The sequence below is a fragment of the Glycine max genome, chromosome 14, assembly GCF_000004515.6.
Source record: "Glycine max cultivar Williams 82 chromosome 14, Glycine_max_v4.0, whole genome shotgun sequence".
Lineage (NCBI taxonomy): Eukaryota > Viridiplantae > Streptophyta > Magnoliopsida > Fabales > Fabaceae > Glycine > Glycine max.
The window spans coordinates 17258981-17331069 of NC_038250.2; the positions used below are offsets into that span (position 1 = coordinate 17258981).

Below are 72089 nucleotides of genomic sequence, written 5' to 3' on the forward strand. Positions count from 1 at the left end.
GTGCTTAGGTGTTATGAGGCATGTAAAGTATGAAGGACATGCACAAAGTGTGATTATATGATGTGGCAATGTGGTGTAGCAAGCAAATGCTCACCTCCCCCTTAGGCTGGTCCAAAATTTAATTGGATTAGGGTTCTCCCAATTCAATTAAATTTCTCTCCCAACACACACATCAAATAGTACACTTAATGCATTTGAAATTATAAAACTACTCCTAACACAAAAACTAGTCTTGGTGTCCTAAAATACATGGACTGAAAAATCCTACATTACTAGGGTACCCTCCCTACACTACGGAACCCTAAATACAAGGCCCAAAAATAATAAAACCCTAATCTAATATGTACAAAGATAAGTGGACTCATACTTAGCCCATGGGTCCAAAATCTACCCCAAGACTCATGAGAACCCTTGGGTCTTCTCCTACATCTTTGGTCCAATCTTCTTGGGGTCTTCTATCCAATGCCCTTGGGAGGTAGGATTGCATCACCATTTACATATGAAAATTTATCCATCATGCTTGAATTGTGTCAATCTTTGGCAAGAACTGAAGAGTCTAATATATTTTATTTGATTAACTGATTAATTCATCTTATCTTAACTCTTTTAGTTTTTACCATTACAACGGAAATATCATTTTCAAATATGAAGATCATCAAAACAAGATTGCATAATAGAATGAAAAATAAATTTCTTTTAGACAATATGATCATTTACATTAAAAAAGAAATAACGGAAAACTTTAGTTTTGATTCAACAATTGACGAGTTCAAACATTTAAAGGAATCAAGAACAATAATTTAAATAAATATGATTGTTTTTTTATATTGATGGTTGTATTAATTTATGTACTCATTTCTTTTATTAATAACAATTGTAACAATTATAATATGTGTGTGTGTGACCTTTGGTCTCTTAGTGGATCAAAATTTGGCATCCAACGAAATTTTCCCTCTCCTAGTAACCATTTTTCAAATCTTTCAAAAGTTGTAGTTAACTCATTTAAATGTTTTTGGACAAATTTTAACATTAAGGATTTATTCACAATAATGTACAACATCAACTCAATATTAATACATTCATCTCATCAATTATAAATATCTCAATAACACATAATGACCTTATCAAGAGCATGACTATTGCAACAAGAATATAATGATCTCAACAAAATATAAACAACTCGACAACAAAAGAAACATTGCAAGTTCTTATTCAAAACACCACATTAGGAACAAGATTTATTTTTCAACCTACTTTGAAAACCTATTTTTTGAACTTCATAAAACTAAGATATAATCATTTGAAACTCAATATATCACTTTCATAATTGTTAATCAATTTCATGAGTAAATTGGACCGATTTTAAAAAGAAGAAAAAATCTAGTCATTAGTAACTTTTGAAGATCTTTTCAACTACAAAAATAAGGATATTATTTGCCATTTCGGCATAGCTAAAACCTATGGAATTCGAGCCCATTTTATCATTCCTAGTTTAAACCATTATTAGTTGCGGTGGCAGCATTAAATTTGAAAGATATTACTCTATTTGGCTACATTCAGGGCATTTCAGTCATTGAAAAGAAATCTTGACCAAAGAATTTGTCTTCCTCAAAATTTGGCATAAAACACCGAATGGTGAAAAGAATAAAAAAGAAAAGTGTTGCATCAAGTGGCCTCAGAATAATTAAGAAGGGGGGGTTGAATTAATTATTAATGAGCCTTGACTAATTAAAAAACTTATCCTTCTTAACGCTACTAGATTCAATTAGGCTTTACTACTAAGTTATTAGAAAGTAAAGAACTAAAGCAATAACTTAGACAAAAGTAAAGCGGAAATAAAAAGTACACAGCGGAAATTAAAGAGTGTAGGGAAGAAGAAGACAAACACAAGATTTATATTGGTTCGGCAACAACCCGTGCCTACTTCCAGTCCCCAAGCAACCACCGGTTCTTGAGATTTCCAATAACCTTGTAAAATCCTTTACAAGCAAAGATCCACAAGGAATGTACCCTCCCTTGTTCTCTTTGAACAACCAAGTGGATGTACGCTCCACTTGAATTGATCCATAAGAGATGTACCCTCTCTTGTTCTTAGTATAACAACCCAAGTAGATGTACGCTCTACTTGTACCACAAAGGATGTACGCTCCAATGTGTTAAGACAAAGAATTCTTAGGCGGTTAGTCCCTTGAATCTTTGTAAGGAGAAACAAAAGATATCTCAGACGGTTAGTCCTTTGAAATCTTTTGTAAGAAATAGAAGATATCTCAGGCGGTTTGTCCTTTGAAATCTTTTGTCAAGAGGGAGAAGGGAAGAAACAAAAGAATTCTCAGGCGGTTAGTCCTTTGAATCTTTTGACAAGAGAGAAGGAATGAAGAAAAAGAATATCACAAGATTTTGGTCAATGAACTTTTCTTGAAAGAGAAAGTATTGAACAAAAACTTTTAGAAAGATGAAGGAAATTTGTTATGCATAAAAGGAAATCAATAAGTTCTCTCTTTAAAATTCGTGTCATGGTCACATATTTATAATCATTTGATGACTCAAGTTAAAGTTTGTGACTCTTGACAATTTCTTTTAAACTGGTCACTTTTTAAAAGTTGTGTTTCTTTTAAAAAACTAGTCACTTTAAAAGTTGTGACTTTTGAAAAACTCTTCAGAAACAAGTCACTTTAAGAATTGTGACTTTTGGTAATTTATTTTTCGAAATCAGTCACTGGTAATCGATTACCATCATAGTGTAATCAATTACATATCAACATATGTGACTTTTCATGTTTAAATTTGAAAATTAAAACGTTTAGAAACACTAGTAATCGATTACAAGTATTGTGTAATTGATTACACAAGTTTGAAATGATTTGAAAATGTTTTATCAAAAGTTGTGACTCTTGAAATTTGAAATCTAACGTTTTAAAACATTGGTAATCGATTATATGATTATGGTAATCAATTACAGCTTTGTAAATCAGTTTTGAAAAGAATGCTGGATACTGGTAATCGATTACTGCCTTCTGGTAATCGATTACCAAAGAGTAAAACTCTTTGGTAAAATATTTTTCTTTTTGAAAAATTCTTGTGCTATTCAATGTTTTGGAAAACTCTTTTAATACTTATCTTGATTGAGTCTTCTCTTGATTCTTGAATCTTGAGTCTTGATTCTTTACTTGAATCTTGATCTTGATTATTCTTGAATCTTAAATCTTGATCTTAATTCTTGAAACTTGCTTGACTCTTAATTCTTTGACATCATCAAAATAATCTTAAAAAGAATTGCTTCCAAAAAAGAAAAACAACAATTATTCAATTTTGGATAGAAAAGCATCTGCACCAATCCCTGCACTCATTTCTTTTTCCCCATATTTTAAATATTGAAGAATGATTCCAAATAAAGGATGAGAAGATCCATCTTCTTCCAACAAAGTTTACCCTTATTGTCCATCACCTATATTTAATACATTATATTGTTTTATTTCACATACATTTATAACACAATTTTTCTTCGAATAATAATTAATAAAATAAATAATATTATTAAATAATTTTTTATCAATAATTTTATGTATCGTTAAGGTACACCTATAAATAAATAATGATATATTATATAATATAATGATATATGATATAAGGTGCGTCTAAATACATTTAAATACATACATTAATATTTTTAAGCATAAAATACTTTTATTTAAAAAGATAAAACTTAAATACTTTTCCTTAAATGTTTTTATATTATTATTTAATTAAAATTAAATCTTTATATAATTAAACCTTTTTAACTCATAATTTATTGAAGTGAAGTTCTAATAGATCAAAGACATGATTTTTAACATCAAAATAAATGCTACTAGTTCTATTTTTTTACATTTGTCACATTAGAAACGTGATTTATTAACTGTAGAAGGTGTTCTAAATATGCTATAATTCTAATTAGAGAAGTAATATAAAAATTTGTAAAATCTGCGATATCTAAGTTTTATCTTTTAAAAAACAAAATATTCATAATTTATACATTAATAAACACAAACATTATACACATTATAACACTTTTTTTCCTTTAAAAAAGAATACGTTTTTTGGGGACAAAAATGGACATTAGAATACTTCAGATTTTGAATTTTGGCATAATTCTACCTGGTCTTATCTGATCTTATTACTATATCACTATTTCTTTTTTGTAAAAATTACGATTATCACTATAATTATTAATAATAAGTAATAACATTAAATAATATTATTTTTAATTAACTAAAATATATTTTCGATCCCTAATAAAATCTAAATTTTGTATTTATTTTTTAATAAATTTTTTCATTAACTTGGATCCTTAATAAACTAAAAATTTTGTTTTTGTTTATTGATATTTCTTTTTAGTCCTTGATAAATTAATGAATTTTGTTCTCTCATAATTTTTTTTTCATTTGTGATTAGTTTTTTTTAAGGAATAAATAAAAAATTCACTAATTTATGATAAACTAAAAAATTTTAATAATTAAAAATACAATTTTTTGTTTATAAAAAATCAATTTTTATTAGATAATAAACATTAAATTTAAAAATTTATTAAGGATAAAAACATATTTTACTCTTTCAATTTTTTCTTCTCAAATCATTTCCCTTTTTTGTTTTTGCTTTTTGTGTTGAGGCTCCCTCGTTTCTTTTTCACAGTCTCCCTTTTTTTATTTTGAATAGTGTGATAAAAACACATAAGATTATAAAAATATATATAAAATAAAAATAAAATTTATATAAATATATATTCTAATTTATATAAAAATAAAATTTAATCTTATATATTATATTTTAAAAGATAATATATAAGATTATAAAAATATAATAAATTAAAAAAATAGAATTTAAATTTTGAATTATTTTTTTATAAAACTTATATTAATATTATATTTTTCACAAAATATTCAAATTGAATATAGCGATAGAAAAGTGTGTTTTACTTTAAAGTCTATAATTTTAATTTTTTTAAAATATTTTTTTTAAATTTTTTTTTTAAAAAAAGTATTAGTCAACTTTTTATTCTATTCAATTTAAAATTTAGAAATTCAATGGTTAGATGATCAATTTAGTGTAATAAAGAGAATAGAGAAACCAATTTTGCAATAAGCTTTTTTTTTTTTTTTTTCTCATTCCTTCTGTGTGTGTCTCTCTGCTACACCAAATGCTTTCTTGCCATTGCTACTGTTGAGTTTCACAAACATTCACCAAACTCATTCATTCTCTCATTACCCATCAATATTTATTCTGACAGCATGTCTCAGACTAACTGGGAAGCTGATAAGATGTAAGTGTTATTGCTCTTTTTTCCATTTTTTTTCAATTTTTAATAGCAGTTTTGTGAGTTTTGAAAAATGGGTTTTTGTTCATTCTAAACAATTTAGCCTTTTTCTATTGATTTGGGTTCTGGGTCTTTTTCTTGCTTTTTGTCTCTTTTTGGGTTGATTTGAGTTGGTTTATTTCCCTTGGTTTGGTTGTGTTTTGGTGAATGTGTGAGAATGTTCTTATGGGTATGTTAGGGTTTTTTAGCCTCTGCAAGTGTAAGGGGTATCTTTAGATTGAATGAAATTGAACTCGTTGGTTCCTGCATTTGGGTGTTGCTATTTTGATGTGGGTTTTTTTGTCATCTGTTCTGTGTGTGATGTACTTGATGTAAAGATCCAAACTTTGGTTCTCATATGTGCTTGCTTGCTCTGTGAGATTTTCAGGTTAGATGTTTATATCCATGATTACTTAGTGAAGAGGGATTTGAAAGCTTCAGCTCAGGCTTTTCAAGCTGAAGGGAAAGTGTCCTCGGACCCTGTTGGTGAGTTACCTAGAAACAAAGTAGTTATGTTGGATTTAATATTTCTGCTTTTTTTCCCCCGCATTTTATGGGTCTGACTGCTTTTGTTGATGATAATGTGGGGTTGCAGCTATTGATGCCCCTGGAGGATTTCTGTTTGAGTGGTGGTCTGTTTTCTGGGACATATTTATTGCCAGGACTAATGAGAAGCACTCAGAGGTTGCTGCATCTTATATCGAGGTTGGTTGATTAACTTTGGCTGTATTTGTTCATGCATTCAATAAGGAAGTTTGTATGTAGCATATTTAACTATTAAGGCTGGTTCATACATAGCATATTTCTTCTTGCACGGTAAATCTGAGTCAGACAGTTGTGCTAGAAGTTCAGTGAAGAAAAAGTTGTGTCAGGATGAACTAGCAGTTGATTAACTTCAAAATTGTGGTATTTGTGGTATTTGTTCATGTATTCAATGAGGAAGTGTATACATTCAATTAGCTATAACTTCAAAATTGTGCCTCCCAACTTCTGGAAAGTTGGGATCTTTTCTTTAGATTCATCTTTGATTAAATAAAATTGCAGGGAGATCTTTATTTTTATATTTAGGGTGCTGACTAGGTGGCTGGCAGTATCATTTCAAATAAGTCTGTAGTTGTAATAGGCATCATGACCCATTATAAATTCATGTTCCTCACTTGGTTAATTTACTTCTCCAATTTGTAATGACAGCTTACATTTCCTTTTCATCTAGTGACCTTTTTCTTTTAATCTGTATCATGATGAATTTATATCTCTTTTTTTCTTTTGAGAGGCCTTGCATGTTAGTTGTGGTTCTTATCAGGAAATCTGATCCATCTATCCAGGTCTGCTTTGCTTGCTTTGTTAAATTGAAGAAATTATTATTATTATTATTATTATACAGTACATACTAATGTTATTATTTTGGTCTAGGCATGAATATGAAATTTCAATATTTGGACAATTAGCTTAGCCACAGCAGTCAATCGTGTGCTATAGCGGTGTTGCAGAGCGTTGTGGCTTTGGCTGCTTAGTGGGAGCCCTGTCACACGACTCACACCACAGTTTGCTGTCACACCTGGAGTGGTGTGAATTGCGGCTGCTATCGTGGCCATCACAACCGCCACTGACTCAGACAAAACCCCTTTTTTGTTCCTCTTGAATAACGATGTTTGGTGCTATTGAAGGGGGTAATCTTTGGATTTCGCCCATCTTTATTTCATCTGACCCTATTTTCCCATTCTCACTCTTTTCAAAGGCTAAACGATGCCAGTCTCTTCTCTCGGTGACACAAACTATCTGACCTACAGCTCCCAGCTGCATGTGTGGCCAACCCATGGCACTCCAATGGAGTTTCTGACCAATCCATAACACTCTGGTGGAGTTTCCGGCCAACCCATAGCACTGCAGTGGGGTTTCTGTCCAACCCACACTCTGGAACATTGTTGTCTGGTGTCTCTCTATTCACATCCTTCGGGGTGTGTTCTGTTCATGTCAAAGGGGTTCTATGTTTTTGTTTTATATTTCTTTCAGTGTTGTGTTTAGATAGGTAACCTAGCGTACTTTTTTCTTTGTTTTTCTTTTATATATAACTTGACTTTTATTATTAAGTTCTATGTTTGCTGTAAAATTATGACTTTTAATTATGATTATGAATATGCCTTTATTTATGGGAATTTATTTATTTTTCAGCATTTATACATATGTAAAATAAATTATTTAGTTTATATCTGGAAATTTCTTAATAGAGGTCATCCCACTATCACACTATTGTGGTTTTGGGGTCAGCTGCTCCATGCTGCTATCTGGAATTGATAACTATGAGCTTAGCAAGATATAGCTATTTATCTGATTATTCAATATATAAGCTGCCCTTGTAAAATTGTTGGCATGCTGGGCTGTACAGTTTTACCAAGGAATTGCCTAGGGGAAAAATACTGAGTTACTGCTTGAAGTTTATAGTTTGTGAAACTCTCTTTGCAGACCCAGTTAATTAAGGCGAGAGAGCAACAACAGCAGCAGCAGCAGCCACAACCTCAGCAGTCGCAACATCAACAACAGCAGCAGCAGCAACAACAGCAACAACAACAGCAACACATGCAGATGCAACAAATCCTTTTACAGAGGGCTCAGCAGCAACAACAGCAGCAGCAGCAGCAGCAGCAGCAGCAACCACAACAGCAGCAGCTGCAGCAACCACAGCTGCAACATCAGCAGCAGCCACCACAGCAACAACAGGGTAGGGATAGGGCTCATCTCTTAAATGGTGGTACGAATGGGTTAGTTGGAAACCCTGGCACGGCAAATGCACTAGCAACAAAGATGTATGAGGAAAGGTTAAAATTGCCCCTTCAAAGGGACTCTTTGGAAGATGCAGCAATGAAGGTTGGGAGATATTCTGGTTGCCTAATTATAAAGATGAACTACTTTTTTTTTGTTATATGTATTCATAACTATCTTATGGTATTTTGTACAGCAAAGATATGGAGACCAACTCTTAGACCCAAATCATGCCTCAATATTGAAGTCATCTGCAGCTACTGGCCAGCCTTCAGGGTATTCTTTAGAACTTAGCTTTTATCACTTTTTGTTGAAGTCTTTAAATTGGTATAATTTACAATATATGCTTGAAACATAAGGTAGTTATGCTTGTGGCTGTGGCTGAGTAAAAGCTTTCTATAAACAAAAGAGAGAAAAACTTCTAAATAGAAAATGAGGAAGTTGATAATATTCAACCCAACTAAAAACGGTTACAACTCTAGTATATATGGTAGAGCTAGGGCGCTGTTATTACAACTGTCAACTAGTTGAGTTAACTATAAAGGCTAACTATGCTAGACTGAAATAAAAGAAAGGAGTAATTCTACTCTTCTACTCTAATACCCCTGGCAAGCTCTTGAGGGGTTGACAAAATCTTTGTTACCACTCTGAGCTTGTCCCTAAACAGAGTAAAATTAGATGGGGTAAGAGATTTAGTGAATGTCTGCATATTGATCAATATTCAATAGTAGGAACATGAACCACTTGAATTCTCTTCTCCAGAACTTTTTCTCCGACAAAAGACAAGTCCAGGTCCATGTGCTTGGTTCTGGAATGCAGAACTGGGTTGTGAGCTAAGGCAACTGTGCTCATGTTGTCACAAAAAACACGGGTGTAGTGTGTTTGACCTGTAATTCAAAAAGCAAAGTCTGAATCCAGGTCACTTCAGCAGTAGCGAGAGCCAAGCTTCTATACTCTGCTTCTGTACTAGATCGAGCCACAACTTTCTGCTTCATAGACCACCAGGGCACAAGATTAGGTCCTAGAAAAATAACAGCCCCTGATGTTGATCTTCTATCATCAGGATCTGAAGCCCAGCCAGCATCACAGTAGGCTTGGACAGAGACATTTGGGGAGTTTGAAGGCTGAAGTCTGAGACCAGGGTTGAGAGTGCCATTCAAGTATCTGAGAATTCTCTTAACAGCAATCCAGTGTTGTTCAGAAGGATCTGACATAAATTGGCAGACCTTGTTAACAGAAAAACTGATTTCAGGTCTTGTTATAGTGGGCATACTGCAATGCTCCAACCACTGAAAGATATAGAGTAGGATCTGAGAATCTCTCTGAACCAAACTTGGACAGTTTGCACCCTCCAACCATAGGAGAAGCAATAGGACTTGCTTCATCCATCTTTGTTTTAGCAAGAAGATCTCTAAATGTGTAGTTTATATTGAACCCATGCCCATTACCAATAGTAATCTGATCAGGCACTTCAAAATGTGTAAGTTGCTGTATGTTCTGAGAAACATTAGTAACATGATGTGAGGCACCCGAATCTGGATACCTAGAACTTGAGAATTTGAAGGTGCTGAACCAGCAGTAGCGCAATGTTGGCTTTGGGGGAATAGGTGCTTCCACATAAGGTTGCATTTGTGGGTAAAAGTATGGAAAGGGAGCCATAACAGGCATATATTGCAGAGCAGAGGAAACTTGTGTTGGGACTTGTGTTGAAACTTGCTGTGCTGGAATTTGTTGTGTTGAAGTGGTAGTGGACTGTGCGTTTGTGCTTAGCATAGACCATTGGCTGTGTAGGAACATAATTTTCATCATAGCGATAGTAGCAATGTGAAGCTTCATGACCATATTTATGACAAACTTGGCATTGGATATTGGCAAGCCTACCACGGCCACTGCCACGGCCATCCCCCCTACCAAAATTGTTGTTGCGACCTACATTGCGTTCACCATAACCATGGCCACTACCTAGGCCAGAGTTAAAAAACTGATTGCCACTATTTGAGTCATTGGAATTATTATAATTCCCTTGAGTAAAATGAGCTTGGGCATAAAAAACTGAGTATTTGAACTAGCATTAGAGGAATTTGGTAAAATTTTCACAGTATTAGGAGCTGGAACCATCAGTGAATCATCGCATTCAAGCAGGATGGATGAAATGGAGAAAAGCATCGGGGGTGTTATGTGATGCAAAGGTACCGATCAAGCTAAAGGGAAAGTTTTATCGGACTGCGGTAAGACCGGCGATTTTGTACGGAACAGAATGTTGGGCGGTCAAGAGCCAACATGAGAATAAAGTAGGTGTAGCGGAGATGAGGATGTTGCGGTGGATGTGTGGTAAGACTCGACAGGATAAAATTAGAAACGAAGCTATTAGAGAGAGGGTTGGAGTAGCGCCTATTGTAGAGAAGATGGTGGAAAATAGACTTAGGTGGTTTGGGCATGTAGAGAGAAGACCGGTAGACTCTGTAGTGAGGAGAGTAGACCAGATGGAGAGAAGGCAAACAATTCGAGGCAGAGGAAGACCCAAAAAGACTATAAGAGAGGTTATCAAAAAAGATCTCGAACTTAATGATTTGGATAGAAGTATGGTACTTGATAGAACATTATGGCGGAAGTTGATCCATGTAGCCGACCCCACCTAGTGGGATAAGGCGTTGTTGTTGTTGTTGTTGTAGGAGCTGGAACCACTGATTTAGGAACCTGGACTGCTTGAATAGGTTGAACAGAACTGTCTGAAGATGAAGCTCCTTGAGTCAAATTAACAGTAACTGAGGAATTCTTTTTATAAAACTTATCAAGCCTAGCTTCATGACCTAACATCAGAGTTTTGACCTCATCAATGGAAAGAGGTTCAAACTTACTGCATATCAAAGACACAGTGGACTCATTCATGAGGTAGCCCTTCAAAAATCACATCAAGATGCTCATTCGAGGAAACCAACACTCCAATCAAACCAAGGGAATCAACTAGAGTCTGAATCTGAAGCAAATAATCAGATCTGACCTACTTTCCAATTACATACTGTGAAGCTCAGTCCTTAGTTGGTGTATTTTTGCACGAACATGGAGCGAAAGAGAGAGTGGAGCCTATCCCAAAGATGCCATGCAGTTCGACAGCCGATCAACCTTGGAAGTACCTCTGCAGAAATTGTAGATTGAAGCTAGGGTAACAAGAGTTGATCTTGTGATTCCCAAGCAAGGTACTCTGGAGAAGAAATTCCAAGATTGCGATCAACAAGGGTTTGGAATCTCGGAGGAATTGTCAGGTTGACAAGGAAATGATGAAGACGATGTACTTTCAGCACTGGCTCTACTTGCTGGCACCAAAACAAGTAGTTGGAATTTGTCAACTTCGCAGAAATTGAATGCGAGAAGGAAGTAGAGGATTGCGGCGATGGTGTCACACCGGTTGCACTAGTCGGAGTAGTCGTCAGAATCGGCTGTGGAATTGGTGTCGCCATTGGTAACACTGTTTGGATTGGTGTTGCAGAAACAGGAATCTCTGTCGCATTCCCCGTCACATTCACCGGAATAGAAGAATCAACCACTGGAGTTGAAGTTGGTGGTGGAGGAGGAGGAGGATCAGAATTGTTGATTGCAGAAGCCATTGTTAATCCTTAAGATTGAACAAAGCTCTGAGATGCCATAGAAGCTTTCTATAAATGAAAGAGAGAGAATCTTCTAAACAGAAAATGAGGAAGTTGATAATATTCAACTCAACTGAAAAACGGTTACAACTATAGTATATATGCTAGAGCTAGGACAGCTGTACACAGCTGTTATTACAACTTTCAACTAACCCAGGGTTAGTTGAGTTAACTGTAATAGACTGAGATAAAAGAAAGGAGTAATTCTACTCTACTACTCCAATACTGAGCTAATTTAAGTTTGATCTGAAATAACATGAATTGAAGCTTACTTCATCAATGTGAGAAAAAAAGGGGATCTTGTATGGTAAACAATGTAGAAGCCTGATTGTCTTCTCTGGATGGTAGGGTAGGGGCAGGAGCTGCAGTAGTTCATTTGAAATGGGTCTACTCCTTCCATGACCTTGAAGAATTAATAGTTATTTGCTTCTTTATTTTTAGTTTTTTAAGTTTTTGAAATATCTATTTGGCATTCCACTAATTATATTAGCATCTGGTATTCTTTAATCTGGTATTCTTTAATCTTTATAGCTATGGATGTTGACTTTGTTAGCACTAAATTTCTTGATTTCAGGCAAGTTTTGCATGGTGCTGCTGGTGCAATGTCTTCACAAGTTCAAGCTCGTAGTCAGCAATTACCAGGATCTACTCCTGTATGCTTGTGTTCTTAATTTAAACTCATTACCTCTTATTGCATTTCTTATGAGCTGTTTGTCCTTGACTTGGCTAATCAGGATATAAAGAGTGAGATCAATCCTGTTTTAAATCCCAGAGCTGCAGCTCCTGAAGGATCATTGATAGCAATGCCTGGTATTCTTTCAACATGTCCTTACTCTAATGTAACTGGTTTGTTATATTACTTTGGAAGCTGGTTTGCAAGCATTTGTTGGGGGGTTTGTTTTCCATCTAGTTGGTTCATTACAATTTATTCATCACCCTGTTGGATGAGTATATTTTGGGAATTTATGTTAAACTGTTATGATGTTTTATCATTACTCTTGCACACAGATTGAGTGAACAGGTGGTTTTTTGTGTCAGGTTCGAATCAAGGTAGCAATAATTTGACTCTGAAAGGGTGGCCGCTCACAGTGAGTATTCTTTTTATTTTAATGTTCATTTTGAATTAAATGTTACTGGTAGTGGATAAAATCATGTGTTCCTAAACATTTTAAACTTGAGAGCTTGTTCTGATGTTGTACATGGGAATTTAACCTACGATCTTTTACCCTAATCATATCCCATTTGTACTGCTTTAGCCATTATCAAGTGGCAGAAGTAGCCTTCCTTGAAAACCCTGGAAAACGTCCCTCATCTTATAGAAATAGTGGTCTCATATCTGAAGTCTCTAGCAATCACCCTGCCTACTTTGTGATTCCAACATCATTTAATGATAAAACTAAATAGTTGAGTTATTATGCTTCTCTATTTACCTTTTTTCTATTCCTTATTAGGGCTTGGAGCAACTACGTTCTGGTCTACTCCAGCAACAAAAACCTCCTTTCATACAGTCTCCTCAGCCATTTCATCAACTTCCAATGTTGACACCACAGCATCAGCAACAACTAATGCTAGCACAACAAAATTTGGCATCTCCATCTGCAAGTGATGATAATAGAAGACTCAGAATGCTGCTGAATAATAGGAATATCGGTGTAACTAAGGATGGTCTTTCAAACCCTGTTGGTGATATAGTATCAAATCTTGGATCACCTCTTCAAGCAGGTGGCCCTGCTTTTCCACGTAGTGATACAGATATGCTAATGAAGGTGCTTGTTCTCTTGTAATTTATCTTTTCATCGTCTTTATGGTTCTTGCATTATTTTTTCAAGTGTCCTATTTATAATTCCTTGTAGTTGCTACAAGTGTCTTGAGTTACATCTTCTGAATGTTTTTGTTTGAGTAGTTGAAACTGGCGCAATTACAACATCAACAGCAGAATGCCAATCCACAACAGCAGCAACTGCAACAGCATACTCTTTCGAATCAGCAATCTCAGACTTCAAATCATAGCATGCATCAACAAGATAAAATGGGGGGAGGTGGTGGCAGTGTCAATGTGGATGGTAGCATGTCAAACTCCTTTAGAGGCAATGATCAGGTCAGTCCTTTTATGGTTGCCACAACCACATGCATATTTGAGAAATTTAGCTGTGGATAATTTTTCTATTATCTTATGGAATCATTAGGGCAATACACCAATATATATATTCTGACCTGTAAAATAATGCATAACTATTGAGTCAGTGATTTTCTGATGTATGCAATTAGGTTCTCTTTGTTAAATATATTGGAATAGCCATTCATTATACTGAATTTTGTAATCTGATATGCAGTTGCTCCATTAAAAAAACCCTATACCTTTTCCTTTGATATATCATTGTTAAAACTAGAAGTCACATGGAGTTTATAATCTCCTTTGTTCTACTTTCTGCCTCTGGCTGTCTATATGTAAGTCTGCATGTGTCTTACCTGTCATGGTTGATAATTTGATATCTTTAATTTTATGGTTATTGTTATTGTATTTTCTCATAATTTTGAACACTACATATTGATTTTGAGAATTTTACTGCAATGCGATTTGGAAGCAGTTTGGAAATCCATAAGGGATAGTGAATTTGTTTACTTATTACTGAATTGGTTTAGTACAAGTATTATACATATAATTTCTTTAACCTCAAGTTTTCTAAACTTGAGTAGTTAGAAAAGGATTTTGTGAAGCTTTCTGATCAGATACGTGATGATCCATTGGTAAAGTGGTGACGGAATTTTTTTTTTTTTTTGTATTTTGACCCCTTTATGAAAGAAATGGCTGGTCAATTGTTTCAAGATTATAATTACTTATTTCTTATCTGTTAGATCACCTGAGCATTAATTTTTGTCCGAGTTTGGCAGACATTTGATCTGGTGTATGTTTATAATGCTGTTTAAAATAGGTTTCTAACATGGTTTCTTCTGAATGCACTTTTAAGGTTTCCAAAAACCAGACTGGGAGAAAGAGAAAGCAGCCTGCATCTTCTGGTCCTGCCAATAGTTCTGGAACAGCTAATACAGCTGGTCCATCTCCAAGTTCAGCACCCTCAACTCCCTCAACACATACACCTGGTGATGTGATGTCAATGCCTGCTTTACCTCACAGTGGTAGTTCTTCAAAGCCATTAATGATGTTTAGTGCTGATGGCTCTGGAACTCTGACATCACCTTCAAACCAATTGGTAAGTGGCTCTTTCAATAGATGGAAGGAATAATAAATTCCTTGCATGTAGACTCATTGCCATTCCATTTTGGCAGTGGGATGATAAGGATCTTGAATTGCAGGCTGATGTGGACCGTTTTGTGGAGGATGGATCTCTTGATGATAATGTGGAGTCTTTTTTATCCCATGATGATACAGACCCTAGAGATACTGTTGGTCGTTGTATGGATGTAAGCAAAGGTGCAGTAAACACCAATTTTTTTTCAATAAAATATTCTAGTGTGTGTACATGTTAAATTTTCCCTCGTTTGATGCAAGAAAAATGCATTTTCTCTTTATAGATAACTTGTTTGTTAGTGGTAGATTGTACATTGTAGTGAACTATGTTACATATAAATTTATTTACATGCCTTCACTCAACAACCTTTATGATAGTTGTTTCATGGCATAGTATCAAAGCCTTATTGTTCTCTGTTATTCTAAGTAAAAAGTTAAATTTCAGCACAAGTTAGGTTGGGCCTAAGCATTGTCCATGCTTCAAACTTAGGATTCTTGCGTGTCAAAGCAGGTTAAGTTAAATATAAAGGCATTCATATGCTTTCATCCTACAACATAAGCTTTTGAGATGGTTTTTGGTTCATGACAATCTCAAACTACTAATCTTAAACAGTGATCGAAGACTCTTCATTAATGAATTATGAACGTTTCCCTTGTCAACAAATACACTTTAGAATATTAATTTTGTACGTATGCTTATCCTTTTTATGTGTGTTTGGGTAAGCATTGTCAAAATTGATTTTTGAAGTGATGTGATTTATGTTTGGATGTTTTTATTCTAAAAGCAAGTTAATAACAAAACTTAGTATAATTTTTTTGATCCAATGCAAAAGCTACCTGAAGTGGCTTCAACATAGAATCAATTTTTCTTAGGATATGGGTTTGAGCCTAACTCAACTTCTAAAGCTAGCTCATAAGGTTAGGGTTGTCCCCCACTTATATACTATATCTTAGCACTATCTCTAGCCAATGCGAGATTTGGATTTTTTCCAATACACCCCCTCACGCCCAAGTACTTTTGGGCTTGGTGTGTGGATAATATGGTGGGTGGCTCGTTAATGGATCTAGGATAGGCTTTGATATCATCTTAGAATGTAAGTTTCAGCCTAACTCAACCCCAAAAGCTAGCTCATAGGGCAAGGGTTTTCCTCCACTTATATATTATATCTTGGCACTATCTCTAGTTGACGTGGGACTTGGGTTTTTCCCAATAATTCTGGACCCAAAATCAATTCCTCGACCTGAAACCAAACATGTAAAGCTAGTCATTACTCATTAGGAAGTGGTCCAAGGACCTTGGGTACACCCAGGATGTTGCATTGCATGTAAAAACATGCAGCTTGTCATCAATAATAATTATATTAAGTGCTATAGTCCAAACTTCAAATGAAAGACTAGACCTTATCTGGATGGAAACTAGCTCTAATTGAACAATTTGTTTTGGACAAAAACACCCCAGAATACTCAAAAGACCAAATTCACTTAGTCCATATTACTCGTTGATTACTCTATTAATTGATTGTATTGAAGCTATAAATAACAGGTTAAAATGTGCAAGCCCACAGACAATTTCCTCCCAACTACTTTCTACTTCAACATTAACCATATATTCTTGGTAATAGAATTAGAAGGGGCTATATACTTTTGTTTATGTAGATGGATTGTTGCTTTTTAATTTATTGACTTGCATAAATAGATATTCCTGTGGAAACCGAGGCCACTGATTCTATTCATTTTCAGGTTTCACATTTTCTGAAATAAATTCTGTACGTGCAAGCACTAACAAAGTTGTCTGTTGCCATTTCTCATCTGATGGGAAATTGCTTGCTAGCGGTGGCCATGACAAAAAGGTTAGTCAGTGCATTATTTTGGGAAATCGTTTTATTCATTGCTTTCTCTGTTCAACTGATTTCCTGAAATTTTGAGTGAACTATGCAATTGGCTAGCTTGAAAATTGACAAATAAAAATTAGGAATGTCTCTTTTACTTATTCTGTTTATATATGGAATATGACATTTGCTCTGATTTTTTCATAATGCAGGCTGTTTTATGGTTCACAGATTCTCTAAAACAGAAAGCCACTCTTGAAGAGCATGCATATTTAATCACTGATGTCCGTTTCAGTCCAAGCATGCCTCGTCTTGCAACATCTTCATATGACAAAACTGTCAGGGTGTGGGATGTTGAAAATGTGAGTTCATTTCATTTGCTTTACTCCCAACAGTGTACTGCTTGGGATTTTTTCCCCAATAGATTTAAAATCTATAATTTGTAATAGCTGGGTTATGCAGGTCATAAGGATAGGATTTTCTCTGCCTCTGAATTGCAATTGGTCATCTTTTACTGAAACTTTGTACATACTGAAATAATAAAAATATAAAATAATTTGTGCTTATTTCTTTTGAAATTATGAAAACAAATATACTAGAAAGGAGAATACAATGCATCAAATTACTCCAGTCCTTAGTGAGCTTTGAAATATATGATGTATTGCAGCTATGTTTTCTGGTATATGATTTCTTGAACATGGTTCTACAATAGTATAATGCTACAAAGACGCCGCAATGTAAAAGTTTATTCAATGCTCTGGATCCAGGAACCTTTAATTGGCTACAGATTATCATTAAAAATATGTATTCAGCTTATTGGTAGCTATCAGAGACTGGGACACAATGCATTAAAGTTCTCTGTCGAAGCTTTGAAAGAAAAGTTATCTACTTGTTCAATGATAAAAGATGATTAGTAAGGTGCGAGCTTAGTGCTTCGCAGGCATAGAAATTTCCATTTCTGGTAATATTTAGGGTTAGCAATTGTAGCTTGAATTCCACTATGAGTGCTAATATCCCAATTATCTTTATGTTATAGGTTATTTGATCTTATGAACAAATTTCTGACTGCCAGATTAATATTCCTATGGTATATTTAAAATTATATGGGATTCGGGAAAAGTTTCTCATGCTATCATTGGTAGATTTGAATGCCAGGTCCATGTATGAGCTGGGTTGCTAATGATTGCTGGATCAGATAGTTAGTTTGCCTATATCTCTGGATTTTTATGGATTGTGTGCATACATGTGTTTGTGTGTTTTTCTTCGTGTTCTGCTTTAGCTGATATGTAATTACCAATGCAGCCTGGATATTCGCTTCGTACCTTCACGGGACATTCTTCATCTGTTATGTCACTAGATTTTCACCCTAATAAAGATGATCTTATCTGCTCTTGTGATGTTGATGGTGAGATAAGATATTGGAGCATTAACAATGGCAGTTGTGCTAGAGTCTCAAAGGTAGAATTTTAGCATATGCATAATGCATTTGTTTACTTGGTTGTGTATTGAGTTTACATTTCAGTTTGCTAAACTGAAAATTTTTCTTACTGATTAGGGTGGCACAGCTCAAATGAGATTTCAACCTCGTCTAGGGAGGTACCTAGCTGCAGCTGCAGAGAATGTTGTTTCTATACTTGATGTGGAAACTCAAGCATGTCGATATTCATTAAAAGTTAGTTTGAATATTTTTTTCTAAGTTTCATTGCTGGAGTCAGGATAAATCCTTTCAATTAGATGTGTCATTATTCTTGAGCTTGTCTATACTTGAGTCACACACTCCTCACACTATCTGGCTACCTAAGTGTTTTTGCTGGTGGGAGGTTTGAGAAAAGAAACATTTGTTATTCTTTATATGAGAATCAAATACTTTTTATGACATTTTATATATTTCTAAAAACAACTTTGGAGCTTGGATATTTGTTGTTTTGGTGGCTTCAACAATAATTTATGTTCCTTCTTCTCTTGTAAGTCTTGTCTTATTCAAACTCTACTAATGCATTTGATTTTAACATGATTAGGGACATACAAAATCGATACATTCTGTGTGTTGGGATCCTTCTGGGGAGTTTCTGGCATCTGTAAGTGAGGACTCTGTCAGGGTTTGGACTCTTGGATCAGGGAGTGAAGGGGAGTGCGTTCATGAGCTTAGCTGTAATGGCAATAAGTTTCACTCGTGTGTTTTCCATCCAACATATTCTTCGCTGTTGGTCGTTGGTTGTTACCAGGCAAGTCTACATCCTTTCCTTATTTTGTTTCCTTTTGAGTATGTTTGGAATCACAAATTTTGGGAATTGATTTGATTCTGAATGGAAATTTATGTTTGAAATGTTATAATGTAGAATTGATTTTGAAATCCTTTTGGATTTAACTTGTGTATTTAGAAATCCCCTCAAATTTGATTTTAATTGTAATTATTTGAATTGATGATTTCACCCATTATTAGTTAACCCACCTTATCTATCATAAGGATAATAAAATAAATCAATTCGTCTTTTAGACAGTAGGGAAGTACTGAGGATGTCCTTGGTGGAGGGAGAGAACCCTAGGGTTGGACGGTGTTACATAAAGAGTGAAAAAGAATGGAAAATCTACGTGGTGTTTTTAATCAACATGGCAACTTCTGATTGGAGGGACACAAATTGAGACACACATGGGATAGGTGATTTCGACCCATCAGCATCAAAGTAGGGCCGAAGGGTAAATGCTGACGAGGTTTTGGAGGTTGTACTAAAGTGCCATGGTGCAAGAAGGTGCCCTAGAAATATCTCAATACAATGGGCAGCCATGCGTTTGAGATGGACCAAATAATGACATGATGTGATATAAATCATGTTTAGATGACACAACTACTCTGGTAGAATTACATATAATTTTTATAATATATTTTTTGAATTTTTGTATACTAATTTAAATTATAGAAAGTTAAATTATATAAATAATAAAAATTATCATCTAAAAAAAAGTTATACTATCTCCATCTCCAAATATAAGACTATTAATGAATTCACACATACTAAGAAAGTTAACCAGTAGCATTAAATTTGTCAACAATTTATATTATTTTTACAAAATTATCCTTAAAATTATTGTGACTCATCATTAACTGCTTTCCACTTAATTAATTAATGTGTATTAGTCATCCCAAATCTTTTTTTATATATAATCAGTTATGAGAGTTATTTTTTTTCATGATTAATCCAATTAATCCAAACATGCAGCAATAGTTCATCAATCACACTTAAGGCCGTCATTATCTGTTCCCTTTCAAATATATAGATTACAGATTATTACTATTAGGAAAAAATTCAAGTCCCATATCTGCTAAAGGTGAGGCCAAGAAAAGATATACAAGTGGGAGACAACCCTCACCTTATAAGCTAGCTTTTGGGGTTGAATTAGACCCAAACCTACGTTCTAAGATGGTATCAGAGCTTATTCTAGATCCATTAAATGGGCCACCCATCATGTCGTCCACGCACCAAGTCTAATAGTATTGGAAAAAATTCAAGTCTCACATCTGCTAGAGATAAAGTCAAGATTAAATATATAAGTGGGAGATAATCCCTTATCCTATGAGTTAACTTTTGGGATTGAGTTAGACCTAAACTTACATTCTAAGAATTAGTAATTTTCTTATATAAAAGGTGCTTCAGTCATTAATTCCTACATTTTGTTTGTGGTTTTATTATGATGTGGCAACTTTTGGTGCTCTGACCTGATTATATTTTACTTTCTCCCTAACAAATAGTAATTATATCCAATTTATAATTAGATTTGTAATTTTGGCCCGTTATAATTGGTACCATGATCTGCAGTCATTGGAGCTCTGGAACATGACTGAGAACAAGACGATGACTCTATCTGCTCATGAAGGTCTTATTGCGGCATTGGCGGTTTCTACTGTAAATGGTTTGGTTGCTTCAGCCAGTCATGACAAGTTTGTCAAGCTCTGGAAGTGACTTTATTGTGTCATTAATACAGGTTATTTTTATCTGTGTTGATATTGTTGTAGTTTATGATCCCTTTTTTTGGTTTAATCAACCCACCTTCACAACATGTTGGTAGTTTATGTACCCTTTTATGTAGCTTGATCATTCACCCTCATCACATGTTTGTAGTTTATATGCCCTTTTATGTAGCTTGATCAACCACCCTCCCTCTTTTGCCATTTGGTATAATCTGATTTTCTTTGTAACCATAGATAGTAACTTTTGTAATATTGCCACCCCTGTTGTATCCTGTTTCATAATTGTTATACTTGGAGATTTCTGCTCGTGTCATTTAGATTAGCTATTATAATTTATGAGGAGTACTAACGACTCATTTTCTTGTATACTCCTAACATATTCTATTATTAGTTAAAATTTATTTAAAATTTATTGAAAACTATAAAATCATATAGTAAAAGTCATGGTACCAATTGGCTTAATTACTTGACACATTCTTTTTAGAGACACCTCATGCGCCGGAAACGAGCTGGGATTTTAATTATAATCATACGTTGAAAAAATATTTGTGGGGTAGAGTCTTAAAGAGTTGTTTGAAATTCTGTAGAAAAAAGTTGTTTGAAATTAATTGGCTTGAATATTATGATCTGTATATTGTTTTGTAACATTCACCTTTCAAATTTTTTAGAAGAGTAATTATATTTATTGCGTATACCCAGCATGTACCTGGATGTATGCTTAACTATATATGAATTTTGTTTTATAAGTGAACTAGTGAAGGTTAGTCGTACATAATTAATGATATGGTTAATATTAACCACTGGTAAGATAGTTAACCATTATCGAACATTTTCATAACCTTGTGATACTATATTAATCAACTGAGTCAAATTTAATTACCATGAGACATTTCAACATACTCAGATACTATAATCACACAAAAATAATTGTATACAATTATTTTTTATATATGTAGTTAATCACACAAGGCAAATTTAATCATATTTATATATGTAGTTAACTACATGAGATGGTCAATAAACTCGTGACATATATATATATATATATATATATATATATATATATATATATATATATATATATATATATATATATATATATATATAATAATAATAATAATAATAATCTTATAACATCGTTAAACACATTGATGATTTATACAATTAAACATATTCATTTATTCTTAACTATTTGTGAGACAAAATTAACATATTTAACTAGTTAGCCACCGGTGACGGTTAATAATTTCATGTCACTATTAACTACTTTAAAGATTTTAATAATTTTATGACATTATTAATTATGTCCATAAAATTTTAATTATTTGTAAAATAAAGTTAACAAACTTATACATGTAATTAATCACGAATGATAGATTGACTACAAATCCCGGCTTCACATCCTCAGCATGGGAATTGTCTTACAAATACGCCATATAGACTGGGTTTGATTCCGATTTAAAAAAAAAATCATCTTTTTATATATTTCTATTCTCCGGAAACGGCCTCTTTGTATATGCAAGGGTAAGGTCGCGTACAATATCCCTCCCCCATACCTTCCCATAGCGAAGAGCCTCTGAGCAATGGGGTACGAAGTTTGAATATATTTCTACTCTAATTTTGAATATTAGTATACATGATCAATTATTATCTCTTTTACTTTCTTTACCGTCCTACACAACTAGATGGGTAAGGGCTTCGATCAACACCTCACCTTATAGGGTAACACTACCATAACTTTTCATGCCAGGACCTTAATTTTGAGTTATATATGAATATATAGGTAGCTCTAAAGAGAGAAAATACATAGAGAAAGAATGATAAAATAAAAAGATTGCGCATACTATTCTGGTCCCCATATTATAGATTAGGACCCTTCAACTGCTGGAACCATCTTATGCACTTATCTATGCATATATATCAAACATCCCAACAGAAACCATTGAATGGGAAGAGTTATATTTTTAGTTTGGACCACCTGAGAAAATACATGCATGCTTTATTATTACACAAGGCATGCTTAAAATGTGTCACCATTTGCTGCTGGCACCACCCTTTTCTTATCTTTTTGCAACCAGACAATGAGTGTATCAAACTCTAGTTTTTCTTCTCTTTTTCTCTCATCTTTATGTAACTTAGTAATGTTCTAGTTGGGACAACCGAACTAGATAAAATTCCATTCCATCATCAAATTAGGAAAGAGAGTATCAGCATAGAGAATAAAACAAAAAGAATCTTGTTAACCAGTGTCCTAAAATCTGGTTAAAAAATTAAAAAAAAATTATTAAAAATCATATGAAAGCACACTTAATAATTTATAGGAGAGTGCATTTTTATGCATTATAATAAAATATTTTTCCTTTTTACTTTCTTAACTATTATCCACGGATTAACATTTGCCAAACAAAAATAAATGAGTTAAATGCCACTAAGCATGAATGCATGATAACTTTCTTTCGTCTTAGAAATACTGTGGATCGGAATGCGCATCAATTTCTCCATAATCAAGCTGTTTCAAATAATCAATTTTATTCTCATGATCGTTATGACTTGTACAAGTGGATGCGGTGATGTGTACATAACACACAAGGTGGTTGGATCGAGTAGCAAGCTAATAAATTATGTCAATTACGTATCCTTCGTGAAGGATCTATTTTATTACTGCCACCGGAGTTTGTTTTATAGAATGATATTGTATTACTAGGAATTATATGACTAATAATGTTATTTTTGGATATATTTAAAAACATGTTTGATTACATTTTAATAATGCTAGGATTATTTTTAAAATTTTAAATAATTTAAATAAAAAGATAAAAAAATTAAAGTTACATGTATATTAGATAATAACTTTTCATATAATCTCTCTTCATGGGAATAAAAATATAGTTAAAAGAAAGTTATGACGTTTTCACGAATCAATAATACTTACAAATAATTTTTTAAAACTTGTAACAAACATGAAAATGTTGTTACATGTATGGAAATAGACTTTTAATCCGTGAAATAAATGCATTCTAATAGAAAAGAGATACTCCATGATGTCCCGTCACTAAGGGCATTAGTTAAGAAATTTAGATTAGTAATGTTTTCATTGGAAGGTGAAAAATTACATTGTTTATGATTTTTATGGCGTAATCTTATGATTTACACAATAAATATTTTTTCTTTTAATTTTTTAACCAATGTGTTAAGGATACTCGTTAACCAGATCCTAATTATAACAGTAAAAGTTAAAATATTTAGTAGTGGGTGGGTTGTAGGATGTAATAGTTATGAGTTGTGTTGAAGAGTGTAGGGATAAAAAATAAATTTATGAAAACACTTATAAGTATAAAATAAGATTTAAAAAAATATGCACTCAAACATGAACCACCTCACCGGCGACCACAATATTGTCGAGATGTTGCTCAGTTGTGCCTTTCCATTCCAAAATTACTATTTCTCTTTTCTCTCTTCTTCCTTTTCTCCTTCTTGCACTTCTCTTCGCCCCTTTTGCACTCCTCTTTTCTAGATTTGAGATTACTTCTCCCTCCTTCCTGATGCCAAAGATGTTGAGGAGAGAAAGAGTAGACATTGTTTGGAGAATTGCGAGGTCGACCTCACCAAATTGTGCGTCCGGGGACTTTGCACCTTATCTTCGCTTGGTGATAGATACAAATAAATATTTAGCTTACATATATAACACGTGACACTGCAGTGCGTCCTTGAGAATTGTGTTAGAATTTAGAGTCATTCATTCAAAAAGAAAACTCAGAAGGACATCTTTTTTTATTACATATAACTGTAAGATAAATAATTCACCAAAAACATATCATTTTTATGAATTTAGAATATCCATAAAATTTATTTAGTTGTTAAAGATATGATAAGAGTTATCCAAATTGCTTATGCATAGAGCGACCTCTTGAAATTCAAAAGTTATTTTTCATCTGATCACACACTCCAACTTTTAAAATTTGTAATGGAACAAATCTCAACTAATAACAACAAATGAGACCTAATCTCTTTATCTATCAATCTTAGACAGCTTTCATTATGAGCTCAATATTTAGACTTATACTATTTCTCATCCTGATAAGAATGTGTAAAATCTATAAATAATTAATCATATTAGGCTTAAATATCATCCAATAGATCATAATATTAGTTTATTATTAATAAAATAAAAGATTACAATTAATTACGGCACATATAAATTTGTAGGAAAATTCTAGTATTAACTACGCACAATATATAGGAGTAGAGAATAATAAACTTATCAGCTTTAAAATAAGTAATTGTATAAAGTGAAAAAGTAAGGATAGACGGCCCACCGATAATTTAAAGTTACTAATATTTCTTTCGCTTCTTTTTATAATAAAATGTTGAATGTATTTTTTTACTCCAATTATACATTTTTAGAATAAAACAACTAACATACTATTTAATAACAAAACACTAATTTCTTGATTGTTTTTCTATATCGTGCTTAATTAATTTTCTTAACAAAATAAAATCATAGACTTCCGGAAAAACATTCGAAGTTATTATGTTTTTTCTTTTGAAAGAAACATTTACAGAGTTTGATTTATATATGTTGCATAGACATATAATAAGAAATCTACCCTATTATTATACCCAAAAAGTATATAAATTAATCCCTTACTTTTTTTTACTGCAATCGCTTACTTTCTAATACTAACTTTTTTTTTTCCTGTAAATTTCTATTACTAACTTCATACCTAGAAGGAATTTCCCATACTAGTATATTCCTATTTTTGAACAAGCATTAGTAGACGGAATTTCCCTAGAAGGAATGCTTCAATAAATTCATGCCTTACTTGTAAGAAAGAGATAGGGCTACAAGTCTACAAATACTAGAAAGTAATCGCCAACCAAGCATTCATTGGCAAATAAATGAAAAGTAAAATCTAATCAGATATTTATTGTATTTAACAGATAGCCTACTTAATTAATAATGAATTTAATACAAATGGCTTACATGCATGAACATATTTGTGCTTTACAGGGTGGCACCCTTCTGGCTCCATACCTCACTCTTCAATATTGTTTTACAAACTTAAAAAAGTTTGATTTCGTAACTATGTAAGTATATTTTCTTATCTTATCATCTTAATTTTTCTGGATTGAAATGTTGTATATAGGAAATAAATAGCTAATTTATCAGTAAGAGTAGTTAAGTTAATTAATTTAATTAATAATATGATAAATTTAAATTTTATTTTAAAAATATTCATAGATCAAATTAAATAGTTTAAGTAGTGTTTATATTTAATCACACTACTCATATTTCAAGGGATAATTTTTTTCATCAATAAATATGACTTATCTTATTATCTTATTAGTATACTTGACAATAAATAAGAGTTAAAAAGAAATTAACAATTTATAGATTTGAAAGTTATCGTATGTTTCTTATATTTAGGAATAAAAAAAATATTTTTATTTATTTCTTATATTTAGGAACGGATGCAGTATTAACATTAGTTCTTAAAAATGGTTTTAAGTACTACTCCCTCCAAACTCTTAAAAAAAATAACTAATTTTACACTAATTAAGAAAATTAGTTGATACTATTTAATTTTATTAATTTCAAATAAAAAAAATATTTCTAAAATATCTTTCATTAGAACTTATTATCATTAATAAAAAAGAGTTATTACAAATAGAATTACCATTAAAAGAATGATGTCTTAGGCGGGGACGATTGGACAAGGAGGCGGGCATCCCTCGTCACTTCTCATGTACGTTGATATATATTTTAAGTTAGTTTAAGTAAAATTGTATAAAATTATACTAATGATTAAGGTTAGGTAGTGTAAAATTAGTTATGTTTGTTATTATTACTATAATGGTTAAGCTGATCACTAGAATAAGATTGTGTAAACTTAATCGTGTGTTTGTTATTTTATGATAACAATTAAGGTTATTATTTTTTGAAATAAAAATTAGTTTTAATCCAAAATATAATATAATTTTTTTCTTATATATAAGTCCAGGGAGATTACTAAAATGTATTTATTGAAAATGGTAATTAATTTGTAGAAATTTTTATTGAAAATTGTATTTATTACATTTTTTATGTTTTCAATAACACAAGTGATTTCAATATAAAAATTAACATTTTTATTAATTTTTAATTTTATAAATAAAAATGAAATGATACATATATATTAAAAATTAGTACAATTAATATGTTAAAAATGTAAAACTAATTTAATATTTTCTTAAATCAATAAATAAGAAAATTAACTAAAAAATATTTAGGATACTCATCCTAATTAAATTCCATTTATTTTTTGAATCGTAATATTTTGAAATATAGTTTTGTTACTTTTCGTTCACTTCACTTTACATGTACTGCATATTACATATGGTTGATACTTTCTTTTTCATTTAAATAAAATTTATTTTATTGTCCTTTGAAGAAGGTTAATAACACATTTTTAACATATCTTATTATTTTATTGATTAAAATTATAAAATTATGAGCAAAATTTGTCAAAAGTGAAGTTTCACACAATTTTATGATTTTTAATAAATTTTAATCAATAAAAAAATTATTGAAAAAGTGAGTTAAAAAAACGTTAGCATTTTTTGTTATCATGAGGTAGTTTCAAATGAACATTTCATCAATTCTTACATTTTAGTTGACACTTATTATGTAAAAGTTAAATAAGCAAGTCCAATGACTTAATTCCAGTGTTTGAGTTACAGTGGACCGATATTCCTACTTAAAAAAATGAGTGATCTTATCAAAGTAATACAAACAACAGTGAAAAAATCAATATTCTCATAGCCAGAAAAAATATAGAAAAATGGAAAACTATTCTTCCTGGTAAATTACTATAATTTTTTGAAACGTGATATTTTGTAATAAATATTCATTATCCATTGTTCAAATTTCTTTATCTGCACTTTATATTACCTTCATACTTCTTTCTTTTTGGGTTACTTACAACAAAGTTCCATTTTTTTTCTTTTTGGTTTTTTGCCTGATTTTTAGTGGGTGGCGCGAATGCTAATTATTGTCTTATGATTTCTAACAAATTTTTATGTTAAAAGTGTTTTAAATAACATGTCACCGTCTTTTCTGTTTATCCTAAAGTAGTTTCAAGTGAATATTTCTTTAATTCTTATATTTTAGTTTACACTACCGGAAAAAAAAATATTTATTTAAGTTTACACTCGTACGTTAAACAAACAAGCACTAATGCTTAATTCCGGTGTTTTTGTTATAGTGAAACAATATTTTTACCTAAAAAAAGAGTGATCTTACGAAAGTAACGAAGGAAAACATTTGTGAAAATATTAATATTCTCATAGCTAAAAACATATTCTTTCGGATTAATTTCATTAATTTTTTAATCACATGAATTTCTATGCTCACATCTCTTTACTATATTACATTCATAATTCTTTCTTTCTTTTTGGGTTAGTTACAACAAAATTATGGCTTTTTCAAATTTTTGTCATTTTTTTGTGGGGTGTAGTACGAGTGTTAATAAATACTGTATATATGAAGAATGTTAATTACATGCTTTTTGACCATGTTTTTAATATATTATATTCTCTTATTGATTAAAATTGATGAAAAATAACAAAATCTCGTATTTTTCAATTTTTTTGCCGGATGTAACGTGAATGTTATATTTTGACATATATTTTGATTACCCTTTGTTCACGTCTCATTACCTGTACTTTATATGACATTCATACTTATTTCTTTCTTTTTGGGTTAGTATATATATATTAGTTTCAGTCCCTTTAACTAAGTTTGTGTTTTTTAATTTGCTTTTTTGAGATATTTTATTTATTTTTAATTCTTATAAGTTAGTATTTTTTTTTTCATTTTGGTCCCTATAAGCACCAACTTATATGGATTATAAGTAAAAAATTAGAATCTTTAAAGATAACTAAAAATGACAAAAAAAAAACTTAAAATGACAAAAATTGACAAAACATCAACTTAAAATAACTAAAATTAGAAAAATAAACTTAAATGGACCAAAAATAAAAAAACGTTAACTTACAGCAAAAAATATATTTAAACCTATGAAAAATCTTAATTACAAACTTTTTAACATTATTTTTAAGAACTATATTCTCTTATAGATTAAAATTTGTAAGAGATATAAAATCACAAGTGAGATTCATTAACATGTGACAATTTTATAATTTATAATAAATTTTAGATCATAATAAAAAAGTGTGTTGAAAAAATATATTAAAAAATATGTGGCTAGCATTTTTGGTTATCCTAAAATAGTATTAAATGAACATTTCTTTAATTCTTATATTTTAGTTCACACTCGTACGTAAATTTCACACGTCAAATATGCAAGCCCCAATGCTTAATTTAGGTGTTTGTGTTATAGTGGAACAATATTCCCTTGTAAAAGAAAAGAGTGCTATTAGGAAAGTAATGAAAACCATAGTGAGAAAATTATTTTTCTCATAACTAGAAAAACAGAAAATTATTCTTCCTAATTAGTTCCATTATTTTCATTACCCCTCTGTTCAGAGTCTACGTGTACTTTATATTACATTCATATACTTCTTTATTCTTTTTGCGCTAGTGACAACAAAATCTTGGCTTTTTAAATGTTTATGCCAATTTTTTCGGCTGGTGTAGCGCAAGTGTTATATTTTGACATTTATTTTGATTAGCCTTTGTTCATGTCTCTTTGCCTCTACTTCTTAGCTTATTTTTTATCCATTGTATTTTAAAGTTATTTTATTTTAATATATTAAGTTTTTAAAAGTTACAATTTTTATCCTTTCCTCTTATTTTTGTTGGCAACTATGTTGATACGTTAACTTAGAATTATTGAAATAATTAATTTAAAATAATAACAATTAAAAATCATCAATATTTATAAATTAATTATTATAATTATTTTACACATAACAACACTTTCCAACCTCCACTTCAAAATCCTCAACGACTGAGAACAACACTTTCAAACCAAAATTATAAATCAGCAGTTCAGCACTTACAAACCAAAATCCAATAAAAAAAAAACGTTTGATGTAGTCATTGATTGTTGGAAAGATCAAGAAAATTTAACACAGACAAACTCCCAATTTCACAGTAGTTATAGGCAACAACCCATTAAACTTATTATCACCACCAGAAACTCTTGAAGATTCTCCAATCCAATTACCAAATCTCGTTGGGAATCACTTCAGAGAAATTATTCTTCCACAAAATTAACAGTGATACATTCATCGCCCTATCAATGATCCTTGCTATTGAGCCACCAAGTGAGTTCACCAACCACCAGTTCAAGCAAATACATGTGCAGAAAGCCCTACATACCTGCTGGAACATCGACGGACTCTGACGTTCCCTCCCTCATCCTCTCATCGTCAAGCCTTTGGTTGGTGGTTGCAAATCTAGGTTGTGGGGGTGTGGAATCGTTCACCGGTGGGTTTGGGGGTCGATTGCGGCGTGTAGTGGTCGTGGCGGTGGTGCTGCGGTGGCTGTAAGGTGGTGCTGCAAATATGGTTCGAATAAGATGAACAGGGGGAAGGTGGATTTTTTAGTGGTTGCACGTGCGGAGAAGAACAAGGTAGAAGGAAGAGAGAGGAAGGGAAAAGAAGGATCATGGTGGGAGTTATGAATCTTGGCCGGAGGAGATGAATATTTTTCAGTAATTTTTAATTTTTAAAATAAAATAAAAATATTAACAATTTTTAATTATCATTATATTAATTAATTATTTTAAAATTCAAATATTAAGTGGACTCTCATGTTTGTTAACTTAAACAAAAAAAAAATTAAAATGAGTCATTTTAAAACTTAAAATACGAAAATATTTTTAAAATTTAATATATTAAAATAAAGAGTGTATTTTATATTATATTTATTTGTTTTTGGTTTAGTATCAATAAAATCTCGACTATTTTGATTTTTTGTCAATTTTTTTGTTAGGTGTAACACTAGGGTTAATAAATGTTGTATGTACGAAAAATGTGAATTACATTCTTTTTAAGATATTATACTCTTTTATAAATTAAAATTTAGTAAAAATTATAAAATAGTTAGATTCATCATAGTGTAAGGTTCATACAATTTAGTTATTTATAACAAATTTTGAACAATAATAACAACTATGTTAGATAAAATTATTAAAAATATATTGCTAGTATTTTTTATTATCCTAAAATTTAAATAAATACTTCTTTAATTATAACATTTTAGTTCACACTCTACAACAGTGCAAAGTTTGAAAGAAAAAAAAGTTGGAGGGACCAAAAATAATTATGGTTATAGAGTAATATATGAATATTTTTTGGTACATAGATAGTTTTTTTTATACATACGGCTGTAATATGAAAATTAAATATTATAATTTTGATAAACATCATTTATTTATGATTTTTTTTAGTAAATCATTTATTGTGGATGATTTTAAGTATTCAATGATATTATTCAAATATTAATTGTTGTTATGATATTAAAATATTTTTTCTACTTCATAAATAGCACTCCTCCGGTTTTCTTTTTCTTTTTCTTTTTCTTTATGATTTTTATACTTTTGTTGACTACTAAATAAAGGAAATATAATTTTTTTCTATATTATTGAAAAATTTGTTATATAAATAAATATTGCAAAAAAATTTAAATGAGAATACGTAATAAAATAATTAATTTTTTTTCTGATTTTTTCAATAAATTTAAAGAAATAATCATATTTTGGCTAAGTTTATAAGTTTTGTAGAGAAAATTCAAAAGAAAATCTCAAAATTAATAGAAAAGTCTTTATAAAAAATCCACAAAGAAAGCTGACATGTTCAAGTCATATTATATATTTATATATAAGATTTCATGCAACAATGCGAGGATATAAATGTCATAAACATAATTAGTTTAAAAGATGCAAAAAAAAGTTTTATATCGCGAAAAAATTATTTAATGAAATAGTTACTCTACAAAAATGCTATCAAATCAATCATAATGATTAATGCTATAAAAAACAAAATATAAAATGTAGTGTTAGTATAAAATGCCCATAAAATTAATAATAATAAATAAAATGACTAAAAATTATTCTCTTTATACTATTTCAATGACTAAGATTTTACAAATAAAAATATGTAAGTACCTTTATGGTTTATGACGAGAACTTTATGGATTTGATGGTGTACTTAAGAGCGAGACCTGACCCTTATTCAGTTACTTATGTTGTGTTAGTAGGGACCAACTTAGGATTTAGATATTATTATGAATTTATGTTGTCTTAGTGAGGACCAACTTAGGGTTTCACAAGGGAATAAATACAACATAAATTCATAATAATATCTAAATCCTAAGTTGATCTCCACTAAGACAACATAAATAAATGAATAAGGATCAGATCTCACTCTTAAGTCCACTGTCAAATCCACATCAACCATGAGTGACATGTTCCTTAGAAGCGACATCATAATCTGTTGTCGTGTCGAATGACTTGATCATCATAGTTCAACAGAAAACTAGGGTAAACTCATTTTAAAAGATACATAATATAAGACATATTATAAATTCACCATTTGAAAAAGTAGATATAGAAATCCTTCACACTTACAATATCATACTTATACAACTCATCAACTAACATATAATTCTTAAGTCAAATTATGAATGCACATGTCTAAGTATCATGTTATGCTAACTCTTTTACTCCTAGGAGCTTATGTGCCTAATCACATGCAATGTCATTTATCCATATATGCATGATATGCTAGTTCATTCAACAATCAACATACACCATCATAATCATATTCACCCATTCAACACCAAAAAGAGGATACCATATCATAAATTCACCATTTATATGTTCATTACACTTATGGACCCAACTATAGTTCAAATAGCATAGTAAGATATTTCAACACCTTGAATTCTTACTTTCACCACACCAAAATCTTATATGAAAGTGAATTTCATTATCTCATTATAAAAATCAACTTCACTTCTTCTTTATAATTCACAAACTATTATGTACACACTTGGAATTGACTAAGAATGTCTCAATAAAGCATAAAGGGATAAATAAAATATTCTGCATGAAAATTTTCCAAAAATTGAAGCTTTTGACACCATTAATGGTTATCCACGCTATTCAAACTCAATAGAAACACATCAATAATCCACCCTTAAGCTTCTAAACACTAAACTCCAACACAAGAACCCAAGATTCAAACCAAACAACCCAAAATCATCATAAAATAAGAAAAGTGAGTGAGCTTCCCTTATCTACACAAACCCAAGATTGACTCTTAGAAGAAGGAAGGAAAATGAGTGAGCTTTGGGTTCGAGAGAGGAACTTTCCTCTAATCCCACAATAACCACCGTACATAAGCATCAACCAAACCCCAAAGCCAACCAAAAATAGAATCAAAACCTCTTAAAATCAAGCTTTTTCCTTGAACTTTCCATGGGAGCTCTATAAAAACAAAAATGAAGAATACGGGAGGAAGAGGAAAAGCTTACCACACTAAGGACAACTATGAAGTTCCAACCAGAAGGAAGAAGAATCTCCTTTGAACAAATGCACCAAAAACTCAATTGTTAAGGATTAGGTTTCTTGGGGAAGAGTGGAAATGAAAGATTTTTTGAGAGAAGTTTCTAAAAAATATAAGGGTTTTGAGAGGTTTATGACTATTTAAACTCTCTTTTTACACATGACTTCTACTAACACACCTACCCTCTTACATAATTCAAAAGCCTATCCCTTTAGGCCAAACACTATTAGAAAATAGGCTTTTAACATCGATTATTAAGGACTTTCAACATCAGTTATTAACTGATGTTGAAACTACAGACGTTAAAAGTCTCAATGTTAACATCAGTTTTCCAAAACTGATGTTAAGTAAATTACACAACATCGGTTTTATACAAAACTGATATCCTATAAAAAAATAACAAAAAAATAAAAGATTTAAAAGTCCACATTGGTTTTTTTTTATGAAAATCGATGTTGTTTTTGAATGACAACATCGATTTTTAGACAACCAATGTTGTCAGTAAAAAAATAACACCGATTTTTCTAAAAAATTGATGTTGTTAGTAAAAACCAACATCAATTTTTTGGAAAACCAATGTTATTTTTTGTATTTTTAATATCCTGTTTATTTTTGTAATTACCCCAATTAACCAGTAAATTCAAAAGTAGTACCAGACTAGACAGTTTTTATCAACCAGTTTAAATTTTGTCCACTATATATAATTGAATATTTATAATGAATTATAAGAAAAATGAAAGTCAATACATAAAATCATTTGTAACCTAATCTAAATTAACATACTAACTACTCTACAATTCTAAAATCACTTAAATCCCTAGTGTTTGATTTTTAACTTTCAAATGATATTTTGCCCACTGGATGAGAATTGCCTTCATTCTCTCTGATTCCAATGGTCTTTGATCAACAAAATACTGCATGATATAATAAAACACACAAGTTAATAAATGAGTCTAAATAATAACAATTATAAGAAATTGAATTAGTTTTGAAGTAAACAATTACCGTTTCCCAATTGTCCTTGAAACCTTCTAGTACTATTGTTGACATCCAATGCATTAAGTAGTACCTGCACCTAATGCTTCCTTTTTGCTTATTACACTAAATTGAATAGGATATTTAGATATTCAAAGTTAACTGAAGCATAGTAAAATTTAATTTTTAAGACATGAAACATTATTTAAATGACTTACTTTAACTACAATCCATCTAGTAGCAGCATTGGATTTTCTTCCTTGACTGTTGTTGAATCCTTTCAAAGCACTAATTAAGAGAAACATGCATGTGTATTATACAATAAAAATATTGAAGTCAAATTGTAATCATAAAGCAAATGTATTACAAAATTTAACTGACTTGTTAATAATTTCATTCAAGTAGTTTTCGGTCCTATTGTGCAAGGAACAAAACTAGATGACAACATTGTCCTTAGGCCAAATGTGTACTACATGGGAGAACATTAAGTTATTATAAAACATACATGATTTAAATTGATTTGTTCAGTTTAAATTACCGATTCAAGTAGGCTCGTAAGTACACATCTCTTTGTGAATTCTGCATCCATTTCTTAATATAATCTTCTGATTCAAATTGCGATTATCCAGATCTTTGTATAGACTATGGCTCAAGGAATCCATACACATTGGCATTCCCCGCTTGCATAGTTATCTCAGTCACATGCCTATTGCTGTTAAAATATAGTACATTATGCATGAATATAAAACAATCAGTTAGGTAATATACAATAATGTAAAGTGACTTATTGAATCCATAGTTTTATAATAGAGATGCTCAGACATTGACCACTGTGAGCTATTTCAGAAAGATCTTCATGTTTTATGTACAATGGGAAGTTATCATTATACACCCCAAACACGCTAACATCCCACGACACCTGCAATGACTCTAGGAAAAGCTGCGGAATGGTCAATGTCATCAGGTATAGTGGATCCACGACAATCAAGTATGCACTCAGAGAACAAAGAGAAATGCATTGTACCAATTTCATCAAATTTCAGAAAATAAACTTAACCTTTATGATGAATGTACTATAAAAGTATGACTCTTCTCAAACTACCCAAACTGATATTTCAAGATTCAATATAATGATTAATGCAAACTATCTGCAAGAATCATTGTATTAAATCTCAAACGGGAATCTAAGGTTCACTCATGATGAACAATAATTATACACAAAGCAATAGTCATTAATGACATAAAACAAGGTAAAAAAGGAGTCATAAGGAAAAAAAAGCCTAACAAAATTAGGAAAGACATTCGTACTTGTGATGATGGTCACTAATAGTCTCCAACAATGAATATTGTGATCACAATGCAAACAACAAAAGTAAAAGTTCCTGCAAAATTACATAAGCAATTAGGCTTGAGTCTTCCTGACTTTACTTTAGGCACTTTATTATCTTATATCTAATGGGAACAATCATATTAACAGACTATATTTCATTTGATTCTATCTTGGTATTCAAGTCTCTAAATTCTTGGGCATATGCATCTAAATCTAATGATAAAATATTTTACCAAGTTCATTTGACAAACAACATTATGTTCTAAATCCTGATAAGTAAATGTTGGAGCAGGTTTACTGGTGGCATGACAAATACAGGCCTAGGAAGAATGCATAAGCTACGTTATGATTTAGGCAATGTGCATCACAAATATTCCAAATTACACCAATAGTTATAGACAATATGTCTTTCAAAATCACAAGTCATAACAACCTTCACAAAGGTCTACAACAGTGAAAGCACAGGTCAAACATGGAGTTGGAACCCAAAGGCAAATAGTAGTAGAAACTTGGCTCTCTTGTCTCCAAACAAATTGCTTATAGTGATTAATTCAAGGATTGCAATATCATAGGAGTTAAGATGACACACAATTATTGATGATAATTGATCAGCCAAAGTAGACCGTTAGAAGAGAAACTTTATTGAAGTTGCTATAATAATTTTAAATACAAACAATTTGTTAGACAAATGACCTCAATTATCTTAAGAAGGGGGGGTTGAATTAAGATAACAAGAACTATTCGCCAATTAAAATTTCACTCTCTCCTTTTGGATTAACAATGCACCCTCAACATGAATTAATCAAAAGACAATTCAAAATAAACTTCTTACAAGCCAAAGATAAATAGCAATAAATAAAAGAAGTTTAAGGGAAGAGAGAAATGCAAACTTGATTTATACTGGTTCGGCCACTTTCCGTGCCTACGTCCAGTCCTCAAGCAACCCACTTGAGATTTTCCACTCTCTTTGTAAAACTCCTTTTACAAAGTCTGAATCACACAGGGACAACCCTTCCCTTGTGTTCAGGAATCCTTTACAACAAGAGACCCTCGATCTCTTAATCCTTTTTTAGAAGTAAGAAGAAGAGAAGAAGAAATCTTTCTTGAAAGAGGTAGATTTTACAATCTGAGCACTCAATTAATTCCTTATTGAATTGCAAGTGTATTGGCCAAGGAATTCTTAAGAGGATGAAATGTTTTTGCTCTTAGAGAGAATAAGACTTTTTATTATGAAAAACTCTGAGCAAATTCGGGTTGCAAGTCACATATATATATAGACCTTTGGTGGCCATGTAAACCACTCTGGTAATCGATTACCAGAGAGTAAATTTCTGAAAACCTCCTCTAGTAATCGATTAAAGTATTTGTGTAATCGATTACAGGTTTTAAAATTTGAATTAAAACGTTTATTAACTGCTGGTAATCGATTACCAATATTGTGTAATCGATTATACAATCTAAAATTTGAATTCAAATATTTAGTAGCTGTTGTAAACCATTTTTGGCCACTGGTAATTGATTACATCCTCTGGTAATCGATTACCAGAGAGTAAATCTCTTGAAAAACACTTTTTTAACTTAAATTAGTTGGCCAAACCTTTTGCTATATCAATTAGGAATTCCCTTCCTAAAATACTAGTGATCATCTTGATGTTGTGTCTTGTATTCTTGAATCATTGGCTTGAATTTAATCTTGAAAAGCACATTTGCATCAAATCATCATGATCATCATCAAAACATCAAAGTCATTTGCTTCCACACAATTACCTTGCTTGGTACGCATTCTACTTTTAGGCTTTTATATAGGAGATTGGCTTAGCATTACATTTATTTTCATCATTAAATAGAATACTAACTCACAAGTGTATAAGTAAGGTCTACAGGGCCCAATCTTTGGCAATTGCTCATGCAATGCTTCGTGGTCACCTACAAATCACTATGGATAAACAACATTACAACAATGTACAATATATATTTCGTGTTCAACTAATTTCAACAGTAATTCCAAACTATTTTTGAGAATAAACTTCTTCTGTGTGTGTGAAGAACTAATTTCTTCATTCAAACTAACTTCAATGTAAGATAGTGTTTAATCAACAAAAGTAAAACACAACAATGACGACATCCCAACGAGTTATCAGCTAACTAAAAGAAGAACAAACCTTAGAGGACAGTCGCGACTGACGCTGGCTGACAGAACACGGAGATGATGACGTCGTAGAACAAGCGTCCCAAACACGTACTGACACTGGTGAACAATGATGAAGAAACCGACAGACAACGGTGAAAGTGATGGTGTCATAGTGGTGAGAGTCACAAGTGACAACAGTGACAATGATGACAATCACAAGTTATAGTTGTGAGAGTGCTCAGATGTTATGGTGAAAGGGGGTTTTGGGAGAGTAAGCGCGGGGCGAGAAGTGTTTTGGGTTTTTAATTAACTTAAAATACAACATTGTTTTTTTTTATTAAAAAAATCGATATTAACAACCTGATGTTAACAACAAAATCTTAACTTTTTTTTTTTGTCAAATGTTGCGCCTGTTATATTTTGACATATATTTTTAGTACCCTTTGTAACGTCTATTTACCTATACTTTATATTGCATTCATACATATTTCTTTCTTTTTGGGTTAGTAACTACAAAATCTTGGCTTTATTTTTATTTTAATTTTTTCCATTTTTTTGTCAGGTGTAATGCAAGTGTTAATAAATATCACATATATGGAGAATGTTAATTACATTCTTTATACGATATTATCCTCTCTTATAGATTAAGATTTATCAAGTTAAAAAATTATGAGTAAGATTCATAAGGTGTGGGGTTCACACAATTTTATAGAAAAAATATATTAAAAAAATATGTCGCTAGCATGTTAGGTTACCCTGAAATAATTTTAAATGAACATTTTTTAGTTCTTACATTTCAGTTCACACTCGTACCTATATTTCATTAGGATAAATATGCAAGACCAAATGCTTAATTCAAGTGTTTGTGTTATAGTAGAACAATGTTCGTAAAAAGAAAGAGTGATCTTAGGAAAGTAAAGAAAATCATAGTGAAAAAATTAATTTTCTCATAGCTAGAAAAACAGAAGACTATTCTTCCTTATTAATTCAATAAATATTTTTAATCATGATATTTTGTCATTTTTTCATTACCCTTTGTTCATGTGTATATACATGTACTTTATATTACATTCATACCTCTTTTCTTTTTGGGCTAGTTACAACAAAATCTCAACTTTTCCAACTATTTTCTAATTTTTTTGCCCAGTGTAGTGCAAGTGTTATATTTTGACATATATTTTAGTACCCTTTGTTCCATCTCTTTACTTATACTTTATATTATTACATTCATAATTATTTCTTTCTTTTTGGGTTGGTAACAACAAAATCTCGGTTTTTTTTTGCCAATTTTTTTTGTCAGGTTTAACACAAGTGTTAATAAATGTCGTATATATGAAGCATGATAATTATACATTCTTTTTAAGATACTATACTCTTAATAGAATAAAATTTATTGTTATATGATTATGAGTGAGATTCATTAAGGTTTAAGATTCACACAATTTTATAATTTATAAGAAATTTTGGACAATAATAAAAAGTGTGTTAAAAAGATATATTGAAAAATATGTCACTAGCATTTCAGGTTACCACCACTACTAAAAAAAGCGTTATCTACGTTGGTCAAAAACAGCATACTATGACAGTTGTCGATCATCGTAGAAGCCAACATCATTGAAAGTGTTAACTTTCAACGGTGGGTAGGAAGCCACCGTCTTAGAAAACAACCTTATATAGAAGACGGTGCTTACGTAGGCACCATCCTTGAAACCTTGCTTTCTAAGACTGTGCTTACATAAGCACTGTCCTTGAAAGCAAGCTTTCTAATACGATGCCTACGTAGGCACCGTCTTAGAAACCTTGCTTTCAAGGACAGTGCCTATGTAGGCACCATCTCAAGGACGGTGCCTACATAAGCATTGTCTTAGAAATCTAGCTTTCGAAGACGGTGCTTACGTAGGCACCGTCCTTGAATGTCAAAAAATTAATATAAGCCATAAGGATAAAATTTTATTCCATATTCATGTTCCTATCCAAATTTTGATATTGATTTTGCATCTAACCAAAGACCTTGTATACAAAGTTGTCAACTTCATCCTCATAATTTTAATGATGAACTAGAAGTGTATATGCTGGAACAAAACCTTAGAGCAAAAAAAATTGTCTCGGCAATCAAGTATAACATGAACAACAAAATGGAAGTGGAGAAACATCATTGGAACTCCAAAAAGGTGTCATGTGAATGTTATGTAGAACTAGATCCACAAAACAATATACATGAACTTTGGCCTATATTTGTTTATAAACCAGACTCAGTTCTTGTCTTAAAATGGCATACATATTATAAAAAAACACTAACTTAACTAGGTGTGCTTTTGTTGTAGTTCACCATGTTAACATCAAAATTCCTTCACCCGTGTATCTTACCTCAAATATATCTCAAGTTGTTTCCTATCACACACAGTGGTGATGCAGATTCATTTTACTGTTTATGCTAGCTGTTTCAATCTTTACTTTTCATCATGGAGTTAATTAAGGCTGTATTTTACTGTTTACAATTTCAACTGCTTAAGTTTTATGGAGAAAAAACTTAAGCAGTTGAAATTGTATAACAGCTAAAATGAGAGCTATGGCTCCAAAAACTTAAGTTTTGATTTATACAACAACACCCCTATGACTGGAGAGGTCATTTCAACAACTAGAAACTATGACAGCTAAGTCCCTAGGCAATAATCTTAATCTTAATAATACAAGCAAATATGTGCAATAATGTATGAATCAAAAGAATAGTGGAACTATCAAAAGAACCAAAGGAAGCATGTCTCTCACCAATATAGATGACAAATATAAAATTGCACCAGCTCCCAATCACAACACCAACAAAGAAACATCCAACAACCTGGGGAAGTTTTGACCATTGATCACAAATTTAATTGAAAAATACATGTAGAAATAAATTTGTTTAAGGTGCGTAAATAGTTAAAAAAAACAAGCTGCAAATGGTAGAGGGTACTCTATCATGGCTATGAATTCAAGATACTTAACCATTCATATTTTTAATTTGTTATGTAAATATGATACACTAAATCAAGAAAATCAACAAATCTATTTATTTATTCGTTAAAACTCTATCCCCCCTCACCCAAATTCTAGTGGCATTCAATTTCCCCCCCTTCACACTTCCCTATTTGGTTCCAACTTCATTCTCCTTGAAAGCTATTGTTCACATCCCTGCTGACAATAATGAGACATAAAGAGACATTACCACATAACACACAAATATAAACAACTTAAGGGAAATTACTACTGCTGCATAAGGTCTAGTTTACACGAAAATACAACCTCAAGCAACTTATCTTTTTTTCTATATGGCATTAGTTACTTAGAGTTCCTGTTACCTCTAAATGCTAGCAAAATTTTATGCCTTAAAAATAGAGTGAGACTACAATGAAAAGTCCTGACTCCTGACTGAATTTAATTCCTAGGTTTTACAAAAGCATTCTTAACTGACTCTAAGTGACTACTATTTTGTTGATATGGAATGAAAGATCCTGTGATAGATGTCAACAACCTAAATATGGTGAGAATCTATGGAATATAATTCTAAAATGGAATCACAGAGCATTTCATAAGTGTTATCAACATTAGACCAATATAGAGCCTACCAGATAAGAAAAAAACAAACAACCATATTCCATGATCAATGGCAACTATAAATAATGTGACTATTTAAAAAGTATGTAGAAAACTTAAAAGTAAAAGGAATCAATAGAAAAACAAGCACTGACACAACACACCGGTGTCAAAACCAAAGAATGTTTTGGGCTTGAGTTTGAATGATAAATGACAATATCAAAGTATATGAACATAAATGTAAACGTACTACAATAAGAAACTGCTTCAAGTTTCCTCCATAAGCAGCATCTTGAAGACATCCGCAACTATGACATTCAAAGGCACAAAAAAAAAATTGATTTACATGGGTTTATTTTATGCAAATACTGTACATATTACATTAAATTGACTATAAATACCATACATTTTCCACCCCCTAAAACATGGTGCACAGGTTTCTATTGATCTGAGAACTCATTGAGTCTGACTTATCATCCTCAAAGAATGATATAGATTTTTTCTTATCAACAAATGTGTCCACAAGGTTTTCAATGAGGTTCTCAATTGTGGTTTTCTTAGACATTGTTCCTGTGCTACCAAGAACCATAAAGAACATTATCAAAGACTGTACAAGATAGCTCTTGTACAAAACATAAGTGTGTCATTATTAATATAATATATGAGGAAACCAACACATAATTTAAGGCTCAACTTTATATATATATATATATATATATATATATATATATATATATATATATATATATATATTAAAGTTGTTCCTTGTTTTGCATGCAACAGCTGAAGCAGTTGGATCGATTTAGTTATGCACATGACATCAAAGCCTCTTTGGCCAATACTAGGTCAGCATTTCATTCTTTTCGGTCCCTATTATGCAAATCAAAGCTTAAATTCCTTTGTCATAACACAACAGAGCCCTTTAAAGCCAGTAACTCCTTTTGCCTTCAAATCCTAACACTACACTTCTTTCAGAACTCCTCAAGATTAAAATTCACTATATTTCCCAATTCTACACTAGAAGCCTTAGATCCCTCTGTGATAACAGGGCCCTCAAATCCTTAACAAACTAATATTGACCGATAAAACAAAAATCATAATCAAACTACTGAAATTAAAAATAAAATAAATCAGAAAAGAACTCGCTTTTGCTTATATATAATCGGGAAAGGAAAAAGGAAAAAAGAAAAGGGGTACAAATTCTTTTTTTAACCCAGAGATATCAAGAACTTTTGACATATGGCATAACATAGATAAAAGAAAAGTGAAATAAAATTTTATGCTCCATCATTCACTTACAAACAAAAGATTCTTTCCACCAAATTCCCATAAAGTAAAAAATTCTCTACACAAACAGAAACCACCACACTTGAATTCAGTATACCAATTAAAAGAGATAAACAACAACAATTCATAGAAGAAAGAAAAAAATTCAGCATCATAAGCAAATGAAATTCACTAACCAGAATAAGCAGAGGGAAATTGAAACAAAGGGAGAGGTAGAGAGAAAGTTGCAATTAGTGCCTTAGATTCCTTTCTATTAGGATTATGCTAGCAGAAGATGACAAATTCTGTTATTCTTCATATCACTATATATATGATGAATGTAATAAGGAAATACATGAATGAAATTACCTTTTCTTCTCAATTGTTTCCCTCTTCTCTTAAATTCTCTGTAGGTTGTGGCCCTCGAAGCCCAGAGTTGCTATCAGAAAGGCTTGTTGGAAATTGTTGCCTCATGCTCCACATCACCTGATGTAACCAGTGTCTGTGTACACATTGCAGACTCGAGTACCAATGAAGAAACACATTTAGCCACCAATAATGAAAAATTCAAAACAAAAGCAAAAATGATTATCAGTTACCTTTTTAAAGGGCCTTACACTTTACAACACTACACTTGTCCATGATGACTCCACACCTCATAATGAAGATTCCAAAATTTCGGTATCATTAGTAGTTTTCAAATCCACACCTTTCCAAAGACCTGCAAAAACTGGGCAGCTTGGTTTCACAACAAACACATATCCTACCCACGCAAATACGGAATGCAAATACAACGCATTGTCTCAGTATTTGAGTGCATACCAAAATGAAATGAACAAATATCTATTTTTATTCGCACATAATAGTCATTACAACAGAAAAATTGTTTCTAACACTTAAACAAATACATAAAAAACACCAAAGTGGTTCTCGCATGTCATCTAAAGCTTTCTACATTGGATGCTTGTAACTTTTAAAAAATATGCTGCCCATTTTTTCCGTAATGTTGTCATGGTCTCGATGTCTAGTGGTGTGCCATCACCAAACCACTAGACATTATAAAAAACAAGTAATTAGAGATTTTGTCAGTATAAAAGGAATAAAAAATTAAGATTTCCTGTCAACCTTTAGGGGATAAAAAATTTACCATGGTCCAATCAGTCTTCAACTCCCCGCTGATTATGTTCCACATCCAATGCATGACATAATAGCCACACTCATAACCTCCACTTAGAATGTGACTCTATATTGAATGGGATAATTCATTCAGTGATTCAGATGTTTAATAACATTATCATTTGAAAACATTGTTTAATTGTATGACTAACCTTTACTTCAATCCACTAGGGTGTACTTTGATCAATTTTCTCGTTAGAAGTCGGCTTTAATGTCTTAAATACACTTCATTGAAAGATTAAAATTGTAAGCTAATGTGGGCAACACTATTTATTTACCCATGTTTAAAATACATTGAAAAACATAAAATATGTTACTTGTTAATTGTAGCTTTTATATGAACATTTTTCTTTTTAGACAACGAACAAAACCACACAACAACATTGTTTGTAAGACACAAAATAACCAGCTGCCAATGGGCCCTACAATTGACACAACAGTGATGTCTGAATAACACAAACATCCTTTACAGGGATACCATAAATATATTTTATTTATTGATTCAAATAAGCTCCTAGATAGATCTCTCGGTGCAATTCCTTAAGCCATTTCTCAATGTAATCTTGACATTGGTCACGTCTATCCTTTGCATTGAGTATTGACTGCGGCTCAAGGAATCTATACACCGATCCATGACCCAAGCTATTACTCTAGTCATCCACATACCTATTTTGAACATTTGACAAATTCAGTTAACATCAGTAATTGTTTTACTTACATGGATTTAATAGTCAATGGCATCAATTTTACTTACATGGTCGACAACTGTAGTATAGCTATGTTCAAACATTGTACGCTTGATATTATTTCATTGACATCAGCACATGTTAAGAACAAGGATGCATCTACATTTGGAATTCCAAATTTACTAACATCCCACACCAATTGAACAGGCTTCTCATAAATGTCAACTAGGCTCTTAATCAACTCACGCAAGGGGTCATCTACAACAACATCATTCATCGGTTGAACAACTTCAGTCACTTTATTTGGAGTAATGGTTGAAACCTATATCTCTTTGTGTGGGCCTGATCCTCGGCCAGTTGCGGCATCGACGTTTATAGTTGGTCTTGGCTGATCCAAGCCGCGTAAAGTCAACCTCCATAGTCGTGTGGATTGTCTAGTATTCCTAGACATAGCCTCTGACTGAAGATCTGATTGCGGAGGGGATGGTGGTGGTGTTCCCATGACCCTGTGAAAATAAAACAAATATGTTATAAACAATGACGTACAAATTTTTGTACTTACGTAAATGGAAATATGAACATTAATAAATTACAAAACACAAAGGGGATAAGGTTTTTACATGTCCTTCATAAGAATTAGTTATGTATCAATGTTCTCCCATAGTCCTTCATCATGATCATTATGATTTGCGTGTACATCATCAACATAGTGTGACTCATTGATATTAGGCATTCTTATCGGAAAAGGTGGTGTCTCACAAATGTCAAGCGTCGAACCATCATGTGCATCATTTAAACCACTTGGTCTTCCTTGTAGAACCACTGAATATCTTGAATCGCAAGGATCTTTGACGTAAAACACTTGTCTTGCTTGTTGGGCCATAATGAAAGGTTCATCCATGTAAGCCACCTTATTGAGGTCTACTAAGGTAAATCCCAATTCATCTTGTCGGACACCGGTATTGGCATTGACCCACTTACACTTAAACACAGGCACTCTAAATTCAGTATAATCAAGCTCCCAGATTTGTTCAATCACTCCAAAGTAAGGCATGGATGCTCGCATGGGATTGTTGTCTGATGCACTGCAAAAGTGATTGAAATCAGCATCAACAGTCACACCACTGTTTTGCATCTAGCTTATGTCATCTTGGGACTTGGTGTTGAAGGAATAATTATTTATATCATACCCTTTCCAAGTCGGTACATTCAGATTTGGCCCAACAACTAGCAATCGTAATGTTTTGGAAGCACCGTCATCACCAAATATTGTTTCTCTAAACCAGTTCATGAAAGTTCTATTGTGCTCTTGCAAAACCCTCATCATGTTCATTTTTGGGTTTATTGTTGTGACTTCTTTTTTGTGAGCATCTAAGTATGGAATGACCTCTGCAATATTGTTTAATATATATAGATGTGCTTGTGAGACCTCGTGGCGAGTCATTGTGACAACATTGTATCCTCGTGTACCCTTAGCCCTTGGTGTCCTACCATGACAAGTATTAGGAAGCCCGACAGATTTACCACCTTCAATGTACTGGGAGCAAAACTCGATAGATTCTTCAACAACATACCTTTCAACAATCGAAGCTTCTGGTCGATGTTGATTCTTGGTATACCCCTTTAACACCTTCATGTGCCACTCGACTGGATACATCCACCGTAAAAAAATAGGACCACACAAATAGATCTCCCCCACTAGATGAACAATTAAGTGAACCATTATGTCAAAAAATGATGGAGGAAAGTAGATCTCCATTTGACAAAGGACAATGGCAGCCTCATTCTCCAATTCATCCAATCTTCCAGGGTCAATGACTTTGCTACAGATAGCATTAAAAACAAAGCATATACGAGTTATGGCAACCCGAACTTTGTCAGGCAAGATTCCCCAAATCGCTACAGGCAATAATTGTTGCATTAATACATGATAATCATGAGATTTCAAGTCAACCAATTTCAGATCATTAATGGATACAAGGCTCTTGATATTTGAAGAGTATCCTTGTGGGACTTTGAGATTCCACAGACAATGACAAAAACTCCTCTTCTCGTTTGTTGACATTGTGTGACATGCCAAAGGTAGATACGTTCGCGGACCTTGTGATATTGGATGCAACTGCTCTCGTATACCCATCTCAACCAAGTCTTGACGAGACTTCAAACCATCCTTTGTCTTGCCTTTAATGTTAAGAAGGGTGCCAATTAAACTATCACAAACATTTTTCTCCACATGCATCACGCCTATACAACGTCTAACATCAAGAATAGACTAGTAAGAAAGATAAAAGAATATAGACCTTTTCTTCCATATGTTTGTCTCTGTTGCGGATTTTTTTTGCGTCTTCCCAAAGATAGTTATGATGTCCGTCGCACGATCATAAACTTCTTTGCCATTTAATGGTTTGGGCACAGTTTCATTTTCCTGAGATCCATTAAAAGCTTTCTTCAATCATCAATATGAATGATAATGTTTGAGAAATCTTCGGTGCCTTGTGTAAACTATTTTCTTTCCATGTTTTAGTTGGAAGAAGCTCATATTTTTCTCACATATAGGACATGCGTGATGGCCTTCGACAGTATAACCACTTAAATTTCCATATGCTGGACAATCATTAATGGTACAAAAAACCATTGCACGCAACCTAAAGGTCTCCTGCAGATTCCCATCCCACACATCTACCCCGTGTTCGCATAATTTTGTTAGGTCTTCGATTAACAAAGTCAGATAGACGTCAATATCATTCCCTGGCTGACTTGGACCTGCTATCATCATGTAAAGCATTATGTACTTTCGCTTCATGCACAACCAAGGAGGAAGGTTGTAAATCATTAGCAAAACAGGCCATGAACTGTGATTGCTGCTTAAGTTACCAAATGGATTCATTCCATCGGAAGCAAGAGCAAGCCTTAGATTTCTTGCCTTATTCCAAAACTCAGGATACAAAGAATTGAATGCCTTCCACTATCAGCCGGATGTCGGAGCAATCCATCAGTTTTTTGGCCTTCAACATGTCACATCAACTGTTTTGCATCATGTCCATTAGCAAACAATTGCTTAAACCTTGGTATTATTGGAAGATACCAACAAACCTTAGTTGGAAGATTGTTCTTTGCGGTTGCATCATTACTTGATTCATGGTTGTTGACCTTGTAGCATGATACACCACATGTTGGGCAACTGCGCATTTCTGCAAACTCATTTCTATACAATATGCAATCATTTGGACATGCATGGATTTTTTGGTACTCCATTCCTACTAGACATCATATCTTCTTCGCCTCGTAGTGATTCTCCGGCAACATGTTATCTTCAGGAAGCAATTTCTTCAATATCACAAGCAATTCAATAAAGCTCTTGTCACTCCAGCCAAATTGTGCCTTCAAGTTGACCAAAGCTAACACCGTTGACAACCTTGTGAAAGTTGTGCACCCAGAATACAAAGGCTTCTTTGAATCATTCTCTATTTTCTCATACAAAGGTGCATGCGCTTACTAAAAATCGTCCTGCCCTAGGTCACGAATCATGTCTTCTATATGAAAACCCATGTCTACGTCAGTTGACTTAGTGTGAGAGACAAATGGCTTGTCTGGCAATTCCCCATGCCATATCCACTTTGTGTAATTTGGGATGATCCCATGACATGTTAGATGGGACCTTATGTCATTTATCTACTGGTTTCTACCATTTCCACATTTTACACATGGATAGAAAAATTTCCCGTGCAAACATGGTGCATTCGGTTCAGTAAAATGGAGGAATTCTTCAACCCATTCCCATACTCATCACTATCGCGCAAACATTCAAGTATGCGCTTGGAGAACAAAGTGAAATGAACTATACCGAAATGTTGACAAATTTAAGAAAAGGAAATTAACCTATACGTATTAATGTGCTATAAAAAATGAGTCTTCCCAAACTATCCAAATGGATAGTTTAAGATTCAATACATCGATTAATGCAAACTTTTTGTATTGATCGTTGTATAGAATCTCAAATGGGAAACTAAGGTTCACTCACAATGCTCATAATTCATTATATAATACATCACGTCATATATAAAGAACCATGTAATTATCATTGTCGCGAGTCAAAGAAATACATACCTAAAAAATACGGTCAATAACAACAGCTGCGAATGGGATCAGAGTAGTGGCAAACCAAACACAACAGTCTAGATTGAAGTCCTAAGTAGGTAGGACAAGAATTTACTTCCAAATTTTTTGTGTCAACGTAGTACCTACAACCAAAGAACACATTCTTAGGTATTCAAACACATTCTTAGTAATTCAATTATCTAATTTACATTCCAATTCAGCAACCATTAAAGGAAGCCAACCACTTACCTTCATCATCACACGTGTTTTGAATTTAATATGCAATTATGCATACATTGAATCCAAATAACAAAAGGAAGACATGTTGTACCTTATATCGATAAATTCAAGCATATGAACATGCAAGCATAACTTTGTTTCCGTAGTACATAGCTAGAATAAATTTCCAATTTTACCATCTAGAAAGTTATCACTCAACATATCTACTTGAAAATTGGACTTGTCAACAAAACACTATAATAGGAGACCGACATGGACATAGTAGGTAGTAGGAATGGAGTTCCACTTCCAGTCTCTAAAGAGAACACAGCAGAATATGTTTGCCAATGGCTTATAGTTGCCATTGGAGAGTGTGATGAGGAAGTAATGACTAAGTTGGAATCTAGAGAGTGAAGAACACAGTCGGATAACATAATATTATACTATATTTTGCTATAACTAGCATTCTCAAAAGAGTTTGTGTCATTGTCCTCTGTCACTTCTTGAAAGAATGAAATTAGGAAAGGGTGGATGAAGCTGTAGAGTTGTTTCAAGAACTCGACAGCAACAATAGTGTTCCTTGTGTATAGCCTTATATTACCATGATAATGGGTTATGGTTCAGTGGAGAATTTTAATGAAGCATACAACTTACTTGAGAGGCAAAAGAGAAAGGGATGTATACTTAATGTAATTGCATCCTGACTTGCCTTGGAAAAAAGAGAAAAGTTGAGGAAGCATTGAAAATCCTTGAAGCAATGAAAATGGATGCAGCTCCCAATCTTACATCCTACAATATTTTAATTGACAGGCTTTGTAAGGAAGGAGAACTTGAAGTTGCTCTGAAAGTTCAGGACTCCACGAAAGAGGCTGGCTTATTCCCTAATATCATAACCGTAAATATTATGATTGATCGACTATGTAAAGCGGAAAGACTTGATGAAGCTTGCTCCACATTTTTAGGATTGGATCATAAAGTTTGCACCACTGAATCAGTAACAGTTTGTTCACTCATTGATGGCTTGGCCAGACATGGCAAGCTGAATGATGCCTATATGCTTTATGAAAAAATGTTAGATTCTGGTTAGACTCCAAATGCAGTGTTGTATACATCCTTTATTAGGTACTTTTTCTTGTGTGGTAGGAAGGAAGATGCTCACAAAATTTATAAAGAGATGATGCAAAGGGGCTATTCTCCTATTCCTTGCTCCTTAATAATTACACGAATTGTCTTTTCAAAGCCGGTGAAATTGAGAAAGGTAGGGCTTTATTTCGAGAAATAAAGCCTTAGGGTTTAACTCCTGATGTTCGGAGTTATTCAATTTAATTCATGGTCCTAACAAAGGAGGTTTCTCAAAAGAAACATACAACTTGTTTTATGAGATGAAGGAACAAGGACTGCATTTGGACACCTATGCTTACAACATAGTTATTGATGGGTTCTGCAAGTCTGGTAAGGTCAACAAAGCTTACCAACTACTGGAGGAAATGGAAGATAAAGGGTATCCAACATACTGTTGTAAGCTATGGTTCTGTCATTGATGGACTTGCTAAAATCAACAGGCTGAATGAAGCATATATGTTATTTGAAGAAGCAAAATCAAAAGCTATTGATTTCAATGTTGTGGTGTATAGTAGTGTTATTGATGGGTTTGGGAAGGTGGGACGGATTGATGAAGCATATTTAATTTTGGAGGAGTTGATGCATAAAGGTTTGACTCCAAAATTTGAGTCACTAACAAGAAAGGCATAAAACACTCATCATATCAATCGCGCAGACACTAGTGTTGCTGCACTCAAATGCACTTCTATAAGCTAACACACACACACACACACACACATACCTGCATCTTCCTCATACTACTAATATCCTACAAATAGAATTTTATTATTTGTTTCAACCCAAATTGTTGAACCTCATTGAACCAAATATCCATTTAAGTTATTTTTTCTAAACCTAGTATCCCTTCCAAAAGTTTGGTTTAACCAAAACTCCAAATTCTTTGTGAGGTATTATTATATATTGTTGTGGAAGATGCAACAAGTTGGAAAGATGAGAGCATAAGTTTGTAGCATACAGCTACAGGCTCTGACACCAAAGGCGGCAACCCTAGTTAAACAAGTTGTTACTATTTCCTTCACATTGACATTGTCGTGCTCAAATGGTTGATGGGGATTACAACTTTTAGAACATAAATTAAGGGCAAGGCATATTACCCCTCCCTTGAAAGTATGATCGTTCTATATCCTTCAAAATTCAAATATGACTAAAACCCCATAAAATATGTAGTGCGACATTCTCTGACTAAAGATTTTTCAATACTAAAATACCACCAAGATTTTCTATTAACTGCTTGGGTATAAGTATAGCTATTAATTCTTGTAATAACACTGGAAGCATAAAGGTGTCTCAGTGGCAGTGCTTAGTCATATTGCAACTTTCATAAGGTAGTCTGGAACTATTCAGAATTAGATACAAGAAAATGAAAATTGAAGCACTAGCATTATTAAGAAAATTAGTTAGAGGTATTTAGTTGGTCATTATCTTCAAGGCACACCAGAATCAGTTATGGATATGGTTTGATACAATTAAGATTGTCTTCATTTTTTTTTTATCCTGGTTCTAATCTTTATGATGGTGTTCTATTTTCCATTTATTTGATGTTCTTGTTAAACTATATGGTGGTAATGGATCATTGTTTGAGTACAAAGCAAATGCATTTGAAGATAATAGCCAATACAGTGTCATGTTAAATTCTCCAAATAAAATAGTTAACCGTAGTAGTTTGAAGTTTGAGCATGTTGGATTTCTAAGTAGCCTAGAATAGTTCTTTATAATATGAACAGAACAGAAGTTCCATCATAGTTTATCTTAGAGAGATGGACAAAATGTGCCAGGTTCAAAACCCTCAGAGAGATTTAGCAATGTGAAATGTGAGATCTCCTTAAGATGATAGTAGCAAATTGCTACAAATATTTGACCCATAAACAGTTGAAGTTATTTTCAAAAGCCTCTAAATCTCAGGAGAATTAACAATATTCCCTGAAGCAACTTGATGAAGTGTCAAGAGGGAGAGAAAATCTTGACATTGAAAGTTGGGGAAGTGTTACTTATCACCTCGAGTTGTATTGATGCAAATGCTTCAAAAGTGAGCCAACAAATATCTTTTGGAATGGACATGCAATTAAGGATAAGGATGACTGTAACAGAATAAATGGAGAAAAAGATGAAAGCATACTAGCAAGGGGCCATCACACACCAGTTAATTGTAATGGAATTAATTCTAGGCTCCAACAAGTCCAAATAAGTGTGTTTGGCAATGTCAATGGAAATTGTCATTGCAGTTGAAGGTGAGGGACAATGTTCTTCGCAGATGCCATCTAACAAATTTTCATTTTCTTTTCATTGTAATTTCAGCTACATCCCTATACAAAAGGGGGATTTATTCACATTACCAAAGCACATAATTATCTCATTTCTCTTATAATCATAAACCTGCATCTTGCATGGTGATCATTGGAATTCGAAAGTAAGTTCTCCATTTTCTATTTCTCTGGTTAACAACATTACAAACTTTCAGATTAACAATCCCTGATGATTATACCTACTACCCATTTTCCTGTTACAACTAATTCTTATAGGTTGCTGATTTGAGATTCAGATTTAAGCAAGTAAAACTATGTTAGCCAATTAGAGAGTTTTACTTGGATTTTTCATCACTCAATTAGAACATTTTGTCTTCAATGAAATTAGGGTCTCTACCCAAAATGATCTCTTTTGACTCTCTCTCTTTAATTTCACTTCTCTGCATTTGACAGTTTTACAGCTACGAAAACATGCAATAGTGTTTGAAAGTAGTATCCCCTTCCTTGGTTACCATTTTCATGGAATCCTGACCTTCACCGCATTAACATCTAATCTCCTCCTAAGGATATTCTCAGCCTATTCAAATTTGGTGGAAATATTGAAACAACAAACATGGGGATAAACACAATTTGTATAATGCTACAAACCAGGCGCTTCCCTAACAATTAGCATGTTAACCTTAACAACAAACATAAGCACACGCTTTCGGCTCACAACAAACTGGATTCAACACTGCTAACATGGAAGGTTCTATAACACTTTCAGAGAATTGCTAACAGACAAGGGTTCTTACCTTTTAAGGAGTTGACAGATGAAGTGGTCCGCCGTATCTTCGAAGACCTTCAACTTAGAGATGACCCAGGCTAAGGTTCAAGTGAGAGACGACTACGAGGGTCACAATTGTCGAGCACAACTATGAGCCTAAACTTTGAGGGTCATAAATGTGAAGCACATGCAAATTCCATGAGGGTCATACACTAATTGGAAGACAAACAGAAAACTAATGAGGGAATGCATTGAATACAAACCTTCGAGGTTGATACAGAGCCACAACTACGCCGACAAGGATGAACGGAAGCTTTCGAACAAGCAGGATATGCACAGCAACCTTCGACTGAGGACCACCAAGTTAATTATTTAGTGATTTGGGGAAAAAATATAATTTAAAAAAAGTTTATTATTCAATGACGGTTAAAAGGATAAACCTGTCTTTGTAAATTCTTACAACTACGACGGTCTGACTAAACCCGTCGTTGTAATGATTTAAATGCGCTTTCTAAGATGGTTATTCAATCACCGTTGTCGTATATATGCAGTCATCAAAATTACAAAACTGCCACCGTAAGCCTTCAACGATGTTTTCACAGGCATCGTCGTAGTTACCGTGTCGTAAATTAATAAATATGTAGTAGTGTACCCTACAATAATTTTAAATGAACATTTTTTTAATTCTTACATTTCAGTTCACACTCGTATGTAAATTTCATTTGGTTAAATATGATAGATCAAATACTTAATTCAGGTATTTGTGTTCTAGTGGAACAATATTCCTACATAAAAAAAGTGATCTTAGGAAAGTAATGAAAACCACAGTGAAAAGTTAATTTTCTCATGGCTAGAAAAATAGAAAACTATTATTCCTAATTAATTCGATTATTTTTTTAAATCATGATATTTTGACTATTTTCATTACCCTTTGTTCACGTGTCTATTATTACACTAGTCGGTAACCCATGCATACGCACGGGTTGTTCGTCAATTGATTTTTGATGCAAGAATTAAAAGAAAGTATTGCAAAAAAAAAAAGAAAAAAAATGGTAACATTGATACTAAAGAGTTTTATAGAGTACAGTACATTGATTTCTTCTGGTTATTTGTTTAGCAAGCATGAGATTTTTTTTTTTGCAAGGCAGGAGTAGTTGTGACATCCACAAATATGGTTTTATAAGTTATGCATGGCAGGAGTAGTTGTGGCATCCACAAATATGTTTTTTCATTTACAATAAATTCGCAAATAGAACTTAATTTATTGATTATATTTTGTCATTGTACACTTTTTCAATATTGAATTTGTCGTTAAAATAAGTTTTTTTAAAATAAAATAGTCAAGATAAAATGATTCTATCTAATTTTTTTAAAATAAAAAAGATAACATTGGCAAAAAAAATCCCCACTATGTTTGCATGCTTAATTTTATTTTTGTTCCCTATGTCACAATATATAGTTTTTTATGTTGTTTATTGAACGATTTTATAGCGCGGATAATTAATCATTTGATTGTAAAAATTTAATATATAAATAAGCATATAATGCTATTTTCCAGGAGCTTGTGGTAATCTTTCTTTTGAAACATTGTATGCAGTCTTCAAGATGACAAAGACCCAAATGATGTTTACGATAAAAAAAATGGCCTTTAAATTCATTTATTTAAAATTGTATTAAATTAATGTACAATTATGGGTTTGAAACACAATACAATTTGTTGATGAAGACAATTTGTTGATTATATTTGCGCATGTACAATGCAAAATATCTATTTTTTTATTAATTGATAATATAAAGATTCACACACCACTAGTACATTTCTATGAAGTTCTATAATTAACATGACAACCCATCCAATGTACAACTTAAATTGCATAATAGTGACATACTAATACACATATAGAATAAGGAGTAATACATATATCCTACATTCATAAGACACAAAATATGGTAAGCTTTTATGAATTTTAGTATCCTCTTGCACACTACTTCTTGGACCTCTTTATAGGCCAAAAAGGAAAAACGGAAAAATTGGACACTCTAAAGAGTAGGCTGGATCAAGCTTAAAAGCAGCATATAATTTTTTTTATCATTATCTGAGATAGACCTTTATGTTTCATCTATGGGAGCCATATTTATTGAGGATCTAATCAAGCGTATCTGTATCCATGATAGGAAAATCATAGTAAAAGTATGTACATCAGAAGCAGTTGTTAAAAATCCTTAATCAAACCATATGAAAACCCCAAATAGATATCCTTTAAAAAAAAGACTATTGCCGAACAGAATTAACAGTCCATTATGAAACAATTTCCAAGTTAGGGTCCAAACTCATGCCAGTAACTATCCATCGAAACACATTTTCAATGGTGAGTAAACATGTCAAAAAGTTTCAACGAACAACAATAAAATAATCAAGCGGAAAACATATTGAATAGTAGAAGAATATTGTATCAGAGGTCAATATTGCACTCTTTGAGGTTGATGGTGCAGACAAAGCTTTCTAGATGTCGATGGAGAAGTGTCCTTACTGAAAAAGAACAAAACAAAGGAAATTATTAAGGAAGAAAAAATGGGTAATAGAATAATACAGTGTCTGCTGGATTCTTCTTTGTTGTTGACCTTGCTAAAAACAAAACTAAAATGATAAGCTAATTGATCAACATTGGACGTTAAAATGAAGTTTAGATAATAGTTAGCAAAATTCAGAATTGATGTAAATGGGATGGTACCCCTTGCAACATACTCTATATCAATATAGGCATTTTATTTGTTGATCAAAAACATAAATTAATTAGCCTCAATTTTTTAACAGAATCATACGATTCTTTTGGTTATGCATGAACAATAGTGTATTACATATTATAATAATAAAAAAGGGTTATATTTGTGTACTCGTTGATTATTGCCTCCTTGGAGTAGAAGTTAGGGTCTTTATCTCTTACAATGAATGCCAAAAGATACATATTATATTGGGATTTCAATGAAGGAAAGGGTGAGCCTTCAAGCTTCTTCCACAGGGTTGCAACAGTAAGGTAATCTTCAATTTAACACATATCATGAAATTTTATTTTATATTGGGAAGCACAAATTAGAATAAGAAATTACAGAAATAATATATGAGCAGAGAACATGCCAGTGTCAGTAGAGCATAAATAAATAGAAAAAATATAAAAGAATTAAGAAAACATGAATACCTTCCATGTGAGTTTAGAGTTAGATCTACTTATCAAAGTTTCTTTCCAAGTAACATGTAGACTTCTTACCTATGCTTTGTCTTGAAAGAAACTGAAGCACACCTTTCATGTGTAACATCAAACTTAATATTTTAACTGGAAATGGTATAACCTTTTAAAGCACATGAATTGATTTTTCATTCTTACCTCTCTTTTGCCTCTTTAAAAAGGTCAAAACTACATATTGTTACTATAAACACATGTCAAATATAGATGGACAAAGACACACTAAATCTAGTTACAAGTTTTTTTTATTAAACTATTTCCCAAAACTGCTTTTTTAGTGATACAGTAAGGTGTCAAAGGGTAATTCGGATTCAGATCGAGTAATACAATCTATATAGGAGTTTACACGTGTTGGAATTAGTTGGTCAAATAGAAGGGGTAATAGTAACACAATCCAAATCTAGTTATTGTTATTATAGGATTTAACAAAGATAGTGTGTATCTAAAAAAACACCTATTTGAAAGGCAAGACCTGAAAATTTAGAGCAGCGAGGATTTATTATAGGAATTAACATACAAAGTTTGTATCTAAAAAATTCCCTACTTGAAAGGCAAGACCTGAAAATGAAGAGTAGGCAGGACCACCAGTTAGCCAAAGCACAAGAGGATTATTTTTTGACTCACCAAAGCAGTAAAACACTTACATGTCATCATCTTTTTCTCCTAAGCCAACATTTCCAAAACAACCTTTGTCATAGGGTAATTCGGATTCAGATCAATTAATACAATCTATATAGGAGTTCACACTGATTGGAATTAGCTAGTCAAATAAAAAGGTAATAATAATTAAATTCAAATCAAGTAATTGTTATTATAGGAATTAACATACAAAGTTTGGGTATAAAAAATCACCTATTTGAAAGGTAAGACCTGAAAATGAAGAGAAGCAAAGATTTATTACAGAAGACATAGTAAGGCCAATACATACCACATTGTATAGAAGACATAGTATATGTTCACTAAATATAGTGTAGTAGTAGAATGTCAACATATTCCAAGGATATCAGAAGTACCTTGGAATATACTTGAAGTATTTGTATATGCTAGCAGCTTAAAAACTAAATGAGAAATCTGCTACTTTCTACTGAGGAAAACAATATATGTTAGTCACATTCTCCTTTGATAAATACTTCATTGCCAACTTCCTAAACAACATTGTGTAGCACATAAAGTACTTGAATTATGGTTATCTACTACTTACCCTGTTTGTCTAAAATTGAATAATAATAATATAATAAAATTTTCAAATTTTAAGCTAATCTAATAATTGGATTTCAATTGGATCAATTTTTAGCTCTAAATGAATAATAAAATATATAATAGAAGATTATCCAAAACATTAAATATTTCATTTATCTATTATTATATAACTTACAATATAAATTTTTAAATATACACATAATTAAAAATAAATTTACACAACTTGACAACTAAATCATGCATCTTTTGAAACCATTTCGTAAAGTAATCATCTTTTGATTCTGATCCGTAGAAGTGCGGAATAAAGCAAACCTACATAGAATACAATATGAATTTAATTAGTATAGGTAAATAATTGGGTGGTTTTCTAGCAGTTTTTATCATCAAAATTGAAACACTGGTATCTTTTAAGAATTTTCTAACTTCAAACATCATGAACTCAGATGAAAAGAATCACAATAGATAAGAAAGTAAATTAAGAATACTCAAAATTTCATACCACAGATTATAATAACATTGAAGGAAAAAACAAACTAAGGCAAGCAATTGAGAGACAGGAAATATCAACGTTAACTCCCGTCACCACAATGTAAAAAAGGGCCTTCAAAACTTCATTTTTTGAGGAAACAAACAAAAGAAAAATCTTGCCTGCTGGATGTATGCATAATAAAAAAGGGGCTTCAGCTAGAGCCTACATAATAATAATAATAATAATAATAATAATAATAATAATAATAATAATAATAAAACTAAAAAAATAATGCAAATAAAAAGAGAGTATAGAGAAGACTTGTGTTAAAACAAAAGAAAAACCTTGGCTGCTGCATGTTTCTTCCTGGATGACCTTGCAAATGGAAACAATTAGTATCGAAGCAAACATGGATAACAGCAAAAAAAATTAAGAGGTAGGAAATATCAACGTTAACTCCTATCATCACAACATAAAAAAGGGCCTTAAGCTACCGCCCACATAATAATAATAATAATAACAACAATTCAACAAAACCCAAAAATAACACAAATTAAGAGAGAGTAGAAAAAAGATATGCGCTTGTTCAAAACTTCATTTTTTTAAAGGAAGCAAACATGCATGCCTAGATCAGCATAATAATAATAATAATAATAATAATAATAACCAAACAAAACAACAAAATAACACAAATTAACAGAGTATAAAGAGGACATGTGTTTGTTCAAAACTGATTTTTTTGCCCCACTGAACAAAGCAACAATTTATTTTTTGCGCTTGCTTTTAAAAAAAATTGAGATTTATGGGTAAAAATGTTGAATCTCAAGTACCCATGAATCTATTTAACTTTTTTTTATTTGCTTGTTGCCAAGAAATTGGAACTTACAAGGGTAAAAATGTTGAATCCCAAGTACCCTTGAATATTGAAAGTTACAAATCTTTGTTGCTGTCTAGAAATATGAATCAATGTTTGAGAAAGAAGAATAGAATAGACACAAAAAAAAAAGTCCTGTAAAGTGTGAAGGAGCAGAGGTCAAAACAAAGTTAACTTTTTTGTGGAATATTTTACCCCCCAAAAAAACCCAAACAACAATGTTTCAGAGGCAAAAATTGTTTTTTAAAGCCGATATAATCATAGCACTGCTACAACATGTGAAAAGCCATTACTATGGATGCAATAGCTGTTACTGAAAAATGCTCAACCATTCTAATCTTATAGCGGTTCAGGGAAGCTCCACTTATGGAAGTCAAGACCTCTCGCGACTACTAGCCAAAGCAAAGGCCATCGCTGAAGTGTGTTCAACCCCAGAGGAAATTCACGGGCTAATCAATTACTGTCAACACATGATAGATTTAATGGCCCATATAATTAGAAATCGTTAGGTTCTGTTGTAACACTTTTGTATGATCTTGTCTAGATAAAAGCTTTTGTTCCTTTTTATAAAAAGAAGTTCTGAAACTCATCACGTTGTCTAAAAAAGCCTTGAGGTGGATCCAAGTGCTCTGATCATTCATTAGCATATTCATGTTTTGGTGGCGTACTCACCACTGTTTGTTTCTTTAGGGAACTCACCATAACTAAAAAAGCACAAAGGCACCCCTATAACACCCAATCCAGAAGTAAGATGGATAACGAAGAGGGAGTGCAAGAACAGATGAAGGCCGACCTATCGGCCTTAAAAGATCAGATGGCTTCTATCACGGAGGCCATGCTAAAACTTCAAAAAACTATAGAAGATAATGCTACGGCAGCCGCTTCCAATACAGCTAGGGAAGCGGAACCGGTGCTACAGCCCACAATAAACTTGGGCCGAGACAGAAACTCGACGGGTTTTAATCGGAGGTATAGTCCTTAAGCCTACCCTTATGGTTTGCCTCCGGACTTCACTCCCCGTTCCGCTCCAGACGATTTGAGCCAAGCCCCTACCTTCGAGGGGCAACTCCCTCCTCATTCCGACTATCCTCTGCAAGAAGATGAGGAAGGAGATGCCTATTTAGGCCCTCTACTTCCCCTCAAGGAACCGGCCCCCATGAGTTGCCCCAACCAAACATAGTCCGCCATGTCCCATCTCCATCCGCACCCATTAAGGAATTCATTCCCATTGCAAAAGATAAGGGAAAGATTGATCTACTTGAAGAGAGGCTGAGAGCGGTAGAAGGCCTCGGCAACTATTCGTTCTCGGATTTAGCGGATCTGTGTCTGGTACCTGACATCGTCATTCCTCCCAAGTTTAAAGTACCAGATTTTGATAAATACAAGGGGACGACGTGTCCAAAGAGTCATCTTCGGATGTATTGCTGAAGGATGGGGGCATATTCTACGGACGAAAAACTGTTAATGCACTTCATTCAAGACAGCTTAGCCAGAGCAGCAGTGGCGTGGTACACCAATCTGGAAGCTTCTCAGATCCGGTCATGGAAAGACTTGGCAACTGCCTTCATTAGGCAGTACCAATACAACACGGATATGGCTCCTGATCGAAACCAACTTCAGAGCATGACCAAGCGGGAACATGAGTCCATTAAAGAATATGCACAAAGGTGGAGAGACCTAGCAGCCCAAGTCGTCCCGCCTATGACTGAAAGGGAAATGATCACGATTATGGTAGATACCTTGCCCATGTTCTACTACAAGAACCTGATAGGATATATGCCGGCTAACTTTGTAGACCTTATCTTCGCCGGAGAAAGAATCGAGTTCGGACTGAGAAAAGGCAAGTTTGAATATGCCTCCAACATTTCCCCCAACAACAATAGAAGAGCCCCAGTGGTGGGCACACGGAAAAAGGAAGGAGATACCCACGCGGTCACCACCGCCCCAACATGGATGAAAACGCCCCAAAATGCCCAAAACTCATACCAACACAACCACCCGAACTTTTCGATCCGAGTCGGAAGTTCCCTCCCAACTCAAATGGAAGGGCCTCCGCAACAAAAAAATGCCTGCCCAACACACAGCTCCAGCCACTCCCCGGGCAGCCAATAATACAACTCCTGACGCGAGCTATAACAATGCACGACGCCTCCCGAAAGACGAGTTCTCTCCTATTCCCATGGCATATTCTGAGTTGTGGCCCTCATTATTGGAAAATCATTTGGTGGTGGCCATACCCGGAAAGGTCTTCCAGCCACCATACCCTAAGTGGTACAACTCAAATGCCACATGCGCATACCATAGTGGAGCCCCCGGACACAACATTGACTCTTGCCTGCCATTCAAGTATAAGGTGCAACACCTAATAAATGTCGGCTGGCTATCATTTCAAGAAGAGGGCCCCAATGTTAAAACCAATCCACTAGCTAGTCATGGAGGGGCTAGCGTAAACGCCATCGAAAAGGATAGGTCGTCAGGGTCAAAGAGATTAGAAGATGTGGCTACGTCTAGACGATTCATCTACCAGTCGTTGCAGGCAGCATGCATGGTCTCTCGTGGCGGAGGCGAAAGTGATGAATGTCTGTTTCATCTTGGGGAATCACACAACATGGAAACCTGCCCCGCGGTGGAAGAGTTACTTCAACGGCTCATGGACTGGGGGCAGCTCGAAGTGTCCGAGGGAGATAGGGAAGAGCCACAGATTTGCATGCAGTCGGAAGAAAGGAAGGTTCACCCAACCCTCAAAGCCCTAGTAATATGTTTCACTGGGAATGTGACCGGCTCCAGGCCCAAGTACCCCCCGACAGTGCCTAAGCCAACGTCGTTTTCCTATCAAAGCAATAAGGTCGTTCCATGGAAATATACCCCTCCCGCTTTTGGAGAAAGAGCTACAACCGAGGTTGACTCCTTGTCAGCCAAGGTGACCAACATCACCGGCCTTAGTGGCGTAACCCGTAGTGGCTGGGTGTTTGCTCCCCCTCACTCGGCGGAATTGCCCTCCAAGGGGAAAGTACCCATGATCCAAGAACCCGCAGACACGGCCACCCCCTCAAAAGAAATGGATCCCCCGGTGGTAAAAGGAGCTGAAAAGAAGGAAGGTCTTCAAAGAAAGGCGGTGACCTTGGAAGAGGCTCATGAGTTCCTTCGTCTCATCCAACAAAGTGAGTTTAAAGTAGTTGAGCAACTGAATAAAACTCCGGCAAGGGTCTCTTTGCTCGAACTGCTCATAAACTCCGAGCCTCATCGTGCACTATTGGTAAAGGTCCTCAATGAAGCCCACGTAGCACACGACATCTCAGTCGAGGGTTTTGAAGGCATTGTTAATCATATAACTACCAATAACTATATCGCGTTCGCGGAAGAAGAGATTCCCATCGAGGGGAGAGGGCACAACAAAGCTTTACATGTGTCTGTCAGATGCATGGACCATGTCGTCGCTAAGGTGCTCATCGACAATGGTTCAAGTTTAAATGTGATGCCAAAGACCACCTTGGAGAAACTTCCTTTTAATGCGTCACGTCTAAAACCAAGTTCGATGGTAGTACGAGCCTTTGACGGTAGTCGGCGGGAGGTGATGGGGGAAATCGACATCCTCATTCAGATAGGCCCCCACACTTGCAATGTGGTTTTTCAAGTGATGGACATAAATCCCGCCTACAGCTGCCTTTTGGGGAGGCCCTGGATTCACGCGCTAGGAGTGGTCCCTTCGACGCTTCACCAGAAATTGAAATTCGCGGTTGGTGGACTCTTGGTGATAGTGTCAGGCGAAGAAGATATGTTGGTGAGCTGCCCCTCCTCCGTACCATATGTAGAAGCAGCGGAAGAATCATTGGAAACAGCCTTCCAATCCTTCGAGGTGGTGAGTTGTGCCTCTGTGGAAATGAGTCTGTTGCTACCTTGTCTCTCTAATGCGGCCCTAATGGTGGCACGGGTAATGCTCAGGCACGGTTATGAGCCCGGAATGGGTCTGGGCAAGGACAGCCACGGGAATGCCGATGTGGTCAACATTAGGGGGAACCCGTACAAATAAGGGTTGGGGTATGAACTCGGGAAACCGGGAAGAAGGAATGCACCGTCAAGACTCCGGGCAGATAGGGAATGGCCTGACCATGTTAGCCAGTGTTTCACAAGTGCCGGGATATTGTTCGAGGAAGAGGTGGCGGCAATAGGAGAAGAGTCTCCACAAGATCTGCCAAGTTTCATACGACCCTGCCATCCCAATTCCCAAGTGGGGAACTGGCGCGTGATGAGCCAGTCGGAAGTCTATACCGCTGATTCAATGTAATTAGAGGCTATAGATTCCTTTCTCTTTTGTTTTGTGAAATCTACCTTATTAAATAACAAAGAGATCTTGTTTCATCTGTTCTTGCGATTCCACCTTTTCTCATATCATTTTTCATGTTTTTGTTTTTTTGTCTTGAATGATATAGATGTGAGGGTCGATTCTTTGAGGATCCTAACAACGAGGGTTTGATAATCGATTTTGACCGAGAAGTGAGTCAAACAATAAACAAAGAAGAGGAAGATGACTTTCTTTCACCAATGTTGGAGAGGTTGATCGCTCAGGAAGAACGCGAAATGAAGCCTCACCAAGACGAAACCGAACTGATAAACTTAGAGACCGGAGAGGGAAAGAAAGAAGTGAAAGTAGGAACCGGTATGACCGCACCTATCCACCAAGGTTTGATAACCCTTCTTGAAGAATATCAAGACATCATCGCATGGTCGTACCAAGACATGCCTGGTCTGGACCTCGACATTGTGCAGCATAAGTTGCCATTGAATCCTGGGTCTTCCCTGGTTATGCAAAAACTACGAAGGAGGAGACCTGAAATGTCTTTGAAAATTAAAGAAGTAAGAAAGCAGTTCGATGCGGGTTTCTTGGCTGTAGCTCGATACCCGGAATGGGTAGCCAACATTGTCCCGGTCCCAAAAAAGGACGACAAAGTGCGAATGTGCATAGACTATCGGGACTTAAACCGAGCTAGTCCTAAAGACAATTTTCCCTTGCCACACATTGATATATTGGTAGATAATACAACCAAGTTCACCCTTTTCTCTTTTATGGATGTCTTCTTAGGGTATAATCAGATAAAGATGGCACCCGAAGATGCAGAGAAGACTACTTTCGTCACCCTATGGGGAACATTCTGCTACAAAGTGATGGCCTTCGGGCAAAAAAATGTTGGGGCAACCTATCAACGTGCCATGGTAGCTTTGTTCCATGACATGATGCATAAAGAGATAGAAGTCTATGTAGATGACATGATTTCCAAATCTCGGACCGAGGACGAACACCTCGTCAATCTGCGTAAGCTGTTTGGAAGGCTGCAGAAATACCAACTGAAACTAAACCCCGCCAAGTGCACCTTCGGGGTAAAATCGGGGAAGTTATTGGGATTTATCGTGAGCCATAAAGGGATAGAGATAGATCCCGAGAAAGTGAAGGCCATTCTTGAAATGCCAGAGCCACGCACGGAGAAGCAGGTTCAGGTTTCCTAGGCAGGTTGAACTACATCGCGAGATTTATCTTGCAACTCACCCCTACCTGCGAGCCCATCTTCAAACTATTGCGTAAGAACCAGGCGGTCCTGTGGAACAGCGACTGCCAAGAGGCCTTCAAAAAAATCAAACAGAGCCTCGCGAATCCCCCGGTACTCATGCCACCTGTAACAGGAAGACCTCTTTTCTTGTACATGACTATGTTAGACGAGTCTGTGGGGTGCGTGTTGGGTCAGCACGACGACTCTGGGAAAAAGGAACAAGCCATTGGAAAGGACGTGTTGTGCCTTGGTATGGGCGTCACATCGTCTTAGTGATGTGCCATCATTTTCTTCTATTTTCTAAACCCTTTTTGCACCATTTTAATTATTGATTGGTCTTAACTGTCAATTAATTAGGCAGTTTTATTATTTGGGCTCATTTAGCTAATTTGATGTTTTTAATCTAATTTCAGGAATTAATGAAACATTGGGCTTAATCCGGATTTTGGTTGTGGACTTGAAGAGGGCAAATAAAGCAGCGCTTACCTTAGTTAATTTCTAATTAGGAAATTTTCCAATTTTATTTTATGTTGTTCAGTGTTTATTTCGTTTTGGGCCAGAGTATTGTAATAGGGCCCAGTGACTTTGAGTGACTCTTTTTAAATAGTTGCCTTGGGATTCGTGAGGGCATTCTATTCTGCTATGCTATTTTCATTATTCAGAGCTTTGGTTTTAGGTTTTCACGTTTTTGTGTTCCCTTGTTACAGTTTTCGTTCTTAATGCAAATTTCCGTTTTCTGCTTCTAATTACGAGTTCATTCTTGCTTCTTCTTCTACTTTCATTTACGTTTCTGTTTATTTACGTTTCTGTTCATTTACGTTCTTGTTCATTTACGTTTCTGCTTCATGTTTCATTTGCGTTTTCTGTTTGAATCCATGGAAGGCTAGATTTTCTGGTGTTGTTTCCTTTTGAGGACGAAGCCCAACTCTCTTTGAGGTTTCGTTTGTAATGTGGTTTCCTGGCAGTTTTCCCTTCAGCAGTTATCCCAATTTCGTGAATATTAATCAGTGCACGCTTCGTGTTCGATTAATTGCCTCTGAGCCTAACTTGCGTTCATGCTTAATGGACGAAGGACTAAACTAGTGTATGTGGTGCCTAATCACGTATTGAAAACCCTAAGTTGATTTTTGCTTAGTAAATTGAAATAGGGTTGGATTAAGTGGTTGACTGTTAGGGACGAATTCTCCATAACCCAGGATAAGAGAGTGGCTTCTGAATCAGAGGAAACAACCCGTTTTTAATATTAGTAGTTTCGTATTCCATTTTATTTGTTCTGCTCTTTAATTACCAAACAACCAAACCCCCCCCCCCCATCGTTACTGTTACTGCAAGTATATTATGAACATTTGGCTTGTCACTGCTCGTTGGGAAACGACCTAGGATCACTTCCTAGTTACTGCATTTTCATGTTTATTTGATTCGGGTACGGCCTCGATCAAATTTGGCGCCGTTGCCGGGGAACAGTGTCCAAAGGTTCATAATAGCTAGCTAGTGTTGTGTGTTTAATCCTTTCGTGTTTTATGTTTAATTGTTAGTATTGTGTTAGTATGTGTGTTAGTGTTGTTTAGTGTCCTGGTATTTTGTTTAATGTGTGTTCTGTTTCAATTTTCCCATTAAGCGTTTCCCCTGTTTCAGTCTTGGGTGTTTTGCTGTGAAGATTGTGCTTGAAAACAGAGTAGTAGTAGAAATCAGCTTGCGGAAAAACAGAGTAGTAGTAGAAATCAATTAGAGACGGATTTTAGCGACCACCCATGCTGAATTATTTGGGATTTTTTGTTTTAGTAGCTAAGGTTGTTATTTTTGGCTGAATTTTTTTGTGGGAAAAATAGCTAGAGCCTTTAGTTTGGTCAGATTTGAAAGTTCCAAAAAACTAGCAAATTTTGTGTTTGTCAAAACTTCAAACGGCCATAACTTTTGCTCCGGTTATCAGAATCGCAATTATTATATATGCATTTGGGGTAGAAAAAAATTTCCTATGCCATGGCATCTGGCCATAGGCCGGCTGAGGTCTCCATCATCCAAAAAAGGCGATTCTGTCAAAAGTTTTTTATTTTTCAAGTTTTATTCACATATTTTTCTTAACCTACCAATTTTAGCTTTCATAGTTAGACTTTGAATTTTTGTCTGAAATTTTTTGTGCTATCTTATCATCATTTTATAAGGTTGCTCACAAAATTTCAAGTCATTTGGATATCATTTGAGGGTAGCTGTAGTTCAAACCTACACCTTTATTTACATGACAAGGCAACTAGTTGTGTGCATGCTGAATGTAGTGTATGACTAGAGGCAATCCATCTGACTTACAACCCTTTGATCTTGAGATAGATAGGACATTTCATAGATTAGTTAGGCATCATTTTATACCTTTTGATCATTCTGAGCATTCCATAACTGGTGAATCTGTGCATTCTGTTATTGGTGATTTTGAACATCCTGATCTTGAGCATTATAATTTTGAGCATTCTGATTCTGAGCATTCTGATTTTGCACATTCTGAGAACATGGCACAACCTCCACCTCGTGAGAGGACTCTAAGGGAAATGGCTGCACCTGATTTCACCTATGAAAGCTTGTGCATCCAATACCCTGATGAGGATGTCCCATATGTTCTTAAAACTGGACTGATTCATTTGCTTCCAAAGTTTCATGGCCTTGCAGGTGAAGACCCGCACAAACATTTGAAAGAATTTCACATTGTCTGCTCCACCATGAAACCCCCAGATGTCCAAGAGGATCACATATTTCTGAAGGCTTTTCCTCATTCATTAGAGGGAGTGGCAAAGGACTGGCTGTATTACCTTGCTCCAAGGTCCATCACGAGCTGGGATGACCTTAAGAGAGTATTCTTAGAAAAAATTTTCCCTGCTTCCAGGACCACAACCATCAGGAAGGATATCTCAGGTATTAGACAACTCAGTGGAGTGAGCCTGTATGAGTACTGGGAGAGATTTAAGAAACTATGTGCCAGTTGCCCCCACCATCAGATTTCAGAACAACTTCTTCTCCAATATTTTTATGAAGGACTCAGTAATATGGAGAGAAGTATGATAGATGCTGTCAGTGGTGGAGCCCTTGGAGACATGACTCCTGCTGAAGCCAGAAATTTAATTGAGAAGATGGCCTCCAACTCCCAGCAGTTTAGCGCCAGAAATGATGCCATAGTCATTAGAGGAGTGCATGAGGTAGCTACAAACCCATCTGCATCATCTGAAACTAAGAAGCTTGAAGGCAAACTAGATGCGTTGGTCAACTTGGTAACCTAGCTGGCCTTGAATCAGAAATCTATACCTGTTGCAAGGGTTTGTGGTTTGTGCTCCTCTGCTGACCACCATACAGACCTTTTCCCTTCCATGCAGCAACCTGGAGCAATTGAGCAGCCTGAAGCTTATGCTGCAAATATTTACAATAGACCTCCTCAACCTCAGCAGCAAAATCAACCACAGCAGAGCAATTATGACCTTTCCAGCAACAGATACAACCCTGGATGGAGGAACCACCCTAACCTCAGATGGTCCAGCCCTCAGCAACAACAACAGCAGCCTGCTCCTTCCTTCCAAAATGCTGCTGGCCCAAGCAGACCATACATTCCTCCACCAATCCAACAACAGCAACAACCCCAGAAACAGCCAACAGTTGAGGCCCCTCCACAACCTTTCCTCGAAGAACTTGTGAGGCAAATGACTATGCAGAACATGCAGTTTCAGCAAGAGACCAGAGCCTCCATTCAGAGCTTAACCAATCAGATGGGACAATTAGCTACCCAATTGAATCAACAACAGTCCCAGAATTCTGACAAGCTGCCTTCTCAAGCTGTCAAAAATCCCAAAAATGTCAGTGCCATTTCATTGAGGTCGGGAAAGAAGTGTCAAGGACCTCAACCCGTAGCACCTTCCTCATCTGCAAATGAACCTGCCAAACTTCACTCTATTCCAGAAAAAGGTGATGACAAAAATCTACCTAACAATTTCTGTGCAGGTGAATCTTCTTCCACAGGTAATTCTGATTTGCAGAAGCATCACATTCCCCCTCTTCCATTCCCTCCAAGAGCAGCTTCCAACAAAAAAATGGAAGAGGCAGAGAAAGAGATCTTGGAAACGTTTAGAAAAGTAGAGGTAAACATACCTCTGTTGGATGCAATAAAGCAAATTCCAAGATATGCCAAATTCTTGAAGGAGCTGTGCACTAATAAGCGGAAGCTTAAAGGAAGTGAACGAATTAGCATGGGTAGAAATGTCTCCGCATTGATTGGTAAATCTGTTCCTCAAATTCCTGAAAAATGCAAAGATCCAGGTACATTCAGCATACCTTGTATTATAGGGAATAGTAAGTTTGACAATGCCATGCTAGATTTAGGAGCCTCTGTTAGTGTTATGCCTCTGTCGATTTTTAATTCTCTATCTCTAGGTCCCTTGCAGTCAACTGATGTGGTAATTCATTTAGCTAATAGAAGTGTTGCCTATCCTGTTGGTTTCATAGAAGATGTCTTAGTTAGAGTTGGTGAACTGATTTTCCCTGTTGATTTTTATATCTTGAATATGGAAGATGGATTTTCTCAAGGATCAGTTCCCATCATTCTAGGCAGACCCTTTATGAAAACTGCTAGAACTAAGATAGATGTTTATGCAGGCACACTGTCTATGGAATTTGGTGACATAACTGTTCATTTTAATATTCTGGATGCTATGAAATACCCATCTGAAGATCTTTCTGTATTTCGTGCTGAAATAATTGACCATGTTGTTGATGAATACATGACTGATCTTTATTCTAATCTGCATGCCTCTCACTCTTCATGCATTGAGTCTGAAATTGTACTTGATCATATGTCTGAATTTGATGCTGAGAGTGAATCTGAGAGTGATATTGATTGCATGCCTGGTGGTGGTGTTTTACCTCTTGAGATTGATTTTATAGAGTAAGATAGGACTAACCATGTTTCAGGAAGTACACATACCTCTGACTTTCTTTATGAGGTAAAGGCTGAGAAACCATCTCCTTCTACCACTGTCCAGCCGACCACACCAGAATTGAAGCCTCTGCCATCAAATTTAAAATACGCTTACTTGGATGATAGCAAGAGTTTTCCAGTGATTATATCTGCCTCCCTTGCTGATGAGCAAGAGGAGAAGTTGTTGTCAGTTCTCAAGAAGCATAAGAAGGCTATAGGCTGGACCCTGGCGGACATTCCTGGTATTAGCCCATCCACATGTATGCATCGAATAAATTTAGAGGATGGAGCTAAACCAGTAAGACAGCCACAGAGAAGACTCAACCCGGTGATTCTTGATGTAGTGAAGAAGGAGATAACCAAGCTTTTGCAAGCTGGAATCATTTATCCTATCTCCGACAGCCAATGGGTGAGTCCCGTCCAGGTAGTCCCGAAAAAGACTGGCCTCACAGTGATCATAAATGAGAATGAGGAGTTGATTCCTACTCGGGTGCAGAACAGTTGGAGAGTCTGCATTGACTATAGGAGGCTGAACCAGGTTACCAAAAAGGACCATTTTCCCCTGCCATTCATTGACCAGATGCTTGAACGCCTGGCAGGTAAATCCCACTACTGTTTCCTTGATGGTTTTTCTGGTTATATGCAAATTACTATTTCTCCTGAGGATCAGGAAAAGACCACATTCACCTGCCCCTTCGGCACTTTTGCTTATAGGAGGATGTCTTTCGGCCTGTGCAATGCCCCTGGTACCTTCCAGCGGTGCATGATTAGTATTTTCAGTGATTTTTTAGAAAATTGCATAGAGGTGTTTATGGATGATTTCACTGTATATGGATCCTCTTTTGATGGTTGTTTGAATAGTTTGGAAAAAGTTTTGAATAGATGCATTGAAACTAACCTTGTTCTAAATTTTGAAAAATGTCATTTTATGGTTGAGCAAGGTATAGTTTTAGGCCACATTATTTCCAATAAGGGTATTGAAGTAGATCCTGCAAAAATTTCTGTTATTTCACAATTGCCTTACCCCTCTTGTGTGCGAGAGGTGCGATCTTTTCTTGGTCATGCAGGATTCTACAGGCGCTTTATAAGGGATTTTAGCAAAGTAGCCCTTCCACTGTCCAACTTGTTGCAAAAGGAGGTGGAGTTTGACTTTAATGACAGATGCAAAGAGGCTTTTAATTGCCTCAAAAGAGCATTGACTACCACCCCCATCATCCAGGCACCCGATTGGACAGCCCCTTTTGAGCTTATGTGTGATGCATCAAATTATGCATTGGGGGCTGTCCTTGCTCAAAAAATTGATAAATTGCCCAGGGTGATATATTATGCTTCTAGGATTTTAGATGCTGCCCAAGCAAATTATACTACTACTGAGAAGGAGCTTCTAGCCATAGTTTTTGCTCTTGAAAAATTTCGATCTTATTTGCTTGGTACTCGCATTATTGTTTATACTGACCATGCAGCTCTAAAGTACTTGTTGAAGAAGGCTGATTCTAAGCCTAGGTTGATCCGATGGATGCTCTGGCTCCAAGAGTTTGACTTGGAGATCCGTGATAGGAGCGGAGCACAAAATCTAGTTGCTGATCATTTGAGTCGGATTGAACGTGTCTCTGATGCAGATTCACCTATTCGGGATGATTTCCTGGATGATCATTTGTATATATTGTATAGTATTTCTGACTCTCTTTCTACTCCCTGGTTTGCTAACATTGTCAATTATTTAGTTGCCTCTGTTTTTCCTCCCTTAGCATCTAAGGCCCAAAAAGATAAGATTAAAAGTGATGCTAAGCATTTTATTTGGGATGACCCCTACTTGTGGAAATTGTGCAGTGATCAGGTCATTAGACGGTGCATTCCAGATCATGAGACCGACTCAGTCCTGCAGTTCTGTCATTCTTCCGCACCGGGAGGTCATCTGGGTGTTCAAAGGACAGCTCGCAAAGTGCTTGATTGTGGTTTTTATTGGCCCACCATCTTTAAAGATGCGTGGAAGATCTGCAGCACTTGTGAGCAGTGTCAGAGAGCAGGAAATACACTTACATGGCGACAACAAATGCCTCAGCAACCTATGCTATTCTGTGAGGTGTTTGATGTCTGGGGTATAGATTTCATGGGTCCTTTTCCTGTCTCTTTTGGTTATGTTTATATTCTCCTTGCAGTTGATTATGTTTCAAAATGGGTGGAAGCCAAGCCCACTAGAACTAATGATGCTAAAGTTGTCGCAGACTTTGTCAGGTCTAATCTGTTTTGCAGGTTTGGAGTACCTAAAGCAATTGTTAGTGATCAAGGAACCCATTTTTGCAACAGGACAATGCATGCCCTGCTTAAAAAGTACGGGGTGGTACACAGGGTATCCACACCATACCACCCCCAGACTAATGGACAGGCAGAAATTTCTAACAGGGAAATCAAGAGAATTCTAGAGAAGATTGTGCAGCCAAGCAGGAAAGATTGGAGTACCAGGCTTGATGATGCTCTCTGGGCACATCGGACTGCCTACAAAGCACCCATAGGAATGTCTCCTTATCGGGTTGTCTTTGGAAAGGCATGTCATCTTCCAGTAGAAATTGAGCACAAAGCATACTGGGCAGTGAAGACTTGCAACTTCTCTATGGATCAAGCTGGCGAGGAAAGGAAGTTGCAACTGAGTGAGTTAGATGAAATCTGCCTAGAAGCCTACGAGAATGACAAGTTCTACAAAGAAAAGACCAAGAAGTTCCATGATAGCATGATAGTTAAAAAAGACTTCGTGGTTGGGCAAAAAGTGTTATTGTATAATTCTAGGCTTGGACTCATGAGTGGTAAGTTGAGGTCTAAGTGGATTGGTCCTTTTGTTGTTACTAATGTTTTTCCTTATGGTACAGTTGAGATCAAAAGCGACTCCACAAACAAGAGCTTCAAGGTCAACGGACATCGACTTAAGCCATTCCTCA

General features: G+C 34.3%; 1 protein-coding gene, 1 non-coding gene and 1 pseudogene across 4 annotated transcripts; 2 read left to right on the forward strand and 1 right to left on the reverse strand.

Moving 5' to 3' along the window:
* Positions 1–5116: 5116 nt before the first annotated feature.
* LOC100779972 (transcriptional corepressor LEUNIG) lies at positions 5117–21077 on the forward strand. Of its 3 annotated transcripts, none has more exons than XM_003544575.4 (18): positions 5117–5296; positions 5718–5815; positions 5925–6034; positions 7793–8194; positions 8286–8365; positions 12308–12386; positions 12468–12543; positions 12772–12821; positions 13185–13499; positions 13637–13831; positions 14703–14945; positions 15049–15166; positions 16724–16833; positions 17025–17174; positions 18115–18270; positions 18368–18484; positions 18831–19037; positions 20628–21077. In XM_003544575.4, exons 1-18 carry the CDS (start codon positions 5265–5267, stop codon positions 20769–20771), a joined length of 2682 nt encoding a protein of 893 aa, XP_003544623.1. In that variant the 5' UTR covers positions 5117–5264; the 3' UTR covers positions 20772–21077. The 3 variants fall into 3 exon arrangements, with proteins under 3 accessions (XP_003544623.1, XP_003544622.1, XP_006596119.1); XM_003544574.5 differs by having other exon boundaries at positions 5122–5296; positions 15022–15166; XM_006596056.4 differs by having other exon boundaries at positions 5122–5296; positions 14718–14945; positions 15022–15166.
* Positions 21078–49022: 27945 nt separating this feature from the next.
* LOC100775517 (pentatricopeptide repeat-containing protein At3g06920-like) lies at positions 49023–50501 on the forward strand (annotated as a pseudogene).
* A 16586-nt stretch (positions 50502–67087) lies between these two features.
* LOC112999477 (small nucleolar RNA R71) lies at positions 67088–67194 on the reverse strand. The gene has a single exon (XR_003264664.1). It is a non-coding gene; the product is annotated as a small nucleolar RNA R71 (small nucleolar RNA).
* Between the last annotated feature and the right edge of the window lie 4895 nt (positions 67195–72089).

What these genes read in the sequence shown, in the direction of transcription:
- LOC100779972 (XM_003544574.5), top strand. Translation starts at nt 5,265, where the DNA reads ATGTCTCAGACTAACTGGGAAGCTGATAAGAT. An exon ending in AACTGGGAAGCTGATAAGAT is followed by an intron (nt 5,297 to 5,717) that starts GTAAGTGTTATT and finishes TGAGATTTTCAG; the next exon opens with GTTAGATGTTTATATCCATG. An exon ending in GCTACTGGCCAGCCTTCAGG is followed by an intron (nt 8,366 to 12,307) that starts GTATTCTTTAGA and finishes TCTTGATTTCAG; the next exon opens with GCAAGTTTTGCATGGTGCTG.